Genomic DNA, 72,089 nt, shown 5'->3' with positions numbered 1-72,089 from the left:
CGCTATTGAGGAAGTGTCCACTGGGGAAGTTGTCATGGCTGGTATGTTTCTTGTCAACAAGCATCCCGCTATTGTTTTATTTGATTCGGGAGCTTCTCATTCATTTATGAGTCAAGCATTTGCATCTAGACATGATCAGAAAATCATTGAAGTAAGCAAGGGTGGTTATAATATAAGTTTGGCTGGGGCTACTATTTCTACAAATAAGATAGTCAGGAACGTGCTCATCTCTATATTAGAAAGGGAGTATATAATGGATTTGATAATATTGCCCAGATTATCCATAAGTGTAATCTTAGGCATGAATTGGATGAAGGATCATGGTGTTCTCATTGACACTAGCACGCGTACTATTATGTTAAGAGAACCCAAGGGAGGGAATGCTTTTCTAGTACCACTCTCCTGAAATTTTGAACTCCAACACTTAGCTTGTGCTATCCAAATCACTACCATTTGTGATATCCCTATGGTTTGTGAGTTTCCGGATATATTTCCAGAGGAGTTACTAGGTTTACCACCTAATAGGGATGTGGAATTTAAGATTGAGTTAGTGCTAGGTATGGCACCTATCTCAAGAAGGCCTTATAGGATGCCACCAAATGAGTTAGCAAAACTTAAGATTCAGTTACAGGATCTGTTGGACAAGGGTCTCATTCAACCTAGTTCATCTCCGTGAGGATGTCCAGCACTATTTATAAAGAAGGACAAGTCCCTGAGAATGTGTGTAGATTACAGACCACTCAATGCTGTGACCATCAAGAACAAGTACCCGTTGCCCCGCATTGACATCTTGTTCGATCAGTTGGCAAAGGCAAAGGTATTCTCCAAGATTGACTTGAGATTAGGCTATCATCAGATAAAGATTAGGCCAGAGGATATACCTAAGACTGCTTTCTCCACTAGGTACGACTTACATGAGTACTTGGTTATGTCTTTCGGGCTAACGAATGCTCCTGCCTACTTCATGTACCTGATGAATTCGGTATTCATGCCCAAGCTTGACAAGTTCGTGGTCATGTTTATCGATGGTATATTGATTTATTCAGAGAACGAGGCAGATCATGCAGAGCATCTGAGGATTGTTCTATCTAGATTAAGGGAGCATAAGCTATATGCAAAGTTTAGCAAGTGTGAATTTTGGTTGATCAAAGTACCTTTCTTAGGTCATATCTTATCAAGAGATGGAATCTCTGTAGACCCCTCGAAAGTACAAGAGGTCATGGATTGGAAGGCCCCAACTTCGGTTCATGAAGTTTAGAGTTTTCTAGGGTTAGCAGGATATTATCGTCGTTTCATCCTAGATTTCTTGAAGATAGCTAAGCCCATGACTAGGCTACTTCAGAAAGATGAAAAGTTCAATTGGACACCAGAGTGTGAAGCAGCTTTTCACACCCTCAGGACTCTGTTAACTACAGCTCCTATTTTAGCACAACCTAACATTAAGAAGCCTTTTGATATATTTTGTGATGCATCAGGTATAGGTTTGGGGTGTGTGCTCATGCAAGAAGGAAGAGTTATTGCATATGCTTCTCAGCAGTTGAGAAAGCATGAAGTCAACTACCCCACGCATGATTTAGAACTAGCAGCAGTTGTTCATGCATTAAAGATATGGAGATATTATTTGTTGGGCAATGTATGTCATATATATACTAACCACAAGAGTTTCAAGTATATCTTTACCCAACCAGAGCTAAACATGAGACAACAAAGATGGCTAGAACTGATTAAGGACTACAATTTAGAAGTACATTACCATCTGGGGAAAGCCAATGTTGTAGCCGATGCACTTAGTCGAAAATCTCATTGCAACACTATGGAAGCATTGTTGGAAGATGACTTTAATTTGTTACATCCTGTTGTACTGCACAATATCACTATCAGTTGTTCACTTGAGAGCAAAATCATAGAGCTACAGCAGACAGATGTAGGTATAAGTCACATCAAGAGAAAGATGCAAGAGCAAGAAACCAAGCATTTCAGATTGGACGAAAAGGGTGTACTATGGTTTGAGGACCAACTTGTGGTATCGAAAGACCATGAGCTTAGAAATCAAATTCTAGAGGAAGCTTATTCGTCCAAATTGTCTATCCATCTGGGTAGTAGTAAGATGTATCAAGATTTGAAACCCCGTTTTTGGTGGACTAAGATGAAGAAGGAGATCGCAGCCTATGTCGCTAGGTGTGATAACTGTAGTAGAGTAAAAGCTGTTCATATAAAATCTGCCGGATTACTTTAGCCATTGCCTATATTAGGTTGGAAATGGGAAGAAATCAGTATGGACTTTATCACAGGCCTTCCGATGACACCGCAAGGTCACAATTCAATATGGGTCATTGTAGATCGTCTCACCAAGTCAGCACATTTTATACCTGTGAACATAAGGTATCACGTGGGGAAGTACGCTGAGCTGTATGTTTCTCAGATCGTGAGACTACATGAAGTACCCAGGGCCATAATCTCAGATCGAGGACCACAGTTCGTAGCTCGTTTCTAGGAACACTTACACTAGGCTTTGGGAACTAAATTGATCAGAAGTTCGGCATACCATCCACAAACTTCAGGATAGACAGAGCGAGTGAACCAAATCTTAGAAGATTTGCTAAGAGCTTGTGTTATATCTTCCAAAGGTTCATGGGAGAAATGGTTACCTTTAGCTGAGTTCTCCTACAACAACAGTTATCAAACAAGCATCAAAATGGCTCCATTTGAAGCCTTGTACGGCAGAAAATGTAGAACTCCATTGAATTGGATTGAGCCCGGTGAAAGGAGATACTTTGGTATTGACTTTATCAATGAAGCTGAAGAGCAAGTGCGTATTATCCAACAACATATGAAGGTAGCTCAATCGAGACAAAAGAGTTATGCTGATAAAAGAAGAAGACCACTGACTTTGAAGTGGGTGACTATGTATACTTGAAAGTATCACCCATGAAAGGGGTGAAGAGATTTGGAGTGAAAAAGAAGCTTGTGCCTAGATATGTAGGGCCATACAAGATTATGGAACGGAAAGGAAATGTTGCTTATAAGTTACAACTTCCACCAGAGATGAGTGCAATATTTGATATCTTCCATGTTTCCCAGTTGAAGAAATGTCTTCGTGTACCAGAAGAAGCTATTGCACCCACCAACATAAAGCTTCAATCGAATTTGACCTATGAAGAAAAGCCAATCCGAGTGTTAGAAGAGATGGAAAGAGTGACACGGAGTAAGATCATTAAGTTCTATAAGGTGGTGTGGAACAATCACAGTGAACAAGATGCTACGTGGGAACGAGAGGATTATTTACGAGTGGTTTATCCCGCCTTTTTCCAAGAATGGTAGGTCTTGTAAATCTCGGGACAAGATTTTTATAAGGGGGAGGGGTTGTAACACCCTAGGTGTTAGCCTTGCATAAATTGACTTGCATTGCATGAGCATGAGCATTAAACATTCATATTTGAGCTTTTACAATTGAAACATGTGATTAAAACATATGCAACATTGCTTGTTATTTTATGTTTCCCTGTATATATGCATATGATCATGAGTGAATACATGTAAATGATGGATGTGAGTCACTAAAGCATATTAGCTACACTTATGATGACTAGTGGAACAATGTTCATGAAGATCATTTTGTCTAATCAAGCACTTAAGTGATGCTATGTGTGTTGAACTAGGAAGCTCTATGTTTAACCAATGCATGAAATGATTGTGTGACCTTACAAATAGCTTAAACATGTTTAGAAGATCATTATGAACAACTTTGGTATTCATGGTTAGGGCTAAAGTGGTCACTAAGTCATAGTTCATGAATAAGTCATCTTGTGAATGTAATGTGTTTGATCAAGTTTGAACCATATGATAGAGACCTTGCTTGCAGGTGGTCACTAAAGCATAGTTGTAGTATTTGACATGAGGAACAACTTTTATTTTTGGGTCATAGACTAGTTTAGCTCCTAACATGCTTGAAATTAGCTCACAAAAATCAGCTTTCCACTGTTTTAAACACTTAGCAAATTTTTCTAAGTCTTCTTACACTGACAGTTTGACAAGCTCGACTTTGGGATGAAATAACTCGGTTTTGGTTGAGAATTAGCACATGATCCTTTAAGAACAATTGGAGCTGGTACATAGGTCTACAATTTATGTTTAGGTTGTTTGCACTAACAAGCTACGAGCTAGGAGATTTTGATGCTTGAAATCACGCTGTTAGACTTGCATCGCGGGCACTGAACTGAACTGAACTGAACCGGCCTTCGGTGGCCGACCGTCGCCAGGGCATGAATGCCACGTGGAGCCGGTGGAGGCCGTGCGTCGCTAGTGTCCTGCCCAGTGTGGCCATGTTGGGCCAGAGCGCACTATATCGCCCCCCGCACTCGTTGCTCTATCCCCGCGCTCACATTTTCAATTCTCTACCTCCTCCTTCGCCATTCGCAGCAGCGCAGCCTCGCCGCCGAGCATAGCATCACCTCCGCCATCGCCTCGCGTGCACTCCACTGCACCACCATAATCTCCATCTCACCCATAGCTGCGCCATGTCCACCTCCACTGCCTCGACGTATTGGCTGCGTCAATAGAGTTTCGGTGAGGGCGTATTCGCCTTTTCCTGTCTCGCCGGAAATCTCGGCCGCCATGGCTGCCTCCACGGTGAACTCACCACCGCTCGGCTCACACGCTCTTTTCTTCTGGTTATTGGCATCAGGGCTTGGTTAGGATGGGTGTTAGCTCATGTTATGGTGTTACGGCCGTTACTAGACTCGTCGGTGCGAAACACGGCGACCCGTGCCACCGCGTTCTCACCTTCGTGCCACCGCGCCATGGCCGGAGCTTATCAGAGCTTTTCGTTAGGCTTATGTAGTTGAAATAGCGTCACTAGGTCACCATGATGCTATTACGTGCCTCTCCTAGCTTCGCCATGGCCAGTGATGACCGACGCACCGCTGAGCAGCGCCGCCGTGCTGCCATGGCCGGCGACGAGCATGCTCCGCCACACCTTCACTGCCACCACCTAGGTCATTCGACGCGCACTGCTCTGTAGAACATGTAGGTCCACTTACCGTCGCCGGTGAGCTCACCATCGGTGAACTCTGGCCGCGTAAGTGTTGAGCAGCGCTGCTGCCCTATTTCATTTCACTAACAGATGGGCCGACTGACAGCGAGTCCCGCCTGTCAGCGACTGTAGTGTAGTAGGCTAGTTCATTTGTTCCTGTTTTTGTGTGCAACTTTGAAAATTGATAAGTTGAGCTATAGAGATCCAAAATTTGTGAACCAAATTTTGTAGTGTTCCTTAGGAAGTGTAGTATTTATGAAAAATATGATATTAGCATTTGTAGTAGAGTTTCTAGAAGATTTAAAATGAAACTTGAAATGTGTTTTTAAATGTATGTAAACTTGTTTAATTTATATCTAGAGTTCCTGTGCTCCAAAAATTATGAAATTTATGTGGTGAGCTGTTCTTGACAAGTACAAGTTCTAGTAAAAATTTGAGGCTCAGTGCATGAATAGATTTTTAGTTATAGATTTTCCTTTTATAATTAGGTGATCCTTGTGTGAATTTTTATAAATTATTTATGAATCCAATACTCATGAAATTTATTGTAGGTTGTCCTAGTACCATATGGATGCTAATAAAAATATAAAATCTGTTGCTTGACACTTTTCACTAGGGTTCCCTATTTATGCTATTTTAAGTCTTTATGCCTTGTCATTTTTGCATAGGATGTTTTACTTGCTAAAATGGCATGAAACTTTTACAGTAGTCTATTGATAGTACTAGTAAGCCACTATAAATTTTTGAGAATCTATGATGCACCTTTAGTATATGTTTATTATTTACCCTAATTATTTAATTAAATTAATAAAGGCATTTAAATAATTAGATTGTGATTAAGCATGATGTTTTCTATGGTTCTTATGATGCATAGTAACTGTTGATGTCAATGGTAAGGCTTAAAAGCCATTGATTGTATACAAATAACTAATTATCGCTTTATCATTCAAATACAAGGCTGCATGTATAGTTTTGATCGTGTGGATGATTTCATATGGATAATGGTCTCTGTTGTAAAATTTGTTAATAACAAAGTTATAGATAACTTACTAATCTACCTTGTGTTAAATTTTCACAGCCATAGAACTTAGGGTTTTTGAGTTCTAGCTGTTATAAGTTTACTGTCCGAAAGATTTACTTTCTGGATAGATTTGATTGAATGATTTGTTTGCCCAATATAACTCTTGAATCATAGTAAGAGTATTAAAGGAAAGTTGTAGATAATTTTATAAGCTTTCTAGAAAGTCTAAAATCACCACATTTGGATAAGTAGAACTTCAGTTATGAGTAAAACAAGTAGCTGCTGTTTTGTGGTATAGTAAATGCATTATTGAAGTAGTTGATTAAATAATCAAGAAGAGATATGCACATACTCAGTAAAATGTGATGCACTTGTTATTACTTTAATACCATGTTGTTAAGAATACTTACAAGAATCCATTCATCATGTATCACCATACTATACTTGTCAACATGAATGCATTCACAATATCTTATGTCATACTCATGCATCTAGGATCGATGAAGGAGATAACGTTGCTGGAGTTCAACGAAGGAGAGGAAGGGGACCAGTAGGAGATTCCTCAAGCTACAGCTCCTGAAGGCAAGGAGTAGACCCTAGAAGAGCTTCCGGAGTGCCCTAACCACCGCCCCACTTCCTTTTTGAAAGGCAAGCCCCAGAGTATTCTAAGTCTCCCAGTATTTTACTAAATATTACTTGAGTCCTTTATGATTGATGCATTAGGTTATAAGAGTTGATTGAAACCACTTGATGCATATAAATTCCTTATCCAAAAATATACCTTTAACCCTATATAGGTCCAGGGTCGAATATATGCTTAGACATGCTTAGACCTGTAGAAGTCGGGTAATTTTTTGTCACCTGCGAGATATAGGTGGATACCAAAACACGATTGGCTATATTTGCTATCGTGGAAAAGAACCATGGGGTAAAAGAAAATCGAGGCCAGACGGAGTCTATGGTGGGTTGACTCATGTGATTCCGTCTGTGCTGATTAAGGACCGTACCGTTGTGCTCTCTTGAGCTTTACTTCAAACTCATTTTATGCTCTCTTGGCAAACTTCTTGAAGCAACATGCTACTTCAGATTTGTCATAAATGAAGAATACCCATATGTATCTTGAATAGTCATCAACAATCACAAGACAATAAAGATTTCCTCCCAAACTCTTGTATGTTGTTGGTCCAAATAAGTCCATGTGAAGGAGTTCTAGCACTCTTGTGGTTGACATGAAAGCTTTTCTTGGATGAGCATTTGCAACTTGCTTGCCAGCTTGACATGCACTACAAAGCTTGTCCATCTCAAACTTCACATCCTTCGACCCTCTCACCAAATCATTCTTCATTAGCTTCTTGAGTGAGCTCATCCCAACATGAGCAAGTCTTCTATGCCATAGCTACCCAAGTGTTGTTTTGGTGAATAGTTAAGTCTTCAAATTAGCATCTTCGAAGGTGAAGTCCACTAGATATAGGTTGTTGTATCTAAATCCTTTGAATATCACTTGATCATCATCCTTCTTAGATACAACAACTTCTTTCTCGGTAAACAAGCATTGGAAGCCAAGATTACACAATTATCCAATGGATAGCAAGTTGAAACTCAATGAAGCAACATATAACACATTTGAGATAGAATGATCATTTGATATTGCCACTTTGCCCAATCCTTTAACCTTGCCCTTTGAATTATCTCCAAATGTGATTCTTTCTTGTCCATCTAGTTCTTCATCTAGTGAGGTGAACATACGAGGATCACCGGTCATGTGTTGTGTGCAATCACTATCAATAACCCAATGACTTCCACTAGTCTTGTAGTTCACCTACACACAAGAGATCAAGCTTTAGGAACCCAAACTTGTTGAGGGCCCTTCACCTTCTCAACAAGTGACTTTGCAACCCAAATTTTCTTAGGCCTATTCTTGTTTGGATGTCCTAAGAACATGGCTTTCATCTTTCCACTAGAATCCTTCCTAAGCATGTAATGAGCATTGAAGGCAAAAGGTCTAGCATGCTTAGGCAAGGGTTGTGGTGGTGGAGTTTGGCACTCATGGGCAAAGTGGCCTTCTTGTCCACACTCAAAACATCTCTTTGGCTTTGGCTTTGACTTGTGTTGTTGTTGAGCTTGAGCCTTCTTCTCTTGGTTTGCCAAATATCCAATGCCACTTCTATCCATCTTCATGATGGTGTTCATTAGTAGCTCACTTTGAAGATGCATGTCTCTTGTGAACTTGCTCAATCCAATCTTGAGATGCTCTTTCTCCAATTTGAGCTTCTTGTTCTCTTCCTTGAGTGCATCATTATTTTTCTCTTCCTTGAGCTTCTTGTTCTCTTCTTTGAGCTTCTCATTCTCAAGAATCAAATCACTATCATGATCAAGAGTTTCTAGCATAATAGTGTTGTGGCTTTTGATCTCTTTAAGATCTTTCTTGAGCTTTTCATTGTCATTCTTGAGCTTGACAAACTCATCATAATCATCGGACTCAACCACTTGCTTGCCCTTGTTACTAGAACTTTGCTCAATGCTCTCAATGATCAAATCATCACATGATGTAGCTATATCAATCTTAACAACATTGTTAGTAGCATCATATGGCTCATTGGATAAATATTCTTGAGTAATAACAAGATTATCATGATTAATCTTAAGAGTAGTATATTAATCTTTTAGCATATTATGGCTAGTGATGAGCTCTTTATTCATCCTCTCAAGTTTATTATATTTATCTTTAAGCTCTTTCTTAGAAGATTTGAGCTCCAAGAGTTTGGATGATATAACATCATTTGCTTCTCTAAGCTCAATACTAGTCTTTTCGTCTATATCACATTTAGCTAAAAGAGAATCATTCTTAGCTTCTAGTTTTTTATTCTTAGCTCTACTCTTTCTAATGATCTTAGTGTATTGATTTAGCAATTTAACAAGGTCATCATAAGAAGGTGATTCATATTCATCATCATTACTATCACTATCATCATTGCTAGCATGTTCATCACCACTACTATCATCATTTGATACCTTGCGATCACCCTTGGCCATAAGGCATAGGTGTGTAGAGGATGATGGCGGTGGTGGCGGTAAAGATGATAAAGAGTCAATAATAATGGCAGCCACCTTCTTGTTGTCACTATCATCATCGGATGAGCCACTAGATGAATCAATGTCCGTGAGCCAATCACCGATGATGTATGCATTCCCACTTTTCTTGTTCTTGTGGAAGTCCTTCTTCTTGCCATCTCTCTTCTTGTATGGCTTGTTTTTCTTCTTCTCATCTTCTTCTTCATTGCTTGAGTCATCTTTATTGCCCTTGTACTTATTCTTGAACTTGTCTTTCTTGGGCTTGGTGCATTGGTGTGCTAGATGACCAAGTTCTCCACAATTGTAGCAATCCATCTCAGAGATTGGCTTCCTTCTAGAGCTAGTGAAGAACTTCTTCTTCTTGCCATCAAACTTGATGCCACTCTTGTTGAGCTTCTTTAGCATCTTGGCGGTTTTTCTCACCATGAGAGCAAGACTTGCATCATTAATTTCATCACCACTTGAGCTCTGATACTCAAGCCTTGCTTTGCCCTTCTCTTGGCTAGCTTTGAATGCTATGTCTTTTTCTTTCTTCTTAGTAGAGGATGAGCCATCTTGTGATGTGATGTGCATATACATCTCATGCGCATTGATCTTTCCTAAGATTTGTGTTGGTATAGCAGTGGAAAGATCACCTTGATGAAGCACAGTCAGAATATGCCTATATTTATCAATGGAGAGGACACTCAAGATTTTTCTTACAACATCAGATGGTTGCACTTGAGTGAGTCCAAGCCCATTGACTTCCTCTACAAGAACATTCAAACATGAGTATATCTTATTAGCACATTCTTTAGAAAGCATCTTAAAAGAGTTAAGCTTTTTCATGACAAGATGATAGCATTCCTCACGCTCACTCTTTGTTCCCTCATGGAGCGCACAAACATCTAACCATAGTGCATGGGCGTCCTTGTGGTTCCTCACCTGGTTAAACACATCTTTGCAAAGGCCTTTAAAGATGGTGTTTTGAGCCTTTGCATTCCATTTCTCGTAATTCACCTCATCGCCTTGTAGGTGTGTAGCATCCTGAGGTTTTGGGAAGCCTTGTGAGGCGGCTCTAAGTATTCCAACATCTAGAGCTTCTAAATACGCTTCCATATGGATTTTCTAATATAGAAAATCATCCCCCTCAAAATAGGAGGAGGTCCATCCTCGTGAGACATCTTTCTCTAGACGGTTAAGTCTACTTCGTGAGCACAAGGCTTTGATACCAATTGAAAGGATCAAGATGCCCAAGAGGAGGTGAATTGGGCTAATTCTAAATTTCTTTGCAATAATTAAGTCCTACGGTTAGCCCAATTAACCCCTTGTGCCTAGAAAGTGTTTCTATTGATCTACCGCACAAAAGTTTAGCAACCTATGTTCTAATCCTACTCTAGCATGACAATTCTATGAAAGTAAATGACAAAAATTAAATTGCTCAAAGTAAAGAGAGAAGGAGGAACACGATGATGTTTTGCCGAGGTATTAGAGAGTCGCCACTCCCCACTAGTCCTCGTTTGAGCACCCGCACAAGGGTGTAGCTCCGCCTTGATCCACGCAAGGATCAAGTGCTCTCTACGGGTTGATTCTTTGACACTCCATCATGGTGAATCACCCACAACCGCTCACAACTTGAGTTGGATCATCCACAAGCTCCGCCGGATGATCACCAAGCTTCCAATCACCACCAAGCCGTCTAGGTGATGGCGATCACCAAGAGTAACAAGCACGGACTCTCATTTGACCATGACAAGCCTAATGAGAAGGGTGGATGCACACTTTGCTACTCTTGCTTTCACTTATGAGGGCTCTCTTTGGGATTCTCAAATCTCAATCACCTCACTAGGACCTTGCTCTTCTTGGCACTCTCAAAGGTGTTTCTCAGCTATTGGAATGAGCAAAAGTACCTATTACACAAATGGAGGAAGTATTTATAATCTTGGTTGAAAAATGAACCGTTATGTGCCTCTACGGGGTGACCGGACACTCCGGTCAGTTCTCCCCGATCTCTAGTGTTTAAGTTGTGACCGGACGCTGGACAGCATCCGGTCCGCACTAACCGGACACGTTCGGTCATGATTTTTTCTCTCTAGAACCTTACTGGAGTCAATCGGACACTGGCACCCAGCGTCTGGTCACTCACTTCAAGCATCCGATCGCATCTAGACGATTTCACCTTAATCAAATGAACTGATTAAACTCTGCACCAGCATCCGGTCACTCTAGAACCAGCGTCCGGTTAGCATTTGACCCTCATTCACTTCCAACTATCGATCATATGTGAATGAAGTTTGCTCTAATAGATCTAAGGGCTTTTTAGGAGCTACCTAGTGCTAGATTTAGCAAGTGTGCACCATACCTAACTCACTAGACTCACCTAGGTCAAGCTACTCATCCATACCCCCCTTAATAGTATGACCAAAGGAAAAATAAAGTCCTAAACTACTCTAAGTGTCTCCTTAACACCAAACCACACTTAGAACTAGTCCATCCTTAGCCTTGTCGTCCATCCTTTGAAAGTCGAAACGATTTCCATCGTAGGGGCATGACCACCATGATAGCCCAATCGATCTCCATTACCGTGACCTAACTTAATTGCCTCTACAAAACACACGTTAGTCACAGTAATCACGTATTATCATTAATCATCGAAACCCAACTAGGGGCCTAGATGCTTTTAGGTCAAGCCATGGTGCTTTATGTATTTGTTTCTAGGCTCGCACATTGGGTTGGACTTGGACCACACCATTGTCATGTCGAGCGGCATGGACGATGAATTTGGGCTTCCGTGATCGAGTTGCACACCGGCTGTATGCTAATGGGCCAAAATTTTAGTGATTCCACTGGTTATAAGCCCAATATTATTCGACAAGTGTTGCATGACTCAGAAAGGACAACTTAGATTTAGCTTAATTGCCATGTTCGCTTGGCTGATAAGCCATGGCTAAAGTACTTTTGGCTGATTTTTTGTGAGAGAAAAATATTGTTCATTGGCTGAAAAAGTACGGCTTATAAGCCAAGCGAACAGGGTGACTTCGTGTAGGCTGTTCTTTGTTTGGATTGGATGAAAAACTCCTATTCAGCTCAATGTTTCTTCCTGACTTTGTGTAGGCCGTTCGTCAGGATCATGGGAGGTTCATTGGAGACGTCGAGGTAAGGAAAAAGGAGAGGTGGAGACTATACCTGATAATGAATTAGGTTGAAGTAGGTGTAATGGTTAGGTTCTTAAGTGAGTATATATTGGATGTGTGGAAATGAATTATATTTTTAATGGGTTGGATTATGCTAATAGAAAATTGGGTACATAGGTTGGTTGGATTGGGTTCCTTTTTTCTAGGTATGGATGAGTCCATACGTTGGTGTTGGATTCTCTATATATTGTACAGTTACATATGTCTATTGATCTGAAGTGGATTGAGTGTATTAGATGATGTAGTCAGTAGATTAACTTGTTGTAGGATTCACATGTTAAACTAGAGGAGCTAATTAGCACGATGTAGCTTCTTATTACATAAATTATTTACAACAAATTTTAGTGCGAATGTGAGCTTTTAGTTCTAGGTTGTGACTTCTGAAGTGGTGCCATATATCGATCTTGCTACACAAATAGGCACAATGTTGTTTCGTGTCCTTGACACATCGACAACTAACTCCCCACCTACTTTAATTAGAGATTACAACTATAATTTTTTATGAAACATCAAAGGAAGTCTACAAAACTCGATATTTAACTTTAGCATGATTACATCCAAATATCTCTATGCTTTGCAATAGGAGAAAAAAAATCCATCAATATTGTATTTTAATTCGAGAGAGGCTTAACACAACATCGTCGTATTACCGCTAACAATAATTTATATTTTAGATGCCATGATCATCATAAAATAAATTATAACTTTTAAACTTTATATGAAGGGTAAGTCATAAATATACATGTACCGCTCTCATTATTGTTTTTTCATAAACAATTAATTTATTTTTCTTCTATTGCAATGCATAAACATAAGCGCTCGGATGTCCGACACGCGAGATGCGTCCGAACAACGCTCCCCTTCACAGACCCGCCCGCCCCCCGTAGAATCGGATCAGAATAGAATTACGTCCACCACGCCCCTGTCCTCCGTTCCCCACCGCGCCCCTGTCCTTGTTCACCAACGCACCCCGTTCCACCATCATGCCCCGTTCCCCATCGCTCCCCTATCCCAAAAGCACGAGACACTTCAAGTGCAACATCGCAAAAAATATGTAAACTGTGTATTGGAACATCGGGATATAAATACTGCAATATCACAAAAACTATGTAGTGCAACATCGAAAATTATGTACTGCAATATCAAAAAATTGTGTATTGCGTCGAAAAGTATGTACTGAAACATCTCAAGCAGTAATACTACAACATCGCAAAAGCAACCATGAAACATGGAAAAATGGAAACAACCCAATAATCACATTTCAGTGCTGCAATATTTGAAAAAAGGTAATTTCAACAATTAAAATCCCCTATTTTGGTATGGAGAAACATGGCGGAGCATTTATGGAGATCACATATAATTGTCGGAGTTTGTTAAGGAGTGGCTTAGAGCTGGCGACCGCAAATGGAGATTAAACCATAGTGGAGAAATAATAGAGACAAATTATGGCGACAAAAACTTTCATTATGGAGTGGATAGTACATATCTAGAGCGTTTTAAAAATAGAAACGTATAAGGTGCTCGATGTGCCACGAATTGGGGATATCGATTCCATCCAAGTCACATAGCCGGTAAGACACTGGTCGGGTAACCTCTTTGACCTTGTAAGGCCCTTCCTAGGAGGAGGAGAGCTTGTGCATCCCTTTAGTTTTCTGCTTTCTACGGAGAACGAGGTCGCCGACCGCAAATGAACGACCTTTGATGTTGCTATTGTAGTATCTTCGCAAGCCTTCTAGGTATTTAGCTATGCGGATGCAGGTGATCAGACATTTTTCTTTGGCCCTATCGACGTCCTCTGCCCAAATAGCTGTGGATTGCTTTTCATTATAATTTTCTACCCTAGGTGCTCAAAAGGCAATGTCCGCTGGAAGTATGGCTTCTGAGTCATAGACCAAAAAGTATGGAGACACACCGGTGCTATGACTAGCTTGAGTGCGTAGTCCCTAGACCATAGCTAGGAGCCCTTTGAGCCATCTGCCTAGATGCTTTTCCTCTTTCTAATATAGCCTCTTTTTGAGGGCATCGAGGATCATGCCGTTCGCCCATTTGACCTGGTCATTGGCTCTAGGATAGGCAACAAAGACGTATTTGATGGAGATGCATCAGTCTTCGTAGAAGTCCCAAAAATGATGATCAGTGAATGTAGTTCTGAGGTCGGTGATAATGCTATTCGAGAGACCGAATCTATGGATGATATCTTCAAAGAGCTCGACTGCTTTCTTTGTAGTAGCCAAAACAAGCGGCTTGTATTCGATCCACTTGGAGAACTTGTCAATGGCAACGTAAACATACCAAAAATCACCTAGCGTAGGCTTGAAAGGGCTGATCATATCCAGTCCCCAGCATGTGAAAGGCCAAGAAGATAGGATGGTCTGCAATTCCTGCACCGGCACGTGAATTTGCTTGGCAAAAAATTGACATCCTTCACAACGTCGGATGAGGTCTTCTACATCGGTGATGGCAGTGGGCTAGTAAAAACTAGCTCAGAAAGCTTTGCCGACTAGGTTTCTGGAGGCCGCGTGATTGCCACAGGAGCCAGAGTGAATTTCAAGAAGTAGTTTCACTCCCTCTTCTTGGGTGATACATTTCTGCAGTATCCCTTCCTTGACACTTTTCCTTATCAAGTTCTCATCCATCAGCACATAATGTTTGCTGCGGTGAATGAGGCATTCCATTTCGGTCTTGTCGGCGGGTACGTTGGTGCTGGTGAGTTACTTGATGAACTGTTCCCTCCAATCTATAGCCGGCGAGGGCACCACAAGTACAAGCTGCTTGGTGGGGGAGGATTTCTTAAACTTCCTTCTCTTCCTTAATAAACGGTGCGAAAAGGTCTTGAACGAAGACCCCAGGAGAATCACGGCATGAGAAGAGCCTATCTTGGATAGGTGGTCGGCGAGCTGATTTTGATCTCGTACCATGTGGTGGTACTCGATACCGTAGAACTTTCCTTTGAGTTTCCTAATCCCGGCACAGTATGCGTCCATCTTCTCACTAGAACATGACCAATATTTCTTGACTTGGTTGATTACCAGCGTGGAGTCTCCATATACCATGAGGCGTTTGATGCCGAGCTCGATGGCTATACGGAAACCGTGGAGACATGCTTCATATTCGGCGACATTGTTGGAGGCTAGAAAATGAATTCGGAGGACGTATCGAAGCTTGTCCTTGGTTGGAGTAACGAATAAAATGCTAGCTGAAAGGTCCTAATGGCTAGAGGGGGGTGAATAGCCTAATAAAAATTTCTACGACAACACTTAACAAACCAGTTAGACAATTATGAGGCGAAGCAAGTGTTGCGTTAGCCTACTAAAAATGCAAGCCACCTACCATAGTTTTAGTTTCTATTGTCTCTAACCACACAATAGCTATGGCACTATACTAAGTTAGTGTGCTCTCAAAGACTAACTAAAGAGCCACACTAACCAAACTAACAAGCTCTCACAATTAGGTACACTAAAGAGCTTGATAACTAGTTTATGGTAATGTAAAGAGAGAGAGAGCAAGGTAGTTATACCGCCGTGTCGAGGAGTGAATCAATCAATCACAAGAATCAATATAAATGAAGACTAATCACCTCGGAACCAAATGATAAACACAATGATTTTTTATCGAGGTTCACTTGCTTGCCAGCAAGCTACTCCTCGTTATGGCGATTCACTCACTTGGAGGTTCACGCGCTAATTGGCATCACACGCTAAACCCTCAATAAAGTGCCGCACAACCAACACAAGATGAGGATCTCATAAGCCATGAGCAATCCACTAGAGTACCTTTTGCCTCTCCACCAGAGAAAGGTCAAGAACCCCTCACAATCACCACGATTGGAGCCGAAGACAATCACCAACCTCCGCTCGACGATCCTCGCTGCTCCAAGCCGTCTAGGTGGCGGCAACCACCAAGAGTAATAAGCGAATCCTACTGCGAAACACGAACACCAAGTGCCTCTAGATGCAAACACTCAAGCAATGCACTTTGATTCACTCTTAATCTCACAAAGATAATGAATCAATGATGGAGATAAGTGGGAGGACTTTGGCTAAGCTCACAAGGTTGCTATATCAATGAAATGGCTAATAGAATGAGCTTGAGTCGGCCATGGGACTTAAATAGAAAGCCTCACAAATAGAGTTGTTGGGCTCCTCACTGCACTGATCACGGACTGACCGGACACACCGGTCAGATTGACCGGACGTTGGACCTCTCTTTAAATACTGAGCACCCAATCCTAACGGTTAAGTGATGACTGTACGCGCTGTTGTGAAGTGACCGGACGCTGGACCTCAGCGCCCGGTCGTTTCCAGTAAGCATCCAGAAATGAGAAATCATGACCGAACAGCTCGATCGGACTCACCCAGCGTCCGGTCACTTAGCGTCTCCTCTATGCACTGCCACGTCAACGGGACCGGACGTAGCCCTCCAGCGTCCGGTCACTAAGTGACCCAGTGTTTGGTCAGAGACCGACGCCAGCGTCTTCGCTGCTTCTACTGATCGGACGCGCTGGTCCTTCCGAGACCAGCGTCCGATCACTTACAGTGACCTCCATCTTTTCTGTATAGGGCGCTGGTGGCACCGTCGGACTGTCCACACTATATGGGTGAACACTCCACCGGTGAAGTTCCTAACCCTTGCTCAAATGTGCCAACTACCAAGTGTATTACCTTGTGCACATGTGTTAGCATATTTTCTCAAACATTTTCAAGGGTATTAGCACTCCACTAGATCCTAAATGCATATGCACTGAGTTAGAGCATCTAGTGGCACTTTGATAACCGCATTTCGATACGAGTTTCATTCGTCTTAATAGTACGGCTATCGATCCTAAATATGATCACACTCACTAAGTTTCATTCGTCTTAATAGCTCGGGCGGGCGGGGCGGCAACGAGCTGGCGCCGGCGCGGCGTCCGTCGAGCGCGCCACAATAGTGAGCCAGGGGAGGGGATAAGGGAAGCGAGCGGTAGAGTGGGCGAGCGGAGGCGGAGGCGCGAAGTGGGGATGAGGATGAGGGAGGCAGAGCAGGAGTGGATGAGGATGAGTTGGTCCGAGTCGTTCCGTGGGCAGGTTCGTCTGGATGGAACGGACACCCGAACAGTGGCCTTGTTCGTTTCACTGAAATTTGGCTTATGCTGATGTTTATAATAATTCGTTGTGAGAGAAAAATAGTGTTCGTTCACTGAAAATTACTGCTGAAGTAGTGCTCCAGGACGAGTATTATTATCGAAACATAGACCTCATTCGCTTCGCTGAAAAAATAAACCAAAATATTATTCCAACTAATTTGTTAAGAGATAAAAATACTATTTCAACTAAAAAAATAAGCTAAAAAATACGGATCATAAAAGAAGCCAACGGAGCCATATGTGCTTAAAAAAACCACATACAGTGTTTGCTTTTCTGTTTCCGACTTTTCGTACAGTGTTTTTGTTTGCCAGTACACGCGCGTTTGAAAGCATAAGGCGGCAAGAACCATTTCTCTGCTCAGGTCACGGCGGGACCGGCCGCCGCCCTCTCTCCTCAGGCGGTTTGGCTACTCGTCGACAGACTCGGCCTCTCGCACCGGTGCCGCTCCTCCCTCCGTGCGTCCTCCTTTGTCGTGGCGCCTCCAACAATCCTCGCTGCCCCGTGGCCAGTGGCGTCGCGTGCACACAGGCTGCGCACGCCGTGGGACATGGCTCTAGCCAAGGCGGTGGCCTACGGTGACAAGGCGCCGCCAGGCGGCGGCGCTCGCTGTCCCTTCTTCCCCCGACCTACGTCTCCTGCAACTTGAGTCCCCACATCTCCGACCACCCCCATCCATTCCTGCAGCTGCGGTCCTGCGTCCTCAAGCGGTCAGGATTCACACTCTGGTTACTAATCTACTCCCTCCCCTCTTCTTCCTCCCCAGATTTTGCTAGATCTGGCTGAATTTTAGTGTTTTGTGCTCATGACTGGTAATTGTTTCTCCCTATTGGACAGATACTGCTACGGCGCTACCAATCTTATTTAGGAATTGCCAAATTAGGATGTAATGTGCCTGTGGTCCGTGGAATAACAGTGGATTTTCGTATTTTGATGACTAATTAGTGATTAATTAATCTGCTGTGAATCCTATAATATGGCCTTTGTTCTGTTGGAATTGATATTTGGCATGTACTAGTATAGCATATATTCGCTAGATCCTTGGTTGAAGTTCTTGCATATATAGCACATAGCTGGTGCTAGGTTATGCTCTTGCTTAGACTTGGGATTAATTTTGAGTCAAGTTTCATCTGCGCAGTGTGAAGGCAAACGGAACAGGTACTGAGTAACAGGGTAAGGATTGGGACTCTGCTGAAAGAGCATACAATTCAACACACTTCCTCCATGCAGGCTACTTAATTTTGATTCAGGAGAGAAAACACTCAGGTATGTATTTTCTTTTCCTTCAGTAAAAAGTAGACAGTGAGAGAAACCATTCTGGTATGTGCATTGCTCGAAAGTCTATAGAAATGGTGCATTGCTATTCACTTGATTTCATTGCCGAATAGTTAAAAAAACTTCGACCTGCGGGGGTAAGAGTAAGACAGCCCCCGGGCATTGCATTAAGAAGAAGGCCTTTTCACACAAGTCGAGAAAAAGTATTTGTGTATAATGAAATACTTGCTAAAGAGTATATAATTTAGAAAGGCAATGTGCTGAATACTCCGTCCATCACAATTATAAGACGTTTTGGCTTTTCTAGATTCATAGCTTTTGATATGCACTTAGATATACAGTATGTCTAGATACGCAATAAAAACAATGTATCTATAAAAGCCAAAACGTCCTATAATTTGGAATGGAGGAATTATGTATCAACACTACCTAAATTGTATACTTACATGGCTCATTTGTAAACTACAGATCTGTACATTTAATTGAACTTAGGTTCGGTAAACCAATCTAACATGTGTAAACTACAAATCTGAAAATTTCATGTTTGTATCTACTATCTATAGTTCAGTACATATGTCAAGTTTGTATTTGGTACCTTGAATTTAACAGAGTTGCATTGTATTTCTGTGGGGAATTAGAAACAACAATTGAGTCTTGCAATGAAATCACAAGGCTTTTAGACCTTTAGTGAAAAGCTAATACATTTCAGCTGCTGGCAACCATAGTTGGGTTGTTATCTGATATGACTCGGGGGGGGGGGGGGGGGGGGGGTAATGAACCAACTTTGTCAATATCTCTTATGATGCATTGCTGTGATGTATGCACTGTCATTGAACTATGCAGGGACAGTAGCAATCTTTGGCCTTTGCACCTTGCAATCTTCTAGTCAATCATCTTTGGTTTGTTTTGCTCATACTTGATATGGTGAATTGAACTACTTTCGCCGCAGGTTTACGGCTACAGCTCAGGAGATGTGATCATGAAGAGAGTTGTGATCAAGGGAGAAGACTATCAAAGTAAGCTTTTATTCCAATGGTAGTGCGACCTTTTATTTATTTCTGGTATTACTATGCTGTGAACAATTTAATTCTTTTTTGCTTGAGATGTAATTGTGATAATCTTGTCTCTTTAATAAGTGTGTGATGGTAAGCTGTTTGATCTTGCTAATGTGCGTGAGTGACTGCAACCGGGACCGCGATGGCTGCGTCAGCTATGACTACTTCCAGAGCTACATGGATAAGTAGCTCCTTCAGGAGGAGCTCTAGCACACGCTCATCGAGGCTAGTAAATGCAATGTCACTCCTCGCCTCCTTTAGCGATTCCTGCAAAATAGCTTAATTCTGGTGATGTCAGTCAAGGTTCAAGTGAGACTGAATAAGATAGTGTTTTCCTGAGATACGATTTTGACACTTCCTTTAGATGTCGTGTGAAATGTACCTGACAACTGCAACAAACTTAGTGCAGTACTTCACCATTCTTTGTTGCTTGTAGCAGTAGCAGTAGAAGATGAATCATCCTCTCTTGAAAAGCTAAATCATAGTCCAATATATGGTTGTGCGTAGTATCCCAGCCTAGTACCCAAGTTCTAATATATGCTTGTCGTTGTGTTCTTTTGGCTAATACAGTCACTCTACTTTTGTGGTGGTTCTAGATTTGTAGTGAAGGCCATCCATAGTTTAGGTATCTCTGTTCAAATTTGGCGATCAGCAGGTGCCCAGAAGTATTGATGGAGACATATTGCATGGTGATAGTTTCTTTTAGTGATAAATAAACTATCCATTTGTGTCATACTCAATTCTGGCTATAAGTATCAGAGTGGCAAAGCTTGGGGCTTCTTAATGTTGAAATTCTTTACTATGTTTCCTAATGTCAACATTGAAAAAGTTAGCCCTTTTTTGACATGAGAAATGAGAAATGTAAATGATCACTGTGATAAATTTGGTTCAGCTTTCTTTGATACTACTTGCTAGTGGCAGATTGATGTAGCCCATCTATAAACTTTGTTTGAATCCTGTTTTTTTTGGCAGCGGTGATGTATCTTTCACAGAGGAGCAGAAGGGCTAGGAGCAAGGCCATGTGAGCAGTAGTGGCTGGAGAAGCAGCAGCTGCTGGAATTTTTTTATAGTATTAGCTACACAAATTTATATGAAATTCTTGTAATATAAGCAACATGCTTCTGCAATTATGATTGTACAAACTATCTTAAATGATGTTTATAGTAAATAATGGATTGATTTAATATATGTGTATGATGCAACAATTTTGTTTTTTCTATAATAATTTATTAATCAAATATCGAATGCTATATGTATCACCACAATTTTTTTTGTTGCGATTACTTGAATGCAAAAATTACATTGTGTTGGCATAGGCTAATAGCAATGATGCTACCATGCCACGATATGACCTAACTCTTTGCTGAGTGCAATGATTGATGCTAGTCAATTGCAACAAAAAATATTTTGTTGCAATACCATTTATTGCAACAAAACAATGTTCGTAAAAGAACACAAATCTTGTGTTAAAATATATTGATCTATAGTAAGCTGGCCAATTAAATACACAAAAAATGTGTTACTAAGAGAGCTAGTAACATCCCTGAAAAAAAAACTAGTAACATTTCTGCTATGTCCCTATGTTGTAGTAGTGTCTTCAGCTACCAAAGTAGAAGATGTATCCAACTGAAGGGATGGCCATTGAGTTCATTTGTTTATTTCCAAGGTGGCACAAACACAAACAATTTGTCACAAGAAAATAAAATGTGAGAGGCTTGCTCGGCGCTCTAGGATTATTGGTTCTTGTTTGCACCAACTACTAAATTTAATGTTGTGTATAAGCATAACCAAGAGTAAAGGAAGTTAACCATGTTAGCGCGAAGAGACTCTTTCCCTTCCTAACATAGACAGGTTTACATAATCTGCTGATTTTGATTTGCACAAGCTTCGGTCCATACCATCTTGCAGAAGTACAGTTACAACAACTTTTAGGCCATGTTCGCTTCTCTTATAATCTGTACTTTTCAGCTTGTTTTTTTAGCCGGAACAGTGTTTTTCTCTCACAATAAATCCGTCGGAACAGTGTTTCGGCTTATTTTTTCAACGAAGCTGCCAGTTTTTTGGTACTAATTTTTCGTCCATAAATCTAGTACAGTTGCAAAAACTGAGTGAATCATTGTTGGCAACTGTAGGAGCAACGCATACCAGAGTGTTATAGCATTAGCGAGAGTTTAGATGTTTTTAAATTTAATGGACAAACTATATTAGTAGGATGGTAGAGATCCAGACATTATCAAATTCTAATGACTATATGGAGATCAAGAATTAGAGCATTTATATTGCACATGGATTTAGGAGCTAATATGCTTTCAACCCATCTAAATTTCAGTAGTACCTACTCACTCCGTCCAAGAATAAAAGCACATCTAGGATCCTAATGGACAACTTAGTATAGCTATGAAATTACCCTTTTGCCCCTATAAAAGGCATTTGCTGGCCTCTGCAGTTCGTGGTGGGAACAGACGAGCGGTCTCAAGAGTATTCCGCATGCAGCGATGGCTCTCTCGGTTTTCCTTTTTTTAATGCCAACTTTTATTATTTTGTTGCTCCCAAGGAGATCGATAGGCTTACAACTGTCAGCTAGACCTTTGTACAGCTAGATGTTAGACCCTATGTTAACGTTTATTTTGGGAAAATTTTTGAATTGTAGATGCGCTTTTATTTTGGGACGGAGGGAGTATATATTTGCATTACCAAATGAAGTATGGTCATCATTTTAAAGATTCATCATTTGAAGTCCTATGAATATATGTAACACCTCTAACAAATGATATTTAGGATATTAGTAAACCTTCACACTAAGCTCTACCGCTGGAACTATATACCAGTAATTATATATTGTGTGGCCTTTCCATGTTAGACATACCCTTGTGCAAAGAAGATTTATTTGATAGACGTCTTATGTGATTATATCATGGCAATAGATAATCCTGAGACGTCTTGTGCTTAAATGTTGACAACCAAAGCATGGCAAGGTGACAAAAAAAATCATATCACAACTTCATAAATCAGAGGTCTTACAGTTTTGGATATAATGATTTGATTTGAGACTCGGCTTGTCTTCTCTTGTTCATATAGCATTAGAGAACTTGATAACTTGTGGTTGTATGCTTCTACTGGATCAATGATGACGTAGGGAATATGTTGCCCTCCGATTGTTTCATCTGCATTAACAAATAGTCCTGGCAAAATTTTTGGTTTCTATTGTAACACAAGGGCATAAACCTAGGATAATTTCTTATTTCATATGTTGCACAGGATGGCCAAATGATACAAAATGATTGTGTGGCCCAGCTATTGGCTTATGATAGAAATTCTAGGAGAATTTTAATTCCTATATCTTAAGCGTATCATAAACAAGAAATGGTAGAATAGATAGTCGTAATGGACATGGTCCCTGTGGTATGAACTAGATTGTTTCATATTCACATCAAAATTTAAATTATATTTTAATTGTTCATCTTGCATGAAGACTCATGTAATGGTAATGTTGCAAACACCACAATCGAAGTATATTTTTCGGTAATAGTAAGACACGTTTATACTTATATTATTATGACATTATTTTTCTCGTTGTAATGCATGGGATTTTACCTGATATATGTTTATTAGGTGTTGTGTTACATTATTTTGTTTAAATTTTAATGTCCGTAGCAACGCACGGAGCAATACTTAGTTATCTATACCTAATAATAAAGAGATAAAATTTTAGCCTATTTTTTTCGTCCATCCATTTTTTAGTCCATCTCCTTTTAACTACCGGATAATGGAGAGTTTCTTCCGTCCGGACTTCTATATATAACCCATCCTTATAAGAGTTAGAATAGCTCTTATTTAGCGCGATACAGAGTCCGAGTCCAAAACGTATTGGGTCGTGTATGTGACCCGGATATAGATATGCCTGGCTTGGACACCTGAATAGCTACAAGTCCTAATCCAAATATAGGTCCCTTCAATTCTAAGTAAGCTGAATAGAAATCCTAATTCAAATACAAATAGAAATAGAAAAAAATAGTAGTAGTGTAAATCTTATTTTGTTATTAAATCACAAAGAGTTCTGGTCCTTTTCTATTTATGTATCCTATATGTATTATGGAGAGTCCGTTTTGTACTTGCATAGCCATTGGTCGTTTTTTTTATCTGACTCATTTGGTTTCTTTTCTTTTCCGTGTTAGTTTCCTTTTCTTTATTGGTTGTTTTTATCTTTTTTTTTCTCTCGAGTCGGCTTCGGCATATTGAACCTATCCGTTTCTTTCATTGCACTTTTGCTTTTAACGTTTATATCTTTTGTATTCGTCATGTTTCAATAAATAAATATGGAAAACAAAGAATAAAGAAAGGCCTTTGAACCTTTATTTTTTCCTGAAAAATAAAAGTTTTCATCATTAAATTATAGATGCAATTTTGATTAAGAACAAAACTTATCTTATAAGAACTTAGTTGAATTCATGGTCTAACTAATCAAATGCAAACTAATATCTTTAGGTGTTTGTAGTTAGTTCGGTCTAAATAAGTTTGTGTCTCAACTGTATGCATCCACCGGTGCGACCTCTGACGAGTCCCGCAACATGGAAATTATAGAGAGGTCACATGTCATAATTATCAGTGGGCACACCGGTACTTGACATATCAACAACTAACTTGTCAACTTGAACTAATGATCCTCAACGCAAGTCACGAAACTTGATATTTAACTGTAACAAAGCATACATAGTATAAAAATGAAGTTATGATATATTTATAGCTTCTAAATTTATAAAAGGATATACACACATAATTTATGTTCTCATTTTCTATTATAATAGATAACTTATTTTCTTCCGTTGCAACGCACAGGCATATTTGCTAGTAGAAGAAAAAATAAAGTCCCAAAGTTCTTATTTTAAAATATTATAAATTCTAGATTTAAAATAAACCTGAAAAAAGTAGTATAAGGAGGTGTTTGGTTCTTTAGTTGCTCCTAAAATTCATGTCACATCGAATGTTTAGATACTAATAAGGAGTATTAAATATAGATTAATTATAAAACCAATTACATAGATGGAAGCTAATTTATGAGACAAAATTTTTAAGCCTAATTAATTCATCATTAGCACATATTTACTGTAGCACCACGTTGTGAAATCATAGACTAATTAGGCTTAAAAGATTCGTCTCACAAATTAGTCGCAAGTTGTGCAATTAGTTTCGTAATTAATCTATGTTTAATACTCCATGTATGTGTCCAAATATTCGATGTGACAGAAATTTTAGGAGCTCATGTAGAAACCAAACAGGCCCTAAGCATGATCGTATAATCAACGGAGTGATAGCAACTATTTCATTTAAGATACAGACCGCAATAGTTTTGGAGTCATCAGCATGCGGTCTAGCAAGACCCAGTTCGAGGACCGAGCGTTAGCTCGGTTGGTCCGGCTTCTAGGTGTGAAGGGACCGCTCGCGGGTGAAAGCTCTAGTTTGGTTTTGGTGAATTGATGAAACCCTAAGTGCTAACCTAGTTTATCAAATGATCATGAGATAGGTAGCACACTCCAAGTGATGAAGCAAATGAAGATCATAGCATGATGATGATGATACCATGATGATGATCAAGTGTTTGGACTTGGGAAGAAGAAAGAGAAAAACAAAAAGCTCAAGGCAAAGGTATAAACCATAGGAGCTATTTTATTTTGGTGATCAAGACACTTAGAGAGTATGATCACATTTAGGTTTTATAGCCGTACTATTAAGAGGGGTGAAACTCGTATTGGAATGCGGTTATCAAAGTGCCACTAGATGCTCTAACTCATTGTATATGCATTTAGGATCTAATGGAGAACTAACACCCTTCAAAATGTTTGTGAAAAATATGCTAACACATGTGCACAAGGTGATACACTTGGTGGTTGGCAGTGTTCGCCTACACGGCCGTGTAGACCGATTACTCGGCGTGTAATCGCTACTCGGTAGCCGAACGTGCAGTTTAGGCCATAAACGGTAGGTTACACGGAAACGCCGTGTACACGGTAAAAAACGGCCGTGTAATCGGTCTACACGGCCGTGTAGGCGAACACTGGGTAATATTTTGAAAATAATTTATCTATGTTATTTTCAAAATATTACAAATGTTTATGATGTGTAATAAGTACCATTAGATTAGTTGTGGAATATACTTTCATAATAAAATTATTTGAATATACAAATATTATCTATGTTATAGGAATATATACACAAGTTATTATAGTTATTTTTACAAATAAAGTAAAAACGAGTAATCCGTGTAAAACCGTGTACACGCCGTGTACACGGTCTAAACGCTACACGAGACCTCGCCGACTGTCTACCGTTTACCGTTTAGGAAAACATTGGTTGGCACATTTGAGCAAGGGTGAAGAAATTAGAGGTGAAATGGAGTTGGTCGCAATGATGCTGGTGTCGGTCAACTGACCGGACGCTGGGTCGCTCTGCGACCGGACGTTGAAGGGTTATGTCCGGTCGTGTTGTCGGTCGGCACAGTGATTAGGAATAAGCACCGGACACTGGGCTATGTCCGGTCAAGCATGACCGGACACGTCCGGTCGGCAAAAACTCGTTTTGGACCCTTACTGTAAACGACCGGACGCTGAGGGTTCAGCGTTCGGTCAACTCTGTCGGAGCGTCCGGTCAACATGTCGACCGTTAAGATCAAACGTTCACTGTTAAACGCAAGAGACACGTGGCCGCCATTGGGTGACCGGACGCTAAGGAGCAGCGTTCGGTCAGTTGGACCAGAGCATCCGGTCACCCCGATCAGTACCCAGTAAAGGGGTACACCGGCTCTATTTCGTGGGGGCTTCTATTTAAGCCCCATGGCCGACTGTAGCTCAAAACTCTTGGCCATTTGCATTGACATAGCAACCTTGTGAGCTTAGCCAAAGCCCTCCCACTGATCTCCATCATTGATTCATCATCATAGTGAGATTGGGAGTGATCCAAGTGCATTGCTTGATTGATTGCATCTAGAGGCACTTGGTGTTCGTGTTTCGCTGCGGATTTCACTTGTTACTCTTGGTGGTTGCCGCCATCTGGACAACTTGGAGCAGTGAGGATCGTTGAGCGGAAGGTGGTGATTGTCTCCGGCTCTGATCATGGTGATTGTGAGGGGTTCTTAACCTTTCCCCGGCGGAGCGCCAAAAGGTACTCTAGTGGATTGCTCGTGGCTTGTGTGATCCTCATCTTGTGTTGGTTGTGCGGCACCCTATTGAGGGTTTGGCGTGTGAAGCCAATTAGCGCGTAAACCTCCAAGTGAGTGAATCGCCACAACGAGGAGTAGCTTGCCAGCTAGCAAGTGAACCTCGGTAAAAAATTATTGTGTTCATCATTGATTCTGAGGTGATTGATCTTCATTGTTATTCATCCTTGTGATTGATTAGTTACTTCATCTACTCAGCGGTATAACCTTCTTGATCACTCTCTTTACTTTACCGCAAACTAGTTGACAAGCTCTTTAGTGTAGCTAGTTGTGAGAGCTTGCTTGCTTGGTTGGTGTGGCTCTTTAGTTAGCCTTTGAGAGCACACTAACATAGGGTAGTGTTATAGCTTTTGTGTGAATAGACACTATCTAAACTAGAATTGTGGTAGGTGGCTTGCATTTTGAGTAGGCTAGCGCAACACTTGCTTCGCCTCATAATTGTCTAACCATTTTGGTTAAGTGTTGTTGTAGAAATTTTTATTAGGCTATTCACCCCCCTCTAGCCATTAGGACATTTTAAGTGGTATCAGAGCCGAGGTCACTGTTATTTGAGGCTTAACAACCTTCGGTGTTAAAATGGCTCAAATCAACAACACCAAGAAGTCACCCCAATTTGATGGCTCAAATTATTCTTATTGGAAGTCAAAGATGACGACACATATCAAGTCAATCAATAGAAAGGTGTGGAAGGTGGTAGAAACCAAAATTGAGATTGAGGATCCAGAAAATCCCACCACGGCCGAAGAAGTGCTTCTCCAAAATAATGACATTGCTCTAAGTGCCATTCATGATGCAATTGATGTGAGAACATTTGAGCAAATCAAGAATATTGAGATGGCTCATGAAGCTTGGAAGAAATTGGAAGAATCATTTGAGGGCACTCAAGCCGTGAAGGGTGCAAAGGCATATATTCTCAAAGAGAAGTTTGCAAGCTTCAAGATAAAGGAAGATGAGAGTGTGCCGGACATGTTCCATCGGATGGAAGTGATTGTCAATGATCTCAAGGCACTTGGTGAAAAGATAGAGGACAAGGACTTCTCCAATAAGTTCTTGAGATGTTTGCCCGCAAGATTTGGCATGTTGGTCACCTTACTAGTGAGGACTGGTTTGAACACAATGACACCAAACCAAATCTTGGGAGATATCATGACCGATGATGCTTATAGAGATGATGATGAGAAGGAAGAAAAGAAGGAGAAGAAAGATGACAAGAAGGATGACAAGAAGAAGAGCATGGCATTCAAAGCTACATCATCAAAGGGCAAAGCTAAGCAAGAGACATCAAGTGAAGAAGAAGAATCTTGGGATGATGATGATGATGAGAAGATGGCTCTCTTTGTCAAAAGATTTGGCAAGTTCATGGTGAAGAAGGGCTACCGTGCAAGAAGAAAGAAGTCTTCATTCAAGAACAAAGAAGAGTCAAGATGGTGCTTCAAGTGTGGAAGCAAAGATCATCTTGTTGCTCAATGCCCATACAATAGCGACAATGATGATGACAACAAGAAGAACAAGAAGGACAAGAAGGAAAAGAAAGAGAAGAAGGACAAGATGGCATTCAAGAAGAAGAAGGGTGGTTCATATGTAGTCACTTGGGATAGTGATGCTTTCTTAAGTGATGATGATGATGATAGTGATGATAACAAGACCACCAAGAAGAAGGTTCTTGCAAGCATTGCTATCAATGAGAAGCCTTCTCTCTTCGAATCTTCATCATGCTTCATGGCTAAGGCCACTAAGGTACAATCTTGTGATGATGAAAGTGATGAAGAACATGTTGATGATAATGAATATGAAAATGAAAATGATAGTGATAGTGATGATGATGAACCTACTAAGGACGAATTATTTGACATGCTAGAAGATGCTAAAGAACACTTTGACATTAAGAGAAGGGAATGCAAGAGCTTAAATAAGGAGGTAAAAGCCCTTAAGCAAGCCCTTGATGAGCTCAAAGTAACTTATGAGAAGCTAGAGGAAGCCCATAAGAAGCTTAGCAAAGCTCACAAAAAGCTTAAAAAGCTCATTCTTCTTCGCTTAAAGAGCAAAATAAAAAGAAGCATGTTGAAACTTGCAATGTAGGTTTAACTTGTGATATAATTGATAAATCACTATCTATGCATATCATTGTTGCTCCTACTAACCCTTCTTGTAGTACTTCCACTCCCTCCTCATCTAGTAGTGATGGTCTCACTTGTGACACCTCACTAGTGGTTGAGAATGAGAACCTCAAGAAGGAGGTCAATAAGCTCACTCACACCTTAGCTAAAGCTTATGGTGGTGAGGACCGCTTGCTTATGTGCTTGGGTAGCCAAAGAGCTTCTCTCTACAAAGAGAGATTGGGCTATACCCCCAAGAAAGGCAAAGCGGCCTTTGCTCCTCACAAGACTAGTTTTGTAAAGAACAATGGTCGTTTTTACACTAGTTGCAAGCAAGTGGGTCACAAAGAGCAAGAATATAAAAATAAGAGCAAAAATGCTAATGTATCCTCCATTAAGCTTGATTCATGCTACATGCTTACTAAGGGTACAAATGGAGTGAAGACTAAGTTTATTGGTAAACCATGGATGGGCTCAAAAAAGAAAGCCATTTGGGTACCAATGAGCCTAGTGACTAACCTTCAAGGACCCAAGCAAGTTTGGATACCTAAAAAGAATTGATCTTCTTTTGTAGGTAAATTACAAAGCCGGAGGAAGGCATTGGGTTCTTGATAGTGGATGCACTCAGCACATGACCGGTGATGCAAGAATGTTCAACTCAATCAACACCAATGGCAATGATGGTTATGATAGTATCACATTTGGTGACAATGGCAAAGGCAAGGTCAAAGGGCTTGGTAAGATTGCAATATCAAATAACATGAGCATATCCAATGTGTTGCTAGTAGAGAGCTTGAACTTCAATTTGCTATCTGTGGCTCAATTGTGTGATCTTGGATTCAAATGCATATTTGGGATAGATGATGTAGAAATCATAAGTGTAGATGGCTCTAACTTGATCTTCAAAGGCTTTAGATATGAGAATCTATACTTGGTTGATTTCAATGCTAGTGAAGCTAGATTATCTACATGCTTGTTCACTAAGTCTAGCATAGGTTGGTTATGGCATAGAAGGCTTGGTCATGTTGGAATGAAACAATTGAATAGATTGGTTAAGCATGACTTAGTTAAAGGCTTCAAAGATGTTGTGTTTGAAAAGGATAAGCTTTGTAGCTCTTGTCAAGCCGGCAAACAAGTTGGAAACACCCATCCTAAGAAAAGCATGATGAGCACTAGTAAAGCATTTGAGTTATTGCACATGGATTTGTTTGGGCCAACACAATACACTAGTATCGGTGGAAACAAATATGGATTTGTGATAGTGGATGACTACACTAGATACACATGGATATTCTTTCTAGTAGACAAAAGTGATGTGTTTGCAGCATTCAAATCATTTGTCAAAGGCATTCACAATGAGTTTGAAACAACCATCAAGAGAGTTAGAAGTGACAATGGTAGTGAGTTCAAGAACACTAGAATTGATGAGTTGTGTGATGAATTTGGAATTAGACATCAATTTTTGGCCAAGTACACACCTCAATCAAATGGCCTTGTTGAGAGAAAGAATAGAACACTCATTGATATGGCAAGGTCTATGCTTAGTGAGTATAATGTGAGTCAATCTTTTTGGGCCGAAGCTATCAACACGGCTTGCTATTGTAGCAACCGCCTCTATTGTCACCAATTGAAAGAGAAGACACCATATAAGCTCTTGAATGGTAGAAAGCCCAACATTGCATATTTTTGGGTCTTTGGATGCAAATGCTATATCTTGAAGAAATGCACTAGATTGGGCAAGTTTGACAAGAAATGTGATGAAGGATTCCTACTTGGCTATTCCATTACAAGCAAAGCATATAGAGTTTGGAATTTGGATAGTGGTACTCTTGAGGAAGTTCATGATGTTGAATTTGATGAAACCAAGGGTTCACAAGTAGAGAATGACAACTTGGAAGATGTTAGAGGCATTCAACTTTCAAATGCCATGAAGAACATGGATATTGGTGAATTGAGGCCTAAGCAAGTGAATGATGATGAAGATGATCAAGTACAAGTGCTCTCCAACTCAAATGTGCAAGATGATACAAATCAAGCTAGTATAAGTGGATCTCATGATAATGAATAAGATCAAGTGGCTAGTACATCATCTCAACCCAATGATCAAGCAAGTGCAAGCAATCAAGTTCCATTGCTCCAACCAACAAGTATTGCAAGAGATCATCCTTTGGATACAATCATTGGTGATATTTCAAGAGGTGTACAAACTAGATCAAGATTGGCATCATTTTGTGAACACTTCTCATTTGTGTCATCCATTGAACCAAAGAAGATAGATGAAGCTTTGAAGGATATTGATTGGGTAAATGCTATGCATGAAGAATTGAACAACTTCATAAGAAATAAAGTATGGGAGTTGGTAGAAAGACCAAAGGGACACAATGTAATTGGAACCAAATGGGTCTTTAGAAACAAGCAAGATCAAGATGGGATAGTAGTAAGAAACAAAGCAAGATTAGTAGCACAAGGCTATACTCAAGTTGAAGGTCTTGACTTTGGAGAAACATATGCCCTGGTTGCTAGATTGGAAGCAATTAGAATCTTGCTAGCCTATGCTTGTGCCCACAACATCAAGCTCTATCAAATGGATGTTAAGAGTGCATTTCTCAATGGCTACATCAATGAAGAAGTATATGTTGAGCAACCTCCCGGTTTTGAAGATGATAAGAAACCCAACCATGTGTATAAGTTGAAGAAGGCATTGTATGGATTGAAACAAGCACCTAGAGCATGGTATGAGAGATTGAGGGATTTTTCTACTCTCTAAAGGATTCACAATGGGCAAAGTTGACACCACTCTTTTCATCAAAAAGATTGGAAAAGATCTATTTGTATTGCAAATCTATGTTGATGATATCATATTTGGATCAACAAATCAAGAATTTTGTGATGAGTTTGAAAAAATGATGGCTAATGAGTTTGAGATGTCCATGATTGGAGAATTGAGTTACTTCCTTGGTCTTCAAATCAAGCAATTAAAGAATGGTACATTTGTGAGTCAAGGCAAGTACATCAAGGACATAATCAAGAAGTTTGGCATGATTGACAGCAAAGTCATTAGCACACCAATGGGAACAAATGACAACTTGGATAGTGATGCAAGTGGAAATATGGTGGATCAAAAATTGTATCGGTCTATGATTGGAAGCTTACTCTATATGACCGCATCAAGGCTGGATGTTATGTTTAGTGTATGCATGTGTGCAAGGTTTCAAGCCTCACCAAGAGAAAGTCATTTGAAGGCTACAAAGAAAATATTGAGGTACTTGAAGCATACACAAAATGTTGGTTTGTGGTATCCCAAAGGAGCAAAGTTTGAGCTAGTTGGTTACTCCGACTCGGATTATGCGGGATGCAAGGTTGAAAGGAAGAGCACCTCGGGCACATGTCAATTGTTGGGAAGATCACTTGTTTCATGGTCATCAAAGAAGCAAAATAGTGTTGCATTATCAACCGCCGAAGCCGAATACATATCCGCCGGTAGTTGTTGTGCACAAATACTTTGGATGAAGGCCACTTTGAGTGACTTTGAAATCAAGTTCAAGAAAGTGCCATTGCTATGTGACAATGAGAGTGCAATCAAGCTAACCAATAATCCGGTTCAACATGCAAGAACAAAGCACATTGATGTCCGCCACTATTTCATAAGAGATCACCAACAAAAAGGGGACATTTGCATTGAGAGTGTAGGCACCGAAGATCAACTTGCCGATATATTCACCAAGTCATTGGATGAGAAAAGGTTTTGCAAGCTAAGGAATGAGTTGAACATATTGGATTTCTAAAATATGTGTTGATGCACCCCCACTTATATGACATGCCTCTCGTTCGAGCTATTCAAGGTAAAAGTTGTTTGGCATGACATACATTCTTGCTAAAGGACATGTTTAGTGCATCTAGTCATATTTTCAATCTTATTAGGACCTTCAAATAGTTCAATTTTATTAGGCTCATTCATAAAAACCAAATGAATTTGATGATTATATGGTATCACTATTGCTTCTATGCTTGACTTGATCTAGTGATAGCATATGACATGTTTATGGGCTTGTAAACCTAGTGTTTTGATCTAGAAAATGAACTCTAAGTGTTTAACTCAACATGGTACAAGATAACCCTTATTTGGAGGTGTGAAGAAGCTTGTCCTTGGATCAAACCAAGTTAAATATCTTTGGCAAATGATCTAGATTGGACCAAATTTGGGAAAATGATCCTCACCCCATTGATTGATATTGATAATCTCGACCCTATAAGTAATACTATCTATATTTAGAACCTTTGTGGTCATTGATGACAAAGGGTTTGAGAAACAAAGATAGTAGTAAAAATAATGAAAAAGGGGGAGAAATATCATAAAGGGGGAGAAACATAAAGAAAAAGGGGGAGAAATATCATAAAGGGAGAGAAACATAAAGATATCTTGATATATGAGAGATATGACAAAAAAAGGGATAAATTAAAATTTTGAGCACACAAGTAGGGGGAGCAAGCTCATAAACTTGTATGGTGCATTTGAATGTGCATTTCATATGCTTGCTTGCATGGCACAAGTTTTAAAATTCAATATCTATGCTTGTGTGGTGTATGCTAGTTGTCGGTTTGAATGATGAAATGAAAACTAGCATGCATAGGATATCTAGTGATTTCATTTCCAAATATTTCTAAGTGGTATTGAGCTAACCATGGTGCTAAGGATGGTATATTGGTGCACTTCGATTGGTATCACGCTTAAAAGGTCCATCTTTTATATCTTAGCATCATGTGGTAGACATTGACTCCTACATTTCCTATCTAAGCATATGCGTAAGCTACAATCCAAACTCTTAGCACATATGTAGGGGGAGCAATTGCTACCATTTGGGGTTCATGAAACTTGTCCATATCCTTTTACACATGGTAAATATGCTTGGACAAGCAACATGGATTCACTTAAATTTTAATTCATATCTTTGTATAAGGGTTGTCATCAATTACCAAAAAGAGGGAGATTGAAAGCTCTAGTTTGGTTTTGGTGAATTGATGAAACCCCAAGTGCTAACCTAGTTTATCAAGTGATCATGAGATAGGTAGCACACTCCAAGTGATGAAGCAAATGAAGATCATAGCATGATGATGATGATACCATGATGATGATCAAGTGCTTGGACTTGGGAAGAAGAAAGAGAAAAACAAAAAGCTCAAGGCAAAGGTATAAACCATAAGAGCTATTTTGTTTTGGTGATCAAGACACTTAGAGAGTGTGATCATATTTAGGTTTTATAGCCGTACTATTAAGAGGGGTGAAACTCGTATTGGAATACGGTTATTAAAGTGCCACTAGATGCTCTAACTCATTGCATATGCATTTAGGATCTAGTGGAGAACTAATACCCTTGAAAATGTTTGTAAAAAATATGCTAACACATGTGCACAAGGTTGATACACTTGGTGGTTGACACATTTGAGCAAGGGTGAAGAAGTTAGAGGTGAAATGGAGTTGGTCGCAATGATGCTGGCGTCGGTCAACTGACCGGACGCTGGGTCGCTCTGCGACCGGACGCTGAAGGGTTGCATCCGGTCGTGTTGTCGGTCGGCACAGTGATTAGGGTTAAGCACCGGACGCTGGACTGTGTTCGATCAAGCATGATCGGACACGTCCGGTCGGCAAAAACTCGTTTTAGACCCTTACTATAAACGACCGGACGTTGAGGGTTCAGCATCCGGTCAACTCTGTCGGAGCGTCCGGTCAACATGTCGACTGTTGAGATCAAACGTTCATTGTTGAACGCAAGAGACACGTGGCCGCCATCGGGCGACCGGACGCTGAGGAGCAGCGTCTGGTCAGTTGGACCGGGGCGTCCGGTCACCCCGATCAGTGCCCAATGAAGGGGTACAACGGCTCTATTTCGTGGGGGCTTCTATTTAAGCCTCATGGCCGGCTGTAGCTCAAAACTCTTGGCCATTTGCATTGACATAGTAACCTTATGAGCTTAGCCAAAGCCCTCCCACTGATCTCCATCATTGATTCATCATCATAGTGAGATTGGGAGTGATCCAAGTGCATTGCTTGAGTGATTGCATCTAGAGGCACTTGGTGTTCGTGTTTCGCTGAGGATTTCACTTGTTACTCTTGGTAGTTGCCGCCATCTAGACAGCTTGGAGCAGCGAGGATCGTTGAGTGGAGGGTGGTGATTGTCTTCGGCTCCAATCGTGGTGATTGTGAGGGGTTCTTAACCTTTCCCTGACGGAGCGCCAAAAGGTACTCTAGTGGATTGCTCGTGGCTTGTGTGATCCTCATCTTGTGTTGGTTGTGCGGCACCGTATTGAGGGTTTGACGTGTGAAGCCAATTAGCGCGTGAACCTCCAAGTGAGTGAATCGCCACAACGAGAAGTAGCTTGCCGGCTAGCAAGTGAACCTCGATAAAAAATCATTGTGTTCATCATTGATTCCGAGGTGATTGGTCTTCATTATTATTCATCCTTGTGATTGATTGTTTACTTCATCTACTCAGCGATATAACCTTCTTGATCACTCTCTTTACTTTACCGCAAACTAGTTGACAAGCTTTTTAGTATAGCTAGTTGTGAGAGCTTGCTTGCTTGGTTGGTGTGGCTCTTTAGTTAGCCTTTGAGAGCACACTAACATAGGGTAGTGTTATAGCTTTTGTGTGAATAGACACTATCTAAACTGGAATTGTGGTAGGTGGCTTGCATTTTGAGTAGGCTAACGCAACACTTGTTTCGCCTCATAATTGTCTAACCATTTTGGTTAAGTGTTGTTGTAGAAATTTTTATTAGGCTATTCACCCCCCTCTAGCCATTAGGACCTTTCAGCGGGTTCAATTCCTGATGGACGAACTCGCTTGCCTCACCGGGGCTGGCCCCTAAATAATTTCTGCCTCTCACGTGTGATGTTACAATAGGATCCGCCTACAAAATCAGAGGATTTCAGTGATCTAAAGAAGGACGCGGTCTTTAAATCTGAGTATAGTTATAGATTTATTTATACACGAGTGGTGTAAATAGTGGACATGTGTTGTGTAATTATACATATATACGAACAGATGCTACAGCTGTACCCAGATGAGAGACAATAAAAAAAGACCCCTTCCAGGATCCCAACCTATCTCATTCTTGCTTTGTCCGGCTACTAAATTCAAAACCATTCAAACAAGGGCCCAAATAAATTACTACTCCTTTCTTTTCAAGTAACAAGATATTTTGTTCTTTGTAGATATATTCTAAATACATGTATCAAAAATAAGGCATCTTAAAAGCCACGCGTCACGCTCCCACTGGGTGGCGCCTGCGCACTGGGATCCATAGCAGGCAGGCGGTGTAGGGTTACTAGCAGCAGGCCAGCAGCACAGGAAACACGAAAAGCAAGAAAGTCACACACTCACGCATCCGCAGCACACTCTCTCTCTCTCCTGCTTCAGTGCGCGCAACGCGCTCAATTCCCCCCGCCCCCCCCCCCCCCCCCCCCCCCCCCCCCAGCGCCTCCACCACACCAAACCGGTTCAGCCCGGGCCTAAGCCCCCAACACCCTGCTCCAGCCTCAGAGCAGACCACCGCGCCTGAATTGGGCGGCAATTGGGGGGAGGATTCGCGGCAGGTAGGGCGCTGATCCGTTGGCGAGATGATTGCGGCTGTCAACCGAGTGCCGGCTGGCTGGGGCGAGGATGAGATGTCCGTGCTGCCGCGGCACACCAAGGTGGTGGTCACCGGCAACAACCGCACCAAGTCGGTGCTCGTGGGCTTGCACGGAGTCGTGAAGAAGGCCGTCGGCCTCGGGGGATGGCATTGGCTGGTAATTCGCTGCTTCCGCCTTGCAATTGCAGATTCTTTGATCCCAGATCTTGCTTTGCTGCAATGCGAATTGCTTTTCTAGTTGTCAATTTTGGGTTTTAGTTGCTCTAGGGTTTCGATCAGGTCCGTGTGTGGAGGATTTACCCTGATTTAGCTCGGATTGCTAATCTGGATTAGTTTATTGGAGTTCAGATCGATCTTGTTTTCTTTACCTTTTTTTTTCAAAATTCTTTGTTTAAATTATTGCTGGACTGTTGTACCTTGCAGTTTGATTCAGCATTGGACTATTCCTAATTTCTCTTGCAGTATTGCCATTAAATTTATTCCCAAGATTATCTAATCTCAATTTTGCTGTTGAAACTTTCCCCAGCTACTTGCAGTTATTCAAACGAAAACTCAGATCTTGGTTCCTCACTGTCACTGCATTGTCCGTGGTCCTGATTGAACTACAGAGTTTCATTTTGGCTGATCTGCATTTGAATTGGGCTCTGCGTCAATTGTGAAACTCGTGGCCGTGGATCATTATTGCTTGTTGCCTTGGATGTTTTAGGTATCTAGATTTGAGTCCTTGCGTCTTTTTAGGGGATTTCGATTGAGCTGAAGAAGGCCGTCGGCCTCAGAGGATGGCATTGGCTGGTAATTCGCTGCTTCCACCTTGCAATTGCGGATTTTTTAATCCCAGATCTTGATTTGCTGCAATGTGAGTTGCTTTTCTAGTTGTTAATTTTGGGTTTTAGTTGCTCTAGAGTTTCGATCAGGTCCATGTTTGGAGGGTTTACCCTAATTTAGCTCGGATTGCTAATCTGGATTAGTTTATTGAAGTTCAGATCGATCTTGTTTTCTTTACCCTTTTTTCTTTCTTTCTTTCTAATTCTAGGTTTAAGTTATTGCTGCACTGCTGTACCTTGCAGTTTGATTCAGCATTGGACTATTCCTAATTTCTCTCCATCTAGGTTGCAATATTGCCATTAAATTTATTCCCAAGATTGTCTAATCTCAATTTTTCTGTTCAAACTTTCCGCAGCTACTTGCAGTTATTCAGAAGAAAACTCAGATCTTGGTTTCTCATTGTCACTGCATTGTTCGTGGCCCTGATTGCACTGCAGAGTTTCATTTTGTTTGATCTGTATTTGAATTGGGCTGTCAGCATCAATTGTGAAACTCGTGGCCGTGGACCATTGTGAAACTCGTGGCCGTGGACCATTGTTGCTTGTTGCGTTAGGTACCTAGATTTGAGTTTGGCTGTAGTCCTTGCTGTCTTTTTAGGGAATTTGGATTGAGCTGCGTTTCTTTGTTATTTCTGGAGGCAGCTCTTAAATTATTTGTTCCTGTATGCGTCTCGATTTGAGCCTTGCCACTCAGAAACTTGGGAGGATATTCTGAGGAATGCCTGCAAGTTGTACGCACGGTATATCATTATTTCACTGTTCCTTGCATTGTGCCAACACAATGTATCGGTTAATTTGATTTTAGATTTATCCTTTCTGTTTTATTTTGCAAAATATTTATCTATCCAAATAGCTCATTCAAGCAACCATCATTGTCTCGACGAGCTATTGAGTTCACACCCCTCTGGATCTGAACTCTTTACAGCCAAACCTTGACAGTACGAATTTTTGGGTAATTAACAATATATTATATTATGTGAGCATTTTTTGGTTTAATAATGCTATGCTAGAGTCATAGGTCTGTAAATGAAATCATGCTTTGCTGATTTCCAGCGATGTCTGGTTCTGGTTCCGAACTTCCAATAATTAGATGGTGCATTGATTTAGACATCTCATCTCACGTGATATTTTGGCCCTATTTGGCTGACTGTTCTTGTTTTATTTATCTATATGACCACCATAGGTTATCCTCTGGTGTTTGGATCCCACCACCCTCAGCACGCGCGCCACCACTCATTGCTGTTTTAATATGTAGTATTCTTTAGGCCCTTTATAGCCATTTGATTCCTGAATATACACAACTCGAAATGGGGCAACCATAGGATGCTTTTGTGCTAAAATTTGCTTTCAAATAAACTTGTCAATTGTCATGGTAGAAGTCACTAACTTTTATCAAATGATATTGGCTTTATGTTTGCGCTTATATTCCTAAAAACCTGATGTTCATCTGCTCTCAAATTCCAGGTTCTTACTAATGGAATAGAGGTAAAGCTGCAGCGTAATGCTTTAAGTGTGATTGAACCTCCGACTGGCAACGAGGAGGATGATAAATTTGATTGTGAAAACATGCAGTGGAATAGTTCAGATATGGGTAAGATACCAGGATTGTATTTTCATTCACAAATCACAATGCTTTGTCTGTTTCACAGTTCGTGTCTAGAACTGATTCTTATATAATTGATTGATTCCCTGATGTTTCATTTCAACTCAAGTGAGCATAGATCTCGGTTTTATTTGTGTAGTTATTCATTCTTGGAGACCGAGTATTACTCACTCTGTACTAGTTTCGTCAATCTTCTACAGTACTGGTCATATGTTTTGGATTGCACAATTCAGCAGCAGAAGTAGAAAATAAATCCGAAATACAGTCAGATCTATCCAAGACAAACACACAAGTTCTAGAGACAAATAATGTTCCTTATAGGAACTAGCATTGCATTTGATTAAAGAACATCTGAAAAATATCTACATGCCATTAGGTCACGGACCTGTACAGATTGAATTTAGTTTGAGGCACAGTTTTCTTGTTTCCTAACCATGTCCTGCAACTTGGTTATATGCGTCTGAAATGCTGGCTTATTTAATCTTCTTTCTTGCAGCCTCCGATGATGCACAATCACCGAAGCCACAGCGGTCAAGGAGCAGGCAGCATAGGGGTTTCCACAGAAAATCCCTCAGCCGCTCAATGTCATGTGACTCCCACTCCAAGGCGTCTGTGTCATCTTCCTCAAGAGCTCACACGGTGCGACTTTCGCTTCCTTGGGTTGTGGACTTGATATCATTTTGTTGGAATCCAACAATCACTTTACAGTAATCTGTGTTGATGACTTTATATGTAGTTTTGCTCTCAGTCGTTGCTCAATTATTTTTGGACCACATTGCTTCTGCAGCTTGTATCTTTACATTCTTTTGACTGGTAACACTGCAGAAAGTTGACCTGAGCAAGCTAGAACTGACTGCACTGTGGAGATATTGGCGCCACTTCAATCTCGTAAGTACAGCTCAAATTCCTAGATAAGGCCCTACTATCAACTGCAAGTATCCAATTGTGCTTCGATGTTCTAACTGACTGCATTTACTGAACAGGATGCATGCCCTAATCCATCCAGGGAGCAGTTAGTTGATGCTGTTCAAAGGCACTTCACGGCCCAGGTTGATAAAACAAATTTAACTTCTGACTCCAGTAACTTGCATCATTATGTGAGGTCCTGACAGTCTGCTTTGCTGTGTTAATTCCAATTTGCTTTTGCCCATGCTGAAGCAATTGGATGAGTTGCAGGTCATTGTCGGCTTTGTGCAGGCTGCAAAGAGGCTGAAGACAACTATGAAAGTGGCCTAACAGTGAAGCCTGAACTTCAACTAACAGATTCAAGATAGGATGCAGCATGTTTGATGAATGTTGCCGTGCTATGTAATATATATGCATGAAGTTCTTTAGATTCAGGTGGCTAGTTAATGGACAACTAGACTATGTTAGCCTCATCTGATGTAGATATGCAGTATCCTGTCTAAAGATGTTTCAACCTCTAGCTCAGTTCTTTCCTGCTGACTGGATGTGGATTGAAATGACAAGTTTAAAACAAGTTCTTTAGTCACCCTTCTCGATGTTTCACCATTATATTTAGCACATGTTTTGCCCAAATTGCATGCAGAACTAATCAGGAATGCAGAATATGGTGTCTAGAAGTGCCAGCGAATTACCGAGTCTCATGTTAAAACCCTTCTGCAATAGTAGCCGAGAACTTTTTAAGTGAGCATGTGGTAAGACTGCTGAGTAATGGCTTGATAAAAGCAGTAGCACCAATCTTCATCACGTGGAGCTTTTGTAGCAATCTCGAACAGTTGAATGCTTTTGGAAGGTGAGCTGCAGTTAGCAGTAGCACCAAGACAAATCGATCACCATAAGAGAAGCTATTAGTCCTGTGTGACAACAAAAATCACATGGAATAAATTGGGGTCATTCAAAGTAAGAGCAATATGACCATTGTAATAGCATATGAACCTGTCCATCACTAGTTTTCTGTTTGAGAGTAATCACAACTACGGTATATTTACTTAGGACAAAACAATGGGGATAAGACAAGACAATGTTGATGCCCTAATCTCAAGAAACAAAAATGTCAGACATCTTATGGCTTGTTTGAGTAAAACATATTCCCTCCCAATACATATGGATTGGAGTGGACAATGTCGATGCTCTAATCTCAAGAAAACAAAAATGTCAGCCATCTTATGGCTTATTTGAGTAAAACCTATTCCCTCCCAATACATATAGATTGGAGTGGAGAATGAACTATTTTCCCCTCCAATCCTTCCCAATACATGGATTGGACGGGATTATTTTGTTTCCAAACGATTCCTAATGTTGCTGGATACCTAGGAACACCACCATGTAAAGCAGAACAGAAAGAATGCTTCCATAATGGAGTGTTTGGGTCCCATTTTAGATGGGGTGCTGCATCATGAGTTTATTCCTCAAATCTAATGGAATGACCTCATTCGTCATACTAGTACTAATTATTAGAGCAAGTTTAATAGTTGAGACAAGCACTTGGCTGTAAGAGGCTCCACGTCAGATTATAGACCAACTTATACAACAATTTGTCTCTTTTTTTGAAGGCAACAATTTGTCTCTTCACAAATTCCAATACACCTGGTTTCATTATGCTGGACCCGGTGGTCAGTCTCAATTTGCATATAACGTAGTTTTCTCTCTCCTTCGTTTGGCTCAGCAAATTAATTTGAGGTTCTTGGAAAGCGTGTTCAGCTAGTCGCCAAGTTCATCGCCAAGCTCACCATTCTCTCTCATCCAGCTCAGACAAAAATCTGACATGTTAGTCGATTCGACTATTGTTGGACCTGCTCTTAGCTTGTGAGGAATGAGGTAGTGATGGATCAATTGATTCCATTCCACAAACCAAACAAAAAACTAGAGAGTGAGATGATGATGGACCACTTCATTCCAAAAACAAACACCCCCTAAGTGATACGCTGATTTCAAATTTGCTTAGAAATTCTTCAAGTAACATAGCTCCAGATTTTTCATATTTTGAACAATTCATCTAAATCATTATGCATAACCTTCCTTTTCTACTACAGAACAAGTCTTGATACTAAACAGAGATCTCACAGAATTTCTACATATGGCATATATGTAGATGGTGCATCGTGCTACATTGCTACTACTTTATTGATGAGACAATGGATGCTTCCTAATTTGTAAAGAAGTTCAATAATAAAAGGGCATTGCTCTTGCCCAATTCCCATAAAACAAAAGGAGTTAATCCTTGTTGGATGATAAAGCAAGGTATAGTTTTATTGGTGATTAGCATAATACTTCACTTACCTCTATTTGTTGATCCAGGCTTCCAGGACACTGGGTGCTTCCCCACAATTACCTGCAAAACATGGTACTTTCTAGAAGTTCCTACAAAATTTCAAATTTATCTTGATTAACTGCAGTTCCCATGTGACATTATGAAACAACCTTGCAACTAATTGAAGGATGCACAGACCATGAAAGGTCAAAATCAACAGAAGTTTTCTAATCATTTAGGAGAACTCATGATAGGTAAGGTGATCCTATCATATTTACCATACTGGCTAGAAACAGAAGCAACAGTTCTTCCAAAGGTGAAGTGAAAAAGGTTGAGGAAAAGAAAGTCAATGAAATCTCATTTTCACTCTCTGGAAAAATATGTTTTTTAAGTTTGTCTTAAACTTTAGGGTAAAGCACATTTTACACCCTCAAACTGTTGCTGAAGTATAATATTGACATCCAACAGCCCTCAACTACTGAAACCGGCCAAATTGCCCTGCTGATCCCATTCAAAGGATGTTTTCCAGTGCTGTGGCACTGACAATGAATCAGTTTGACATGTAAGCGCTTATGTCACTAATCACCCCTGCGCACGCGCAAAGCACGCGCAGTGGTGATAAATCAAAGTAAATAGCAATAACAAATATATAACTGCACCTATGGTTAACATTTTGGCATTCTTCTATTTCCATCTTCTCCCTTTCCTTATCTCCTTAGGGGAAACAGAAAGAGATAAACCTTGGAGATCCAGGAGTGATGTGGATGACTGGATGGTGAGATGGCAAATTCCAGTGCCATGGACTTGCAGTTGCAGACTTACAGTTGGTTCTTTAACTCTTTAACGTTTTTTCTCCCAAGATCAGTAAGGGAATCCTCAACAGAAATCGCCCACTGTTAGGTATTTAAGCTCTTCGTCACCACGTAGGACCCACATGTAAGGTTTTTTTTTAAAAAAAATCCTTTCTCTCCAACCGCATCTCTCTCCCATCATGTGAACCCAGGCACCAGCGAGCAGATTTGATCTGCGCCGCTGCTGCCGGCCCCATCGCCGCTCCGACCAGGACGCCAGGTGGGCCAGCCTTGTCTCTTCTTGCACCGCCACTCATCGGCCACGTCTCCTCCCACGCCGCCGCACTTCCAGACCCGTGCGCCATTGGCCTTGTCGCTCGCTCCACTCTCGTAGCCATTTCTTGGAAATTAGGATTCATAGCTGGGGCACGGTGATGGCAGGGAGCTTGCGAGCACGCGCCACCCAGTTGGTGGCCACCCATGTGTACGCGCCGTTGGCTGGGCAAGCACGCACCAGCGTTTGGATCCACCGCCAGGATTAGTCTAGTGGGAGCCGAGAGGGCGCCACTGGAGTCTGGTTCGCTTTCTTCCCAAATTCTACCTGATCTCCTCTCACCTTGTTTTTTTGAGCGAGACCAGCGATGAACAAGTCACTAGCAAGGTTAGTTTTCCGTTTTCTCTAACCTCCACATCGGTGAGAATCCAAGTCAGCTGGCGACTTCAACAATTGTTGGGGACGCCCTAAGCCAACATGAGGATTTCCAATTTATTGTAGTTTTGCACTAATTTCCAAGCCATTCCTCAATTTCACTATCCATAGTTTTCCACAGCATGGAGCTCCAATTATACAATTTAGAGATGAATCCATTTTCTTATCTGATTTCATATCAAAGCAAATATGAAGGGACATGTGTTACCTTCAAGGGTGAGGATGGATGAAGCTGGAACGATTGTGCTAATGATAAGAACATTGTATATCAATCCATCTTGAAAAAATCACCCATGAAGGCTACAAAACAGATGGTTACATAAGGTATCTTCAGGCGAGCGCTGACCATGATACTGAAGATGCCATTGCATATTCATTCTCTCTCTTTGGTAGTAATCTGATTCCTGTTTCAGGCCAGCCTTTTTTAAGCCATGTATCAGGACTTCATATGTACCCAAGCAAGCAGATATTCTATTAGTTCTCATTTGTGTGAATAGATCAAGAGCACCATTAACTTTGCCAGCTTGAAAATAGGCATTGATAAGGGCTGTGTACGAAACTACATTCTTGTCTGCAGTCAACAATCCAAAAATATGAGCTGCGCATGCAGACTGCCCAGCATAGCCCAATCTGAGTATTAAAACAGATGATATATATGTCCCAAGATTGCAACCAGATTTAATCAATTCCTCAACAATCTCTAAGACTAAATCAAATGAACCAGTTCTGATGTACTGACCAAGAAGAGAACAATATGCAGACCTACCAAGTTCACAGCCTACTCCTAAACCATAGCGCATAACTGCGAGCCCACAAGACGGTTTACGGTCTGCACAGCTGGCCTCAATAACATCAGACAGGATATGGGTCTCCATTTTCACATTCTTTGGGGCCATTTGGTTAACCATTTGTTCTATAGCAGACCATTTGTTTGCAGACATAAGGTAGAGAATAATACTTCTATCAGTAAGATAGCCTTGATCAGACAATATTGGATCATTCTCAATGCCTTCATATGAAAGGTGAGGGTTTACTTCCCGAAGAAGTTCATCACTATCACCACTAGCTTTTAGAGCTTCTAGTGCTTCCAAAAAAATAGGTCGACGAAGGACAATGAAATGCTCCTTCATGTACTGAAGAATGCAAGTAAGAACTGATGTCTCACCAGCCCTGGAACATTTCTGTACTAAAATATTGCAGAGTGCTTTATCTGGTTGTACACATGCTTCTTTCATCTTGTCCATAATCTCAAGAGTAGCTTCAAATTTTCCTGAAGTCAGTCAGGTTCATGTTAATATATGATGGTACCAAGATTTACAGTGTACTTAAACAAATCAATGACATATGTCAGTAAAAATAGAATTCTAGTTCTTCTAATATTGTTAAATAACCATTCCATTCTTCAATGATGTGCAATAGTAGGTACATTCTCAAGGCTGCAAAATGGAATGGTTGCCGTGACTTCATTCTTAGCATGATAATAAGGTCAAACTTAAGTGAATGATGAGAAAATTGAAAGCGAGTTCAGACAAAAAATGAACGGAAAATTGTATAAGAGTAAGGTTTGTAATTTGTATGTTTTTGAAAGGATGTAATTTGTAAGTGAAACTACGAGTCATATGCATTCATTTTCTGATTCAGCTGTTAGCAATGACACGTAAACTCCATTTGATAAAATGAAGTACCAGACTATCCATACCTGCATACCGACATTAACCTCTTCACAACCTACCCTGGACCCCTCTTTTAACATAGCTACCAACAGGATCACATCCCGTCAAATGATTAAAACAAGCCAGCAGCTCTGCTAAGAATGGTATGCAAATGCGAACGAGCCTTTGGCTTGGTGGTCAGGATGCTCGGTGGAGCGCCCGCAGCCTGGGTTCGAGCACTGCTCGTAGCAGGTTTTCGCACTGGGGTTTTCCCCCCATTTTCTTTGCAGCCTCAAGCGCGGATGCTCTACAATGGTCAAGGTGTCGTGCCCGTCATTCTTAGAGTTCGTTGATCTTCAAGTACCTCTCAGCTTGCGCACAGTGTGTGCGTGTGGTGTGGGGTGTGAGTTTGTGTTTAAGTTCAGATACTACAGCTTGTCCTTGAATTATCGGGGCATCAAAAAAAAAAGAGAATGGTATGCAAATGGCGTCGCACAGGCATCTGGTCGAACACCTAACCTGTGTCGGCGAGATGCTCGATGAGCACCGTGTACGTCTTGCAGGTGGGGCGCAGCCCTTCAGCCACCATCTCTCTAAACACCCCCCGCGCCTCCTCTGCCCTCCCGGCGTCGAACAGAATCTTAACGCACGCGGTGTAGCTGACGACGGTAGGCCTGCTCCTCGCCTTCATCTCCGCCCACACCCGCATGGCGCCGTCGACGTCACCAGCCCGCGCGAGCCAGTGCATGACGGTGGTGAAGGTGGCGGCGTCGGGCGCGACCCCGGCGCGGAGCATCTCGGCGAGGAGGCGGAGCATGGCCGGCACGCGGCCGGCCTCCCCGAGGAGGTGGATCATGGAGGTGTAGGTGAAGCGGTCGTGGCGGAAGGTGCACGACGCGGTGGCCGCCAGGCGGAAGAAGAGGAAGGCCTTCTGGAGCGGAGGGTGGGTCTTGAGCACGCGCGCCACGGTGTGGGAGTCCCAGGCGAGGCCGGGGAGGGAGAGGAGGAGCGGGCGCGCCGCCGACCAGGGGTGGTCGCGGAGGATGGCGGTGGCGCGGCGGACGACGTCACGGGTGTAGGTCGGCGCGGCTGTGGGAGATGGCTCGGCTTTCCCGGCGGTTTTGGGTTGGCGGCGGCGAGGTGATCTGGTGAGGAACCGGCGGCTGCGACGGAGCATGGCGGTCGGTGACTAGGGGTTCTCCGCGCCCTAGTGCACGCGCCGTCACGTCTGGGGACCAGCAGGCAGCAGCCCGTAGCAGTGGCGGCTCGAAGCTGGTTGTGTGGTTGTGGTTGCGGTGTGCCGAGGCAAGCACCTTGTTTCCGCATCTGATGTTTTTTTACAACAACTCATATATTATATTAAAACAGCAGCCATTTTACAAAGCCGGCTTATCTCATATCCGGCTTGTCCAACTTCTTTTTTCAACCGGAACAGTGTTTTTTTCTCACAACATTTCAGTCGGAACAGTGTTTTTCAGCCAACATTCAGCCAACCGAACGGGGAAAGAGGTCCTCAAAAGAAGACCTGGTTACATCAAAGTCCTGCAGCTGGATGGGGAGGCAACAACGTCGAAGGCGATGGGGGAGACAAGGCCGCCGGCGGAGGGTCGCAAGGGCGTCAAAGACGCATACACCCAGGTGGACTGACCGCGCAAAGCGCCGGTTAAAGGTGCGCCGGTTGAGGCCATCGGAGGCAACGCACACCGACGACCGAAGGATGCAGATGGAGCCATCGCCAAAGGTAGAAGAAGAAGCTCAAACCAGGATCCCAGGTGGAGGCGGAGCTGTCGAACCAACACCATACGAGGAGTTGCCTTGCTGAAGAAAGGAGCACCAAGACCGGAGGCTGCTAAACGGAGAGGGATGCGTGCGTCGAAGGTTGCGGATCGGGAGGGGATGGATCTCGCTGGTGACGGATGGATGTGGAAGCGAAAGTGGTAGGGAGGAGATCCATGGGGAAGAAGAAAGGATTTATTTTATTAACACTGACAATGAAATCGACGACATCGATGGCGAGGAAGAAACCAGGAAAGACCACAACAGCTGCTACGACGACGACGCGGACGACGGCAAGACAGGGCTCCCATCAGGACAACTCTAACTACGATCTACTAATAACTCTTGTGGAGGGGGGGCACCTACCCTCGTCGTCGGCGAGCATGACGGAGAGGAAAGGCAGGGGCCGGTGGACGGCCACAGGAGCGCTCACTCTCGCTGGGAGACCCAAGCCAAGTACAGTACTGGGTTGGACTTTGGCGTCCCCCGTGGCCTTGCATCTGACGGGTTTGGCTGGGTCCTCCGGCAATGAGGACTGTCACCTTGGAGTTGGAGGTTGCGGGCCTGAGTGAGATCCCTGGAGAGTAGATTGTATAGCCCAACCCACGCCCATATTGTTATTTTTATTTTTTATTCCTTTTTGAAATATATATTTTTTTGCAAATCTATTAGCGCGTTTGGTTTACGAAATGCACAAGTGCGGAATGATCTGATCCTCAATAATCCCTCTATTTCAAATTACAAGACGTTTTGGCATTTCTAGACCAGAAACTCTAGTTTCCGAACACGCAGTCGATGAAGCTTCGGCGCGCGCACCTCGAGGGCCGTCCGATGCGCACTGGGAAGAAGGAGGCCGCCTGATTCGCCATGTCCGCGCCCGCGCCTACGATCGCTCCCGTGCCCACCCTCTCTCTTCCCCACCTCCAGCGGTGCCTAGGGTTCCGACGAGCCACGCCGCCCCTTCTTCTCCAACTCCAGCGGGTATAGAAGGGGGCGATTGGGGAAAGGTAGACCAGCCAGGTGGTGGGGATGGTTGGCGGGTGGTTTAAGGGAGCCGGCGACAGACGAGGCAGGTCAGGGCGGGGGCGCTTTGGCTGGAGCTCGGCGAGGTCTCCATGGCTGCATGTGGGAGGGGGCTTAGGGGGGGGCAAGGGAAAGGAGGTCACTGGCGGCGGTAGGGTCTCACCGTAGCTCTACGGCCGTAGAGCTCTGGTAAGAACCTACCACCGTGGGTGGGACAGTGGGCGCTGGGCAGTGGAAGGTGGTGGAGGCGGAGGCGGGGGCGGGGACACGCACCGGAGCCAAGGGTGACGTCGAAGCCGAGGACGACGGCGGAGCCGGGTAGAGTAACAAGGCGGCGAGAGGAAGAAGAAGAATAGTGCGTGTGAGGGAGTGGGAGGGAGAGAGAGTGTGCGGGCGGAGGCGCCTACGCGTGCGTGAGGGCCTTCTAGTAAGGCCCTTTCTAGATACATTACTTTTTACTATACATCTAGACATAGTATATATCTAGATACTCCCTGCATTCTAAATTATAAGTCACTTTGACTTTATATCCACTTTGCTATGCATCTAGATAAGTAATATGTCTAGATACATAGCAAAATGGATGAACAAAAAAGTCAAAGTGACTTATAATTTAAAATGGAGGGAGCACATAACAAAAGTAATGTATCTAAAAAAAGTCAAAACGTCTTATAACTTGGGATGGAGGGTGTACGAAGCTAGCCATCACGTTTGGTTTCTATCATGGGTCAACCCATCCCTTACCGAGAAAGCTTATTTTTGTGGATATGTAACACCCCGGTGTTACTTGATAATTAATTAACTTAGATCGAGGTGGAGCTAGTTTTACGTGTGCTGATAATGTTATTTAGGGGAAAGAGAAAATGAAGGGGAGAAGAAAGAGAAAAACAGAAGAAGAAGAAGAAGAAGAAGAAGAAGAAAAGATGGTGGGCAGTGGCTCTGCCCCTGGATGGCCACCAGACCACACGTGCCTCCCCTTTTCTCTGTAAAAAAAGAAAAGGAAATCTATCGGGTTCATCAACCCGGGGTCCCTCATGGACTGGCTTCCGCTTGGCCCAATAGACAAATGTTGCGAGCAACGCGCAACTCATGGGCCGGCCCAAAACACCTAAACGACAGACTAGAAGGATAATCCAATCTCCGACCGAAAGGCCTGGCCGAGGAGGAATGGCGCCCGCTTCCGACTCCGGCCTGCCTCTCCGACCGGAAGGCCTCATGAAGAAGGAACAACGCTCGTTTCTGACACCGGCCCACCCTCGGACGGCCTCTCCGACCAGAAGGCCTGGCCAAAACACCGCTTCCGACTCTGACTCGCTTCTCTGACTGGGAATGCACCAAACCCCTGCTTAAAGCTCCTCTTCGACTGGCGCAATCAGACCCGACTGAGACCAATCAACCGGGGACGCCCGCTCGGTAAGGACCACGAAATGGACGAAGAAAGTAAAGCAGGGCACTCAAGTCAACTGCAATACCGAGGAACGTACCCTATACACCTGCAGGATAGTACCCTACGACCTCCCTGGCATAACAGAACCCAAGCAGTGTTGTGAGCGCCGACATTTCCCCTACAGTGTTGTGGGTGCCATCAACTCCCATACCAGACAAATACGGTAAGGCTCCCCCCACATGCCTCTGGGCATCAACAGTGTTGTGGGCGCCAGCATTTACCATGCTAGACGAACATGGTAAACCCCCCTACGTGCCTCTGGGCATCAATAGTATAGCAGGCACCGACGTCTACCATACCAGAAGAAGACGACGCGACCTCCACGTGCCTCTGATATTAAACAGTATTGTGGGTGCCTACCATCATCTTGTACCCATCGACATGGGCAACAAGACTTAGTAGCATACGCACTCTCTCCTCTCACTTGTAAGGCCATCCTCTTCATCTATAAAAGGGGATGCGCTCTCTCTCAAACATATAGATCAATCAAGTTCACTAGCACAAAACAACAGAATCACTAGGTTCAAACCACAAGTACACGCTCGAACACTTAGCACATAGCGGAGCTCCCGTCACTCTTGGTCCCTCTGACCAAAGTCCGATCGGACCTCCTGTACCCCCCATCTTTCTCCTTCTCGTTTGTAACCCCACTGCAAACTTTGAGCACCTAGGCTTAAGAATAAAGTCACCGACCGACTCAAACTGGACGTAGGGCATGTTGCCTGAACCAGTATAAACCCTATGTCATTGAGTGCTAGGCCACCTCCGATCATAACGTACAACAAAACTACAAATATTTATGTGTTGGTCACTTTCTGCACCGATAGTTGGCGCCGTCCTTGGGGAAGACGCTGTACGTTCAACACTTTTTGGTCATCGGATGGCCCACTTCTCTACCACCTTTGCCATGGCGGGCTCAAGCGATACGACTCGCTGCTGTTCACTAGAGTTTCCTACACTCCCACCTGTTAGGATGTGGGTTCTACTCGTCTCCGAGCCATCCTAGGCCTTCCTCTTCGGAAGCCTGGCCTTCGTCGTCGATCGGCTCGACGTACTATACCTCCGCGAGGAGGCACTCGTTCCGGCGCCCGTCGGAGGGGCGCCCTCCATCGGCTCCAGGATGCACGATGACTTCAACTGATGAGACGCCTGCGCTTCATTTCAAGCAAACTCTCTACTCAAACCCCATTGTGAGTAATGTGCATATTGTTATTTACTCTCTATTTACTATCTCTCATCGATTATCTTGAGGGCCCGTACTGTCCACACCTGTAAACACCGTACGGACCGGTTCCCCTATGACCTCGCGTCTCCCATGGACGCGTGCACTCAGGGGCTCCAAAGGACGCTGGTGCCGCCCCCTCTCATATCCAAATTTGTGGGAATGGCGAGCTATGCTCCCACCACTTTCCACGAACTCCTGGATGACGCGGTTGAGAGCGACGGCTCCAGCATCGGTGATGTGGCAGCTAGCCACTGTCCATCCCGAGAGTGCACTATGGCAGATGCTTTGGGGGCAGCTACCGATGGTTGCAGAGTCTGTGTGGACTCACACCCCTAGACCCACATACGGGGCCCTCATGCTTGCATAAGGGCACGCCGAGGAGCTATGACGACAGTGGTAGAACTAGTCGCCACCTGCGCCGGCACACTCGTACAGCACGTTGTGCCCTAGGCACATGACCTGGTGGGCAGCGCCTGGGGTCGCGCCCGCCAGGTCCAGTGTGACATCATAAACGAGGGGAATGACACCCATAGTTTACTTGGGCTAGCCAGAACATCGTCGCTACAGCAATGCTTCTATGTGGCTTTCCAGAGCCCGTCGACCCCTAGGAGCGGGCGATCCAGAACCTCCGGGCGCTGGTAGAAGCCGTAGCCGTTCAACAGGCAGAAAGCTCCGCGTCGTGACTCTGACATGTGCCCTCTCTCCTCACTAAGGGAGTGGGGATGCACCAGACGGATCGCTCCATTCGCTCATCGCTACAGCCACCAAGCGTGGCTCGAGAGGCTACGGCTGCGCCACGATCTGACCTAGCGCCTACTCCACGCCCACCGCCGGTACACGAATGGCCCGGTCTGCACCAAGATGCTCATAGCGTCATCAGCAACCGACATCAGGCCGACATGATGATGACATCCACCGGGCGGCTATGAGGGCAGGCGACAAGGGTCCTAGCCGAACCATCGAAGGGAGTGGTGAAACACGCCCCCAGGCATGGTCGCCGGCCAGATGATCGAAGTCCTAGCCCTGAGGGCCCAGGACCATGGGCCTTTGGCCGACGTATCCGGAGAGCGCCGTTCCCACAGTGCTTCCGACTGCCTACCAACATCGCCAAGTACACCGGGGAGACAAACCCCGGTATTTGGCTCAAAGATTTTTGGCTCGCCTGCCGAGCCAAAGGCGTGGATGATGACCTTTTCATCATCCAATATCTCCCCATCTGCATGGGGAACATGTTTGGGCGTGGCTCAAATTCCTCCAGCACGACAGCATCCGTGATTGGGTGGACCTCAAGAGGGTCTTCGTTAGAAATTTCTAGGGGACGTATGTCTGCCCTAGTAACTCCTAGGACCTCAAGAGCTGCCAGCAGGAGCCTAGCGAGTCCCTACAGGATTACATCCATTAGTTATCCCAACGATGCAACTCCCTCCCTGATGTCATCGACGCGGACATCATCAATGCGTTCCTCTCTGAGACGACCTACGAGTCCCTGATCCACAAGCTTGGTTGCCTGAAGCCACGTTCCACCCACGACCTGCTCGACATCGCCACTAACTATGCCTTCGGTGTGGAGGCGGTCGGAGTAGTCTTCAATGGAGGCCAGGGCAAGGGCAAGGCCAAGCGCACGGACCAAGATGAGGGCCCCTCCACATAGAGGGGCAAGAAGAACAAAAAGGATCGGCATCGACCAGACTACACCACGTTGGTCACCACAGCTGATCGCACGGGCAAGCAGCCCCAGTAGGGCTTTCCTGACCACTTCAACAAGCTCATGGATAGCCCGTGCACCAACCACGCCTACCCCATCAAACACCTCTACAAGGACTACGAGCTCTTCAAATGTTTCCTTTGACAGGCCGGTGGGCCAAAAGAGGGAGACGGCAAAGAGGCGACAACTAAGAAAGGAGGCGTGGTAGGCAAGGACGAAGATGACTTCTCTGACCCTAAGGAATGCATCATGATCTTCAGTGGATCCAACACAATCTGGTCCAAATGCCAGCATAAGGTGCACTATAGGGAGGCATACACTGCCGAGATGGCCGTCCCCTCCTTCCTTAGCTGGTCGGAATCTCCGATCACCTTCGATCAGAGGGACCATCCCTCCCACGTCGCGAGACCAGGATGCTACCCACTCATCATCGACCCCATTGTCCATAAGAAGCACCTCACCAAGGTGCTGATGGATGGAGGCAACAGCCTCTACATCCTCTACATTGACACCCTCGATGCCATGCGCATCATCTGGTCAGAACTTTGCCTAGCGGGCTCTCCCTTCCATGGGGTGATCCTAGGAGCACAGGCATACCCACTTAGGCAGATCGACCTGCCCATCATGTTTGGCAACCGAGCCAACTTTCGCTTGGAGGTCCTCACCTTTAATGTGGTGGACTTCCCAGGGTCCTACCATGCCATCTTGGGGTGGCCATACTACGTCAAATTCATGGCAATCCCTTACTACACCTACCTCAAGTTGAAGATGCCAGGACCAAACAGTGTCATCACTATGAGCAGCACCTTCTCGCACGCCTTCACATGTGACTGTGAGCATTTTGAGCTCACCACCGTGGTCATCAACTCATCCGAGCTCCCGTGGCTCTAGGAGTCATCGGCCCCAGCAGTCCTGGACTGTAACAAACCAACCTCCTCGATGGTCTTTTGCCCGCTCGAGGAAACCAAGGAGGTGGGAATCGACCCCACTGACCCAACCAAGACAGTGCGGATCGGGACCCAGCTCTCGGCCAAATAGGAATGCGAGCTCATCAACTTCCTATACGCCAATCGTGATGTCTTTGCATGGAAGCCATCTAACATGCTAGGCATACCGTGGGACATTGCCGAGCACGCACTGCGCCTCATCTTAGGCTCGAAGCCCACTAAGCTGCGCCACTTTGATGATGAGAGGCATAGGGCCATAGGTGAAGATATCGCCAAACTCCTGGCAGCCAGATTCATCAGAGAGGTATTCCACTCCGACTGGCTCGCCAATCCTGTTCTTGTTAAAAAGAAGACTAGGAAATGAAGAATGTGCGTTTATTATACCGGCCTCAACAAAGCGTGTCCAAAGGACCACTTTCCTTTGCCGTGCATAGACCAGATAGTCGACTCCACCTTGGGTTGCGAGATCCTCTCCTTTCTGGATGCCTACTCGGGCTATCACCAGATCGCAATGAAAGAGTCCGATTAGCTCACAACCTCATTCACCACCCCATATGGTTCGTACTGCTACGTAACCATGCCTTTCGGCCTAAAGAATGCTAGCGTCACCTACCAAAGGTGCATGCAGCAATGCTTCGCCTACAAAATCAACCCGCTCGATCAGCCTAGTCAAGCCGAGTTGCTGAAACCAACAATCGCCATTTATGTTGATGACATAGTGGTCAAAACGGCTCAAGCTTGCGACCTGATCACAAACTTGGCCGCAACATTCGTGAACCTCCGAAGGTTCAACATCAAATTAAATCCCGAGAAATGTGTTTTCGGGGTTCCAAAGGGGAAGCTACTAGGATACATTATGTCCGAGCGCGGCATTGAGGCCAACCCCAAAAAGATCACGACCATTTCCAACATGGGCTCTATACGCAACGTCAAGGGCATGCAAAGGCTCACCGGCTATCTAGCTGCCCTAATTCGATTCATCTCCCTGCTCAGTGAACAGGGGATGCCACTCTACAAGCTCCTTAAAAAGACGAATGCCTTCATCTGGACTGAGGAAGCTCAATAGGCTCTAGAGAGCCTCAAAGCATCCTTGACATCTGCCCCAATCCTCGTCGCTCCTGAACGGGGAGAACCCCTCCTCTACATCGCGGCAAGCAACCATGTGGTAAGCGCCGCCTTGGTCATCGAAAGGGAGGAGCCGAGACACCACCTTTAGGTCCAGTGGCCCATGTACTTCATCGGGGAGGTACTCACCAACCCCAAGGTCCGATACCCCTAGGTGCAGAAACTTCTATATGCCATGCTGATGGCGACCTAAAAGCTCCTGCACTACTTCACCAACCATGAAGTCACGGTCGTCACTTCATACCCGCTTGGGGACGTCATCCGTAGCCGTGATGCCGTGGGACAGATATCCAAGTGGGCACTCGAACTCATGGGCCACAACATCAGTTATATCCCATGTACCACTATTAAATCTTAGGCTCTCATGGATTTTGTCGTCGAATGGACGAAGGTGCAGCTACCGACCCCAGACATCACCCACGAGTACTAAATAATGTACTTCGATGGGTTCCATGATGATGCCCTGCTCGGGGCTAGAGTGGTTCTGATCTCCCCTAGATGGAGTAGGCTCCGCTATGCCATCCGCCTCCATTTCTCGGCCTCAAACAACGCTGCGGAATATGAGGCCCTCATCAATGGGCTACGCATCGCCATTGAGCTCGGCGCTACGTGACTCTACGTCCACGGTGACTCGGAGTGGTCGTTGACCAAGTCATGAAGGAGTCTTCCTACAAAAGTCTCCTCATGCAGGCATACTGCAGGAGGTGCGCAAGCTCGTGGACAAATTCTAGGGGATCGAGCTATATCACGTCCCCCCAAAAGGACAATGACTGCCGTCGATTTTTCTCACAAATTGGTTCCGCCAAGCGAGATCCGTCTCAAGCGGGATCTTCATCAATGATCTCCATGAGCCATCCACCCACGTCCTGGAAGGTCGATCTAGACACACCCCTAATGCAAGCGATGCCCTGGGGCTCGACCCCGATGCCAAGTCGGTGCTTGGGGGCTCCAACCCTAGTGCCTCTATGACGATGTCACCCACTGACGTCGCCATATTGGCACTCGATCAAACTGACTGGCGAGCACCGCTGCTCGCCTACCTCCTCGAGGAGGTTCTTCCACCCAAAAGGACTAAAGCTCGATGGATCGCTCTATGCGCCAAGACCTCCGTCGCGCTCGTTGACGAACTCTACAAACAGAGTCCATCAGGGGTGCTCATGAAGTGCATCCCCACCAACCAGGGGAAGCAGCTCCTCCTCGAGGTCCATGCCGGGATTTGCGGACATCACGTGGCCCTGAGGTCGCTGGTCAGAAAAGCCTTTCATCAAGGTTTTTACTAGCCTACCGCACTACGACATGCAGAGGAGGTTATCCGCAGGTGTGAGGGATGCCAATTCTATGCTTAGCAAACTCATTTGCCAGCACAGAAGCTTCAAACCATCTCCATCACCTGGCCATTCGTGGTCTAGGGCCTCAACATGGTAGGACCCCTCAAAAAAGGACCAAGTGGCTTCACTCACCTGCTCGTAGCAGTCGACAAGTTTATCAAGTGGATAGAGGCCAAACCCATCACCAACATCCGCTCAGAAGAGGCGGTCAAATTCTTCCTCGACATCATCTACCGGTTCGACGTTCCTAACTGCATCATCATTGACCATGGGACTAACTTCACCAGAAAGAAGTTCCTAGACTTTAGTGATGGATACGGCATTAGGATCGACTAGGCCTCGGTTGGACACCCACGTACTAATGGTCAAGTCAAGCGTGCTAATGGCATGGTCCTCTAAGGACTTAAGCCACGCATCTTTGACTGACTCAACAAGTATGTTGGGCGATGGGTTGTAGAGGTCCCAGTGATTCTTTGGAGCTTGAGAATGACCCTGAATAGATCCATAGGGTTCACACCCATCTTCCTAGCCTATGGAGCTAAAGTAGTGCTACCCTTTGACCTCGACCACGGCGCCCCAAGAGTGAAGGCTTTGGACCACGATTGAGCCACAGAGGCTCAGTAAGATGCAGTCGACCTGCTTGAGGAGGCCTGTGAGACGACCGTTATCCGCTTCGCTCACTACCAGCAAACTCTTCGTAGGTACCATGAAAGGAAAATTAGGGGGGATGCTCAAAGTCAGTGATCTTGTGCTATGGAAGACCCAATCAATGAAGGAAAAACACAAACTCTCTCCACCATGGGAAGGACCCTATACGGTGACCGAAGTGATCCAACCGGGCACCTATCGACTAAAGGACGACAACGACAACGTTCTCACCAACACTTGGAACATTGAATAGCTATGTCGTTTTCCCCTAAATTTGGTCTTACCGCTTTTATTCAACACTTGCTCCTATAAAGCACCCTAGCCTGAACACTTTCAGCCTAGGTCGCTCGGGGGCTCCATGAGGGTACAATACTAAATACTACCTCTCTTTTTTACTATCACATGGTAAAAACTTCGTCCCTGAATGAAAGCGCATTCTATTCCTTTGATTACCCTACGTGACTTTGTTCTTACTCCCAACCGAACGCGCACCGCCATGACCTATGGTTACTAGCAGCCGAGCCCCATAGGCCATGCCTAGGTTCTTAAAAGCTATAGCCTATGGAACGAATGGGCTGGTGCAAAAAAGAAAGGATAAAAACAAAAGCTATGCTAGGATATAAAAACAAGGAATAGATAGTGATTCTATCACAAAAACAGAACTAATGTATTCATTGATACAAAAATTGTTCACATAGGGGCTCACCCATGAACTCAACGATTACATTTTCTGACTTCTTCTACTCCAAATACTACTGTGGCCGCTCAATGGCATCGGCTGACGCCAAAGGAGAGGCCACAACACACACCACTAGACATAACCACAACCGCAAGGGCCCTACCCGGTTCCGCTCCCTCGACTTCGGCAAGCACAATGGGTACCTCAAGGGAGCCACCCGGTTCCGCTCCCTCGACTTTGGTGAGCACAACGGGTACCTCGAGGGTGTCACAACCATAGATGCTCAGCAAAAGAGCATGGAGCTCCTAACCTTCTCATGCAGTCGAGGCAGCTCCTGGGCAGGGATGCTGCCTACCAAGGTATGGCTGCAGTGGTTGGAAGATATCTCATCAAACTTTATGAACTGGCCAACCTAAGCAGGTACAAGGGCGAAACCTCCCACCGGCACAGTCCCAAGCGTCTTCCTCTCCGACAAGGCTCACCCAAAGAAGACTCGTCAGAAGGAGTCCACGTACGGCTATATCCCGATGAAAGCCTCGTAGACAGTGACAAAGCCGGCGACGTACGTCACCCTCTAGTGTGCCACCTCCTTTGGTGGAACTAGCCCCTTCTCAGCAAAGGCGGCCAGTACCATCTCATCTACATTGGGGGACCTCCAACTTGACATCGCGTTCCAAAATCACGAATAGGTCTATGAGTTCTTTTTTCCTTCTCCCTTCCCCTATTTAAAGAAATGGCGGAGTAGTTGAGAAAAGGCGAAAGGATTAGGGCGAGAAACCCTCTCCCTTCCCCCATTCAATACGGATGGGAAACGACGGGATGCACCATGACCGATGGGACACACACTAACCGACAGAACTATGCTTGGTCAGACGAGACATGGCCTAGGTATGGACCACCACTACTGCATGACCGAGCGAGAAACGAAGCACCACCATGTGCTGGCGGCTCTACGCCTTCCTAGGCGGGACTTGGAAAAACCCAAACAACGGGATCTCTGCTAGGAGAGACCCTCGAGCTTCCTAAGTCAATCGAACGGCTCAGGAAAACACCAAGAGACAGGTAAGGAGCAAAGGGACGCCCCATGTAGGCCATGCCGACTCCATCATGAACGACAAGCACAGATCCTGGTCGGACATTTCTTATTGGAGCTCCTCAAAACCCCATCACTCGAGTCATTAAGGTAACATTACTGACCCCTGCTCTTTCTTTATGTAAATCATTCATACATCCATACATGCATTCATTCCATACACCCACGTCCCCCGAATGATTCTACCCTAAATCTCCTGGGGGCTCGGGGGCTAAAGCATTGCGTATGCAGTCAAATGCATCACAACACTCCGTGTTGCATCACGAAGCGATAGTTGCCTCATTCAACATGAGCAACGATCGACCGGGGTTTGAAGGCCGACCCACAAAGGGCTTGAGGCTGCCTCACATCAAACAGAACCAGGGGAGAAAACATAGATGAGCCCCGAGCGACCCTCGCCTAGTTTGCTCCAAAGCAGACAGGGTCATCTCAACCTTCTCGTTCGATCCTAAACCTCTTCCAAACCCATAGAATCTACATCGAGGCGAGGCCAGCGGGCCACCTGGGCCAGTCTCCAAAACGACCTAGGCATCTACCAGGTTACAGGTTAAGGAGCAGTGGAATGCCACAAGAGGGCTATGCCGACCCCATCGCAAATGAAGGACCTGGATTTCACTCGATCATACCCATTAGCAAGCTCACCAAGCATGTCACTCGAGCCCGAGCGATCGAGGCAAGCGATGTTAGCTCAGCCCCTCCGGTTGTGAGAAACCATGGACGAGGTAATGCACAAAACTCAACCAACCCCTACCAAAGGCCAACGGAGCTTAGTGGCTCAATGAAGGGACCGTGACGCCTAAGAGGGGGGGGGGGGTGAATTAGGCAACTTGCAAATTCTAACTCTAAACTATGGCCTCTTTTTCTAACCCTAGCAAAACTTATGCAATAGATAAACTATCTAGATGTGCAACTATGGTTTTGCTAGTGTGTTGCTATCTCTACCACAAACGTAGTAAAGTAATCAATGTAAGTGTGGAGGCTAAAGAGCAAGGTAGAGATATGCAAACTCCCATTGATGTAACACCCTGGTGTTATGAGCTTTGTGGCACCACGTTTTAGTCCTAAGAAAAATTTCAGAAAAACAATTTTCTTGGACTTTGAAATCTGACTTATATTTAAAAGTATCACTCGTGGCGAGTTATATTGAACTAACTAGTGGAGTAGCTCTTGGATGTTAGCCTGAAACTAAAAGTTATAATTTCCTAAGTCGGAAACGATTGATAATGACGTGTTAGCATTTAAATTCTCGCTAAATCCTTAAACGTTAACTTTATATTATTGTATCGCTGGTTGTATCATCGTAAGTGTTTTGGTGTGGAATGGTTCGTAGAATGGTTGGACGTAGCGGGGTTATCCCAAGAATGGCTCAAAACTCTCAGAACGCACGAAGAGCTACGTTCGGTGCTCTGTTCGTGAACCGGCGCGCTGTACGATGAACTCATGTTGGCTTTCTCGTATCTTTTACCCTAGTCGCTCTTTGGTCGCGTCGGGTGTTTCCCTAGCTAGTTGGTGGCATGGACCTTGGATTAGCGAAGTTGGCCGAACCTTAACCTTGCTATTTGGTGGCCTTGGCATCGCTTTAAAAAGCATGCATGGCACTGATTTCGCCCTTTTGGCCTTTGGGTCACGGTCACCATGCGTCTCTACACGCTTGGGCCGTGCCCGGCTGAGCGCTGGCCGTACCGAGCCCACAACCGCCCTGTCCCCACAAGCAGACGCCGGTGAGCCCCGCTTGGGCCTAGCCACGCCAAGCCAAGCACGTTCCGCCAAGCGCCCTCCTATGTCCAGGTCAACTATGAGCATGTGCTCATGTTGCCACGAACGATTAGTACCGCCCTGCACATTGTCCCGCCACCGCGGCTGCTGCTACCTCCTCTTGGAGGTTTGCGTGTGCGCCTGCCCACGCTGTCCTGCTGTCCCCTCCACGTTGCGTGTGGTGAAGCTGTGCTGCCCGGGGCCAGCGCATGCGTCGCATCCGTGCCCTGCTCGGCTGCGCTGCTGGTTGGTCGGCTAGCGGCTCACGCCACGCAACTCGATCGTCTACGGGCACACGTCGTGGTCTGGCCCAGCGCGCGAGCCGCTCCTACTATGCCAATCATGTCGCCCCATCCTGTTGCGGATGTGACCGGAGCGCAGACTTAGCATTCTCATTTCCCCTCCTTTGCTTGCCATGACCGACGGGGCCGCCATCGTAGGCTGGCTGCTTGGGACCACCAGCGCCAAATTCACAGTGGCTTCGACTTCATCTTGATGTAGGTCGACTGGCCGACCCCTCCATCCCCTCAGCCGACCACCACCATACCCCAATTTGGAGGTTTTCGCCCCACCGCGCCATTAAGGCCGAGCTCGGCCGCGATCACCGCAATAGCTCAAGTGTTCACCTCGAGTCAAATTTGTTGCACCACTAGCCTCGCCTCTACCTTCGCTCCACCCTACGTACCTCACTTGAACCTCTACCGCCTCCTAGTTTCCGCTGTCGCGGTGCGCCGCCGCGCCATCCGGGCGCACGTGGTCAGCGTCATTCGGGGAGTCTCTGACCGAGCCGTCACCCCAGCCAGGTTCGTGATGAGTCACTAGAGCTCACCTGCCACCCCTACCACTCCTTTGATGCCTCGGCTCACCAGAACACCGCTGCCACCGTTGCAGATTGCCGTCATCGCGGGGGAGCCGTTCCAGTGCACCTCCGACTTCCCAACCACCACCCATCCATGCGCGAGGACCTGCAGGTGAGAGTCGACTCCCTAGATAAGTAGTAGGGTGTCCTAGTTGGCCGGTGTAGTCACCTGGTGCCGCTGGCTGCCGCGCCGGTGGGCGAAGAGGCATCGGGGACCTCCCCATTGCGAGGGCGAAGGTTTAGAAGGGTGTTCTTGCGAAGCCGCGGTCTGTAGGAATAGTACATAGGACTGCGGGTTGATTCTGTTGTTCGTAGGGGCGTTTTTGCTTAAACGCCGGGGCGTGCGCGGACATCCCCGCCTGCGCTGTTTGCGTGCGTGGGCCGCGCCATCGTGGGCCGCCTCGCGAGTGCGCGCGCTACGCGTGGGTGGGCCGCCTGCTGCTGGGCCGCCGTCCGCCTGGGCTGTGGCTGACTGTGCGCGCCATTGGGCCAAGTGATTGGCGCTGGCCTATTTCGACATGTAGAGTAATTTCTGAGTTAGTTTAAAAAGGTAAAGTTGTAAAATCAATATAAAATAGCATAGGAGTCCAAAAATGGTAAAACCAATTTTGTTAGTCTCCTAAATTCATGATCTACCTGCTAGTCTAAATTGTTCATATAGTTGGATAATATTCTTGGAAACTATATAATTAATTTAAGGCATTTGATATTGCAAAGTATAAACTTATAAGAATTTCCATGATACATTGGTAATAGTATTGGATCTGAAATTCGTACAGTAGGCTCTTGGTAATATTAGGTACTCGTGGTAAATTTTGTAGCTCCGGAATAACTAGCTGCTAATTAGATAATAATGTCCTATTGCGAATAAAGAAACACTTTGGTTTATATAACCAAAATAATTATTGGGAAATAACGCCTTGTGCGACAACATGGATATGTAGCCTAAGTACGGTCGTCGTTAGAACTAGCTCGTTCACTTGAGAGACGTAGAGCGTATTTATACGAGTCACGATTGCAGTCAGCTGATCATACCCTTGCATTTCATTACATTGCATATCATGATAGGGACGTCGATGGATCATGGAGTCATCGGGAGTTGCTGAAGAAGTGGTGCTTTTGGAGATCATGTCGCCATGATGGAAAGCTAACTTCTAATTATATTTTACCCAGGCAAGCCCCGGTGCATCGCCCCTACTTTCTGCAGTTTTAATTATATTTATGCACTAAGTTTCAAGGAGTTGAATGAAACCCACTTGCATATATATCTTTATCCTATGAGTCTTACTAGTATGACAGGATCATGTAGATTGCTATGCTACAGGACTCCGGTAGAAGTCGAGTGATTGCCTGTCATTCGCGAGATATTGGAAATATGTTACTATATGATTATCACCTGGAATATATAAAATGGTGGAAAGGAAAATGGTGACCGGGCAGGGATATGGTTTGGGTATTGGTGGGTGTAAGAAGTTGTGTCGCCGTGGAGGCGGGTCATAGCTTGGTTACACCGTTTTTCCCTGTCTGGTCGGTTAAGGGCTGATCGTTGCATATGACTCTAGGCAGGTCACAGACTTATTATCCCGAGCATATACTTGTGTATGGGCGCTTGGAAGACTTGTTGCTCTCTTGTTGCGGATCCGGCTCTTTTCGGACCGACTGTTAGGGTTTGTTTTTGATGGAGGAGGTCCTTGCACGGCACTGAGTCCAGGACTCAGGGGCGGGGGCTTGGAGTCCTAGTTTGGACGGGGACCTGGACACCTAGGACAGGAGAGTGATGGGTTGGTCCTGCTTGTGCCTAGGGTACAAGTGGGGTATGTGTTTTCAGGGTACCCAGCTAGGGGCATTGATTCGTGAATCGCCGGGCGATCCGGTACGGCTTGTCTATGGTTTAACATCATAGTAAGAACTGAAAGATGAAAGATGGAAGATAGATAAAGGAAATCTGATTGCTTACCACCTGCTTGAAAGTAGCACAGGTGCTTACATAGAATGGTTAGTTAATGACCCAATGCGGCTATTAATAAAAATCGAACATAAGGACGCACGCTTAGTAATGCTTCTTGCAAATGCAATAAACCCACAAGCCAGATAGCCTTGCATATCCTTGGAGTCTCTTCTTTTCTCCTGTCGGGTAAGTCTTGCTGAGTATAATTGAGTACTCAGGGTTTTATTCCCCCTGTTGCAGGTGACAGGTGGAGGTTAAAGCTGACCTTTGTGTGTGGATTCCTCCTGGTGGGCTCAGCAAGGATTCCTTTACGTTGCGATCGTAGTTGTTATTTATAACTCTCACCAAATGCTTTTATAAATAAAAGTTTCATAATCTGTTGTTGTAGTTTATTATCCATACTTCATCATGTCATGATTAGATATTCATTTTCGCTGTAATACTGATCACATGTTTATATTCTGCTGTTCAATTAAATTGTTATAACTCTGATAATATGATTTCATTCCGCTATTATAATAATAAATGTTATACTTTGATGTTGTATTAAAAGTGATGTAAGAAATGGTTAAATCATGTAAGCTTTATTCTCTCATTTGTGATCCTGATGGCAAAAATGTGCATTTTTGGGTTCTCCCCTGGGGTGTGCCCGACGGAACCGAGTAATTTAGTGTTCTCCCTCGAGTGCTTAGTGTCTAATGGAATACAAGCACTCCTATGAGGCATTAGATTAGGCGGTTCTACCACAGTTGATGACTTTAGTATTTTTACTGAGGTATCGAGAAGCGCGCAAGCTTCCCCTTAGTCCTCGTTGGAGCCCCTCGCAAGGGCTAAGCTCCTGGTCGGGTAACTCCATGGATAGCCTCGGGCCTTCCCCACATGCAAGTGGGTCTCCGACGTGCCTTCCGGCAAGCCTCTCCTAGATGCTCCCCGCCGTCTTCACTATCAAGCTTCTGGCCAAAACACCACGGGCCTTGTTCCCTCCGGTACACGGTGGCAGCCACACCATAAACACGGTTGGTGTGATCTCACAAGACTTTAAGCCCCCCCGATGTACAACAATGGTGCTCGCAAGCACCGAGTGGTAAGAGGTATGCAAACCTCACTAAACACTAGGCCTAAACCTAGAGCAAGCACATAAGCGGTGGTCTAATCAACCAAAGCACTTCGCAAAGCACCTACGCTAATCACCTGATGAATCACTAAGCACTATGCAAGTGGAGATCATTAAAATGGTGTATCAACACCCTTGGTATGTTTCCTTAGCTCCATCCCTCTCAAAATGGCCGGTTGGGGGTTGTATTTATAAGCCCCACTGAGAAAGTAGCCGTTGGGGTCAAACTCCCACGAAACTGCTACTGACCGAACGCTAAATCATCCTGACCAGACACGTTCGGTCATCCTGACCGTTGAGCTAGCAATATACTGATCGGACGCTGGCAAGTGTCCGGTCGCCTACCACTGGACGCTTCTGGTCGCAGATTTGCCGCTCTAGAACCTCTATGTACTCGATCAGACGCTGCTTTCCTGCGTCCGGTCGGTTTCGCCGCCCGCGTCCGGTCATCCTGACTACAGAGCTACTGGTCCAGGGTTTGGTTGTCCTAACTACAGAGCCACCGGTCCAGCATTCGGTCATCCTGACTACTGAGCCACCAGCGTCCGGTCTAGCATCCGGTCGCCTCTGTGAGCTCGTTTCTTCATGATGTTTCGTACGGCTTGGTTCCAATCTTCATGCTTGGACTTTGCTTGATCTCTTGGGTCTTCTCTTGTGCTCCTAAGGTCTTGCTTGAGGTGTTGATCATTGGATCATCACGTCGCCTTCGTCCAAGTTACGTCTTGCACCCTATTGAACTACAAAACAAACACTTGCAAATTCATTAGTTCAATTTGGTTGTGTTGGACATCAAACACCAAAATCCAAAATAAATGGGCCAAGGGTCTATTTTCCTTACAATCTCCTCCTTTTTGGTGATTGATGCCAACATGACCAAAGCAAGCAAATAATAAGAATTTGGAAGTTAAAAGCTACCTACTTGCTAGGATGCAATGCAAAGGGCAAGGTTATATGATACTAATTGACTGATACCAATTAAAACTTTACTTAAAAGCTTGTCTTGCCCTTGCAAATGTCCCCATATGATATTATGGATTAAAGCCTAGCTTTCTAAAAAAATTCTCCCATTACTTAGACTAATCCATAATTCATTTTCCTCCCTTTCTCGGACCATTGCCACTTGTAGACATCAACTTGATGCTTGCCTTTGGTCCTTCAAATTCTCCCCCTTTGGCATCAAATACCAAAAAGGAAGACATTAGTAGCACAATGGAGGTTCAAATTTCATGATCCTTTGTATAGAGTGAAATGGATCACAAAATTTGACTCTCACATTATATAGACTAAGCTTCCCCTAAATATATGCATACATATGGTAGAAAGCAAAGTATATGCATAATTAGCAATTTATTATACAAGAGAGTTTAATCTATATAATGCATGGAGAAAGCATATAAATATGAAATGAAATCAACATTATGATGCCAATTGAAGAATGATGCTTAACTCCGAGGACTCCAATTTCCTTACAATGAGACTACTACACATGTGATAGGTTTGAAACAATGATACCATTTGAAAAAGTGTTAGTCTCAAAGCATCCAAGTTGTAGAATTAAGCTCCCCCTAAATTTGTGCACACAAGTGTTGAATACTTGTAGAATTTGTGCACATTGATTTAAGTAGCAAAATACCATTTGAAAGATGACATCTCATGAATGTGAGAATCATTTTCAAAAATGATATTCGGGAGAGATTATCTACAATTTGGACTTTGGCACATATTAGATGAATAATTGTAAAATAAGCTATGTGCCGTGCTTCTAAACAATTTTAAACCATGTAGGTTTGCTCTAAGGGTTGATAATGAAACCGAGCAAGCCTACCATATGATATACCTATTGAATGCATGACAAAAGATTTAAGCATGTAAATGCACATAGGCATGAAAGATAACTAGATGCTTTAAGAGTATATCAATTGTAAAACAATGCCAATTGAAATGAATACTAAATGAAAGTAATGACATCTAGTTACCTAACATGGGAAGGGGAATTTGGGTCCATAGTATTTACTAACCTACTTGGCAATGATTTTGTCCATCATGATGCACCCCATGAAATGCACCCAAACTTTTCCAAGTCTCCAAATTCCCCGAAGTTCGACGGACTTCTCACTTCCCTTTCGGGATCCCAACCTTCTTGGTGCTCTTCATGTTTGAAATGATTTCCTTTGGCACCCAAAAGCGTTTGACCCCATTGTTGGCTTGCTTGTTCACCTTGATGGCCACCACCTTGTCATTTTTCTTCTTCTTCAAGAGATAAGGTGTGGAGGCCTTCTTGTCCACCTTGTTGGTGTAGGTGTTGGAGAGCTTGCTTGTTTGCCTTTTCTCCTTCTTCTTTGCTCCTCCCCCATTCTTCACCTTGCACTCATAGGACTTGTGACCTTCCTTGTGGCACACGTAACAAACCACGGTTTGTTCTTCATCAAGCTTCTTCACTCCCTTGACGGTGTTATCTTGATGAAGTTGGGTTTGCTTCACCTTGCCTTTCACTTGAGTCAAGTCCTTGGTGAGGCGAGCTACTTCTTGCTTGAGTTGCTCATTCTCCTTTGCAACCTCTTGTGTGCATGTATCTACAACAACTTTCTTAACACAAACTTGGTTGCACAAAGGTGAGTCTAAACATAAATCATTACAAGAAGTAGAGGCATCCTTTTTAGACATGTTAAAGATAGAACTTTTCTTTTTAGATGCCTTGGTGAGGGGTTGTACTAATGGCTTCAAGATTAGCAACTTTATTAGTTAGCTCATCACAATGTTTGCACATGGTTTCCATTTTAGCAAGCAAACTATTATATGCTTCTTGTGAGCTAGCTAATTTTTCTTTTAATTTTTCATTTTTCTTTAAGAGTTGCTCATCATTGATTGTGCATGCATTTGTTGTTGCACTAGTCTCAAGTTTCTCAATTTTAGTAGATAGTTCAACATTGAGATTAGCAAAGTTCTCATATTGTTCAAGCAAGGTTTTGTATGCTTTTTGTGAACTATCTAGCTTTTCTTTTAAACTTTTGAGCTTCTTTTGTTGACTAATGCAAGCTTTAGCATAATTAAGGTTTTCTTGCACAAGTTCATGATAAGAAGGCATATCATCATCACTATCACTATCACTAGAGGAAGAGCTTTCGTTACCTCATGCCATAAGGCACACACGAGAAGAGCTTGATGATGATTGCTTGAGGCCTCACCTCTTGTGATGGGGTTCTTCTTCACTTAAAGAATCATCCCATGATCTTATTGATGTGAGGGCTTGGTTCTTGCATGCCTTCTTATTTGTCTTAGGTGTGGGCTTGTTTGGACAAATTTCCACAAAGTGCCCCAATTCGCCGCATCCATAGCATCCTCTCTTTCTTTGCTCATTTCTTTGATTTGTGAAAATGAAATCTTGAATTTGAATGGGCACACCCTTGACATTGAGCCTTTGGATCATCTTCTCCACCTTGTTGACCACTTTGATTGATTCTTCATCAAGATTGGAGGTGGAGGAGGAAGATTGATCATCACTTGAATCTTCATCATCATCATCATCGTCCTCATCTTCTTCTCCATCTTCACTTGAGGAACTTGAGCTTGAGCTTGTCTCAACTTGCTTGCCCTTCATCTTCTTTTTCTCGCTACAAGCAAGAGCTTTGCCTTTGCTTGATGAAGAAGCTTCTTCTTGACCCATCTTATGTGACATTTCAAATGCCACTAACTTGCCAATGGCTATGCCTGGGGTCATGTTGCTCAAGTCCTCCATGTTGTGAAGGATGGTGATGATGCTTGCATATTTCTTTTATGGTAGCATGGAGATGATCTTCCTCATGATGTCCGCATCATCTAGCTTTAATAATCCTATAGAATGGAGCTCATTGATAATTAGATTCAAACAAGAATACATATCACGAACAAGCTCATCATCATTCATAGTAAAGGAATCATAGTTTTGCTTTGCTAGACAATGTTTTTGCTCACGGACATTGCTTGTGCCGTCATGGAGCTCTTGGAGTTTTAATCAAATTTCATGTGCCATATTTAAAGTGAATACTTGGTTAAAAACATCCATACTAAGTGATTCAAACAAGAATTTTTTTGCTCTAGCATTGAAGTGCATTTCTTTTTCATCACTCTTTGTGGGGTTTTCAGGATTCTTGATGGGTTTCGTCCCGTCATGAGTGACTCTCCATACACCCAAATCAACCGCCTCAAGGTGGCAAGCCATTCTAGCTTTATAGTATGGGAAGTTAGTGCCGTCAAAGTGCGGAGGCCTAGCGGTATCCATCCCAACCACTCTAAATAGTGTCGGCTCAACGGTGGTTAAGCTAAAGGTCTAAATTGAGCCAACTGGCTCTGATACCAATTGAAGAGACCATGACGCCTAAGAGGGGGGGGGGGTAAATTAGGCAACTTGAAAATTCTAACTCTAAACTATGGCCTCTTTTTCTAACCCTAGCAAAACCTATGCAATAGATAAACTATCTAGATGTGCAACTATGGTTTTGCTAGTGTGTTGCTATCTCTACCGCAAACGTAGTAAAGTAATCAATGTAAGTGCGGAGGCTAAAGAGCAAGGTAGAGATATGCAAACTCCTATTGACGACTTCGGTATTTTTACCGAGGTATCGAGAAGCATGCAAGCTTCCCCCTAGTCCTCGTTGGAGCCCCTCGCAAGGAATCCCTCACAAGGGCCAAGCTCCTGGTCAGGTAACTCCATGGATAGCCTCGGGCCTTCCCCACATGCAAGTGAGTCTCCGACGTGCCTTCCGACAAGCCTCTCCCGGATGCTCCCCACCGTCTTCACTATCAAGCTTCCGGCCGAAACGCCACGGGCCTTGTTCCCTCCGGTACACGGTGGTGGCCACACCACAAATGCGGTTGGTGTGATCTCGCAAGACTTTAAGCCCCCCCCGATATACAACAATGGTGCTCGCAATCACTGAGTGGTAAGAGGTATGCAAACCTCACTAAACACTAGGCCTAAACCTAGAGCAAGCGCATAAGCGGTGGTCTAATCAACCTAAGCACTTCGCAAAGCACATACGCTAATCACCTGATGAATCACTAAGCACTATGCAAGTGGAGATCACAAAAATGGTGTATCAACACCCTTGGTATGTTTTCTCAGCTCCACCCCTCTCAAATGGCCGGTTGGGGGTTGTATTTATAAGCCCCAATGAGAAAGTAGCCGTTGGGGTCGAACTCCCGCGAAACTGCTACTGACCGGATGCTAAATCGTCTTGACCGGACGCATCCGGTCATCCCAACTGTTAAGCCAACAATATACTGATCAGACGCTAGCCAGTGTCTGGTCGCCTGCCACTGGACGCATCCGGTCATAGATTTGCCACTCTGGAACCTCTCTATAATCAATCGGACGCTGCTTTCCTACGTCCGGTTGGTTTCACCGCCCGTGTCCGGTCATCCCGACTGCAGAGCTACCGGTCTAGGGTCCAATTGTCCTAACTGCAGAGCCACCGGTCCAGCGTTCGGTCGTCCTGACTACCGAGCCACCAGCGTTCGGTCACCTCTGCAAGCTCGTTTCTTCGCGATCTTTCGTATGGCTTGGTTTCAATCTTCATGCTTGGACTTTGCTTGATATCTTGGGTCTTCTCTTGTGCTCCTAAGGTCTTGCTTGAGGTGTTGATCATCGAATCATCACGTTGCCTTTGTTCAAGTTACGTCTTGCACCCTATTGAACTACAAAACAAACACTTGCAAATTCATTAGTCCAATTTGGTTGTGTTGGACATCAAACACCAAAATCCAAAGTAAATGGGCCAAGGGTCCATTTTCCTTACACTCAAGATGCCAAAAACGCCTCGACTGCACTTGGGTCCATGACTCCAACTCACCCAAATCCCTCGGCATGCCCAACGCGTGGATCCATGAGTCCATTTCGATCCCTCGGCTATGCCCAATGCCATGATCCATGAGTTCCGCCTCGCTCAATCCCTAAAAAACAAACTACCTTGGCTACGCACGACACCTTGGTTGATGACTCTATCTCGATTAAAATGTACACACCCGCTGACAAAAAACCTCCTAAGCCATTCGACCCGAATCGCCCGGGGGCATAGGGGCTACACCCGCGGGTGCGCTCGCGCGCACCCACCGATGAAACAAAACGTTCCCTATTGGCAACAAAACCCCCAGATGATTCTAACCAAATCACCTGGGGGCTCGGGGGCTACACCCGCCATTAAGAAAAAAATCCCCAAATGATTCTACCCAAATTGCCCAAGGGCTCAGGGGCTCCTGTCGGGTTCATAAACCTAGGATCCCTCATGGACTGGCTTCCCAACAAAGGCTTGGCCCAACAGACAAATGTTGCGAGCAACGCACAACTCATGGGCCAGCCCAAAACACCTAAATGACAGGCCAGAAGGACAATCCAATCTCCGACCGGAAGGCCTGGCCAAAGAGGAATGGCGCCCGCTTCTGACTCAAGCCCACCTCTTCGATTAGAAGGCCTCACGAAGAAGGAACATCGCTCACTTCTGACATCGGCCCACCTTCACCTTCGGATGGCCTCTCCAACTAGAATGTCTGGCCAAAACACCGCTTCCAACTCTGACCCGCTTCTTCGACTAGGAATGCACCGAACCCCTACTTATAGCTCCTCTCCGACTGGCGCAATTAGAGCCAACTAGGACCAATCGACCGGGGATGCCCGCTCGGTAAGGACCAGGAAATAGATGGAGAAAGTAAAGCAGGGCACTCAAGTCAACCGCAATACTGAGGAACATACCCTATACACCTACAGGACAGTACCCTGCGACTTCCCTGGCATAACAGAACCCAAGCAGTGTTGTAGGCGCCGACATTATCCCTATAGTGTTGTGGGCGCCATCAACTCCCATACTAGACAAATATGGTAAGGCTCCCCCATATGCCTCTGGGCATCAACAGTGTTGTGGGCGCTGACATTTACCATACCAGGTGAACATGGTAAAACCCTTACGTGCCTCTCGACATCAACAGTATAGCAGACACAGACGTCTGCCATACCAGAAGAAGACGACGCGACCTCCATGTGCCTCTAACATTAAACAATATTGTGGGCGTCTACCATCATCTTGTACCCGTCGGCATGGGTAACAAGACTTAGTAGCATAGGCACTCTCTCCCTCTCACTTGTAAGGCCATCCCCTTCATCTAGAAACGGGGATGCGCTCTCTCAAACATATAGATCGATCAAGTTCACTAGCACATAACAACAGAATCACTAGGTTCAAACCACAAGCTCACGCTCGAACACTTAGCACATAGCGGAGCTCCCGTCACTCTCGGTCCCTCTGATCAGAGTCCGACCAGACCTCTTGTACCCCCATTTTTCTCCTTCTTATTTGTAACCCCACTGCAAACTTCAAGCACCTAGGCTAAGGAATAAAGTCACCGACCGACTCAAACTAGACAAAGGGCACGTTGCCTGAACCAGTATAAACCCTACGACATTGAGTGCTAGGCCACCTCTGATCATAACGTACAGCAAAACTACAAATATTTACATGTTGGTCATCATCGTTTCATCCCTAATTTCTCAAAGATTGTGAAGCCTATGACGAGGTTGCTTCAAAAGGACATCAAGTTTGTTTAGACTCAGGCCTGTGAGGATGCTTTTCAGCTTCTGAAGAAACCATTGACTTCTGCCCCTATCCTAGCTTTGTCAAACATCGACAAGCCATATGATGTGTATTGTGATGCTTCTAGTAATGGCCTAGGATGTGTGCTTATGCAAGAAGGCCATGTCATTGCTAATGCATCCCGCCAGTTGAAGGTTCATGAGTTGAATTATCCGACTCATGATTTGGAATTAACTGTAGTCGTCCATGCCATAAAAATATGGAGGCACCATCTTCTAGGGAATGTTGTCCATATTTACACTTACCATAAAAGTCTAAAGTATATCTTCACCCAAGCAGAGCTGAACATGAGGCAACAGAGGTGGCTAGAGTTAATTAA

General features: G+C 44.1%; 2 protein-coding genes and 1 long non-coding RNA gene across 9 annotated transcripts; 2 read left to right on the top strand and 1 right to left on the bottom strand.

The window, feature by feature from the left end:
* Nucleotides 1–17,845: 17,845 nt before the first annotated feature.
* LOC136516215 (uncharacterized) lies at nucleotides 17,846–20,854 on the top strand. Its single transcript, XR_010773970.1, has 4 exons — nucleotides 17,846–18,128; nucleotides 18,557–18,684; nucleotides 19,643–19,709; nucleotides 20,721–20,854. It is a non-coding gene; the product is annotated as an uncharacterized lncRNA (long non-coding RNA).
* A 15,657-nt stretch (nucleotides 20,855–36,511) lies between these two features.
* LOC136515090 (uncharacterized) lies at nucleotides 36,512–40,607 on the top strand. Its single transcript, XM_066508782.1, has 6 exons — nucleotides 36,512–36,843; nucleotides 38,975–39,101; nucleotides 39,610–39,752; nucleotides 39,939–40,001; nucleotides 40,097–40,162; nucleotides 40,272–40,607. The coding sequence occupies exons 1-6, from the start codon at nucleotides 36,673–36,675 to the stop codon at nucleotides 40,347–40,349; spliced, it is 648 nt and encodes a 215-aa protein (XP_066364879.1). The 5' UTR covers nucleotides 36,512–36,672; the 3' UTR covers nucleotides 40,350–40,607.
* Nucleotides 39,759–46,772, bottom strand: LOC136515089 (pentatricopeptide repeat-containing protein At2g01390-like). 7 transcript variants are annotated; one of them, XM_066508776.1, is made up of 5 exons: nucleotides 45,999–46,772; nucleotides 44,036–45,097; nucleotides 42,357–42,437; nucleotides 40,712–40,930; nucleotides 39,759–40,322 (listed from the first exon to the last, which is right to left on the bottom strand). In XM_066508776.1, the coding sequence occupies exons 1-2, from the start codon at nucleotides 46,654–46,656 to the stop codon at nucleotides 44,115–44,117; spliced, it is 1,641 nt and encodes a 546-aa protein (XP_066364873.1). In that variant the 5' UTR covers nucleotides 46,657–46,772; the 3' UTR covers nucleotides 39,759–40,322; nucleotides 40,712–40,930; nucleotides 42,357–42,437; nucleotides 44,036–44,114. The 7 variants fall into 7 exon arrangements, with proteins under 7 accessions (XP_066364873.1, XP_066364877.1, XP_066364874.1 ...); XM_066508780.1 differs by having other exon boundaries at nucleotides 40,712–40,874; XM_066508777.1 differs by having other exon boundaries at nucleotides 42,357–42,408.
* Nucleotides 46,773–72,089: the final 25,317 nt, after the last annotated feature.

This window comes from Miscanthus floridulus, chromosome 17 (genome assembly GCF_019320115.1).
Source record: "Miscanthus floridulus cultivar M001 chromosome 17, ASM1932011v1, whole genome shotgun sequence".
Lineage (NCBI taxonomy): Eukaryota > Viridiplantae > Streptophyta > Magnoliopsida > Poales > Poaceae > Miscanthus > Miscanthus floridulus.
This window is presented reverse-complemented; position numbering and strand designations above follow the sequence as displayed.

Excerpts from the sequence above, each read along its gene's own strand:
- LOC136515090 (XM_066508782.1), top strand. The coding sequence starts at position 36,673 with ATGATTGCGGCTGTCAACCGAGTGCCGGCTGGCTGGGGCGAGGATGAG. Across the intron at positions 36,844-38,974 it reads TCGGGGGATGGCATTGGCTG|GTTCTTACTAATGGAATAGA; the intron begins GTAATTCGCTGC and ends CTCAAATTCCAG. Across the intron at positions 40,163-40,271 it reads AAAGGCACTTCACGGCCCAG|CAATTGGATGAGTTGCAGGT; the intron begins GTTGATAAAACA and ends CCCATGCTGAAG.
- LOC136515089 (XM_066508775.1), bottom strand. The coding sequence starts at position 46,656 with ATGCTCCGTCGCAGCCGCCGGTTCCTCACCAGATCACCTCGCCGCCGC. Across the intron at positions 45,098-45,998 it reads CGAGCATCTCGCCGACACAG|GAAAATTTGAAGCTACTCTT; the intron begins GTTAGGTGTTCG and ends GACTGACTTCAG.